The sequence below is a fragment of the Barbus barbus genome (assembly GCF_936440315.1).
Source record: "Barbus barbus genome assembly, chromosome: 19".
Classification (NCBI taxonomy): Eukaryota; Metazoa; Chordata; class Actinopteri; order Cypriniformes; family Cyprinidae; genus Barbus; species Barbus barbus.
In genome coordinates this window covers 11,354,701-11,415,648 of record NC_136747.1, presented here as the reverse complement: position 1 = coordinate 11,415,648, position 60,948 = coordinate 11,354,701, and the positions used below count along the sequence as shown (strand labels likewise).

The following is a 60,948-nucleotide window of genomic DNA, read 5'->3' as shown; positions in this document are numbered from 1 at the left end:
TCATGTTTAATAAATTATTTTTTGTAGATCAGGGTGGAAAAACACTTAATTTCCCAGAATGCAACAGAGATCGAGAGTGACTTTTAAATTGAAAGTAACAACCAGGATTCAAAATTATAAATATGTATAAAAAGTATAAATATGAATATGATATAGGCCTATGAATATAAAGAAATTAAAATGCTTATTAAAATTAAGTGAAATTCAAAGAAACTCATATTAACTCATTTTTAAAGAAATCAATGTTGGCTTCACATTGTTTGAAAGTCTTGAAGTTGATAGACTTTATATTGTTTTATAGTATAAGATATTCGCTAATGATACAGTTTAATAAACATACATTATTTAGTATGTTTATTAGCCTAAATTGTTTTAAGATTTTGTGGAAATTTTGTCGTTAATGTATTTAAAACCTGACATGCACACTTTCTCTAGACAGCATAAAAGTTTTTAAATATGTATGTTTATTGTATTAACACAAAGTGACGATACATGAGTGACAAAACAGATCCGACCTGTACAAGCACCAATGTAACATTTCTTCAGAAGGGTTTAAAATGCATTTGATCCCTGAATGATGCCAGAGCCACGGTCCGGTTCATAATCAGATCCAGATACTGGACCTCTCCAGCGCTGCGCGGTTGAACGGCAATGTGGAGGGGAGCTGGCGGTACTGACCGGAGGACACGGAGCGGAGCAGTTCCTCGTCTCCTTGGCAATGACGGGACGGGGGTGAGCGGGGCTCGGCCGCTCTTGGGGTTTTCATCTGAAATTGAGTACAGTGATGCCGCTTTAGAGTACAGTATGACTGCAGTATGAGTCACCGAACACATGCCACTCTCTCACACACAGGGCACCGCGAGTCAGTCACACACGTGCTAGTTAGTACTCTCTCAAGCATCTATTAGGAGGACCGCATGAGTTGTCAGATGTACAACTGAAGACTCACAGGATGAGTCCACCTACGCCAAAGCGCTGATTATTTTTATTAGTGCAAATCTGAGCTCCCTTGAGTACCAGTGCAGAGCCGGCCAGCACATACCAATCTGCTCTCATCTTGTAAACGTTGTTTGCGGAGACACCAGGGCAGACCGAGGTAGGAGATGGAGACCTTAAATAAGCGGTATGAGAACACCATCTCCACTGAACTCATTAGTATCAGCGGGACCCACAGGACTATCGTGGTGCTCTGAGAAAGAGAGAGAGAGAAATATAGAGATCCTTCATTTATTGCATATTTACTGAATACACTGCATGGGTGATCGTGACCAATGCACTTTTTTACTGTTTAAAGTTAGTCCCAGAACAATTTTGCATTCCCAGCCTTGCTGTAACCTTCAGTAGGCTATACCGTTGTTTTGTTTTGTACAAACAACAAGAGTATAACCAAATATGTTAGGGGTAGCCTATATAAGAAAACAAAAATTGAAATACATTGTAGCCTACATCTTGGTTACACTACAATAAGGTTCCTAACCACATTGGTTAACATAAACTAACAATGAAAAATACCTCAGAAGCATTTCTTAATCTTTAATGTTAAATTCAACATTTACATTATTAAAATTAAAAGATAACAGCCTTTTCACATTTCCTGGCTTCTCAGAAGCAGAAGTCATCATTAGTTGGTATAGGTGAGCAGAAATGATAACAAATTCATTTATTTTATTTCGTTTTTTGGGGGCATTTTCATTGGCCCTATAAAAGAAAAAAATCATGTTAATGTTACACATCAAATAATAATCATTACAAAATGTTGCTAGAATTATGATTGACTGATTGTCATCAGTCTGTGAAAAGGGTGCATTATGTAATGGATGTGAGCTAGCATGAGCAAACATTTGCATTTTTATTAACTAATGTTAACGATTAACAAATGCTGTAACAGATGTAGGCTATTACTCATTGCTAGTAATGTAATGCATTAACTAATGTACTAATGTTAAATAACAGTAGTTAATGTTACCTTATTGTAATGTGTAACATCCTAAACTATCGCATATTGCTTTGTATTGTAAGTTTTTACTTTTAGATATTGTTTCCAAAAATATTTTAATGTCAGTTTTAAAACATTTTGACATAATGAGCAAACATAATAATTAACATAATGAGCAAATATAATAATGAAATAAAGAACTAGATTTTTATCACCATCTAGTGCTAACACTGTACATCACCTTTTACAAAATTAACAACAATCTTAGCTTCTTTTTGTAAATAATGCTGTACATTATGCTCACATCATAAAGTATTTTATTTTATGTTGTAAACTAACCCATATAAAAGTCACCTTGATATCTGGTGTGGATGCAGCATCATGCAAAAGCAAACGCTTACAGCAATGCCATTGAAATGGGTTATTTACAGTTTTCCATAATTAGTTTATTCCACTAATGTCCAATAATGGCGGGGTTACTGAGATAAAACAAGTAATTTTTTGGCTGATCATGTGATCTTGGCCCCAATTAGGCTACTGATATGAATGTAGGCAAAACAATTTTGAACATTCACATTACTATTCATTTCTCTATGTGTAAAACTTTTTAATGAGGAAGAAATTACTAAGTGCACTTTTAATGAGTAGACACTGCACATTGTGAACAAAATTATCTGGTTCAACGTGCTCCTTTGAACAGCTTGAATAAAAATGGGGATTATGACAGAAGAAAATGTTTTTTCTACAAATGTGCACATTTTTTATTTTAAGTTAATGAGCACAATATGATGAAATCCAGTGGAAGAATATTGCATCAGAAAAGCTCCAGTTTAATACTGTCAGCTCTGGCAATTCCAATAAACCACAATTTAGCCATTAAAAAGTTAATATTGAAGTTTCGATATTACGACACAGTTTATAATCACACTCTCATACCAAACCAACTGCGCATTAAACCAAGAGCCTTGAACCTTTATCAGGCTGACAACAACTTTGTGAACAGAGAATATAGACCTTAGTCAGGGTATAGTGCCATATTTAATTTTTGACAAGAATGAAAGCAATGCTGTGAGGGACAGAAGTACAGTGCGTTTAATGAATTTGTACTATAATTTACCAACATAGCAATTGTTCAGCTGACAAAATAACTTTCCAACGAAACTTTCAGTAGGCAAAAACATCTTAACCTCTTAAGACCCTGGGGCCTCATATGAGGACATTATATTTTAGTGAATTTCTCTGAGACTATACATGCCAGAGTTTTACGTCTGGATGTCCTGTACAGAGCACATTCAGGGCTTTTCAGAGATACCAAATGATTGGATGTTTCACCATGCATCACTTCCTCTACTTGGTCTTCAAATATGTCTGAAATTAATTTATTGACACCCTTATGGAAATATGATAATATTTTGTAATTATCATTTAAATCTGTCTAATTTTTAAATTGTGTGTCATAAATTAACATCTCAGTAAAATGTTATGGGGCTTCAAATCAAAATATGACTTTCTGTTACAAATAGGACGTTGATTTCATACATGTCCTCATATGAGGACACCGGGACTAAAAGCATAGACATAACAAATGAATAGGGAAATAAATTATAATTCAATATTCTATGAAATATTATATATTATTATGAAAATCTGGTCAATTATTACTCCCATTATTATAATTATTTTTTCATTACATGTTGCCCTAAAAACACATTAATATGCAAATTAGATTTAGTTTATAGATACATTATATAATGAGATACCCCATTTATGGCCATTTTACACACATTTTGCATAAAGAAAAAAGTAATATCAAATCATTCTGTTATAAAATAGTTGAGAATCATCTTTATACAAAGTTTGGTAAAAACAAAAAATCTTAAACTAAAAATGTATTAGTAATTAAAAAAATCTATTGTTTTGCCCATGCATGTTCATTCATGTCTTTTTAGTTTTTCAAAGAAATTGAGTCCCGATGTCCTCAACCGAGGACATAGTATAACTTATGAATGAAATATCATTTTTGATTAATATATATATTTTTTTTTACATTATTCTAAATGCTCTAAACTATTTAAAGGCATGAAAAAACCTCGGATCTTAAGAGGATAAAACAGTTTTGAAATTAGTGAGTTGTGAAAATGATATGATATGGTAGGCCTACCTTTATACTTTGAAAAAGGTTTTTTCATCTATAAATTCAACCTAATGTGTTCCCTGACTAAGGTCTGTATTGCACAAAAATGAATGTTTTTAAGTATGGAGAAAAATAGCGTGTGAAATACCATATCAATATATTTGTATATTTTTTTATGATGATAAAATATCATTATTTATTCACACATTGCATTGTTATTTAATACATTTTAATGTGACAGGGACAATTAGATATTTAGCTGAACTTTATCTAACGTGAACTTTAGTTTGAAGTTAATTGACTGAATTATTGTATTTTTGTTTAATATAAGCTTGACTGAGGTAAAGTAGTTCTACTGCAGAGCCCTTGTTAAAGATCACTGCATTAAATAATTTATAGACAATTACTGGTGAACCAGAAACTTATTTGAAATGTACATATTATTTTTCAATAGTCATACACTATTTTCTCTCATATCTCCTTTGGTACTTACAAAAATACGCGTGGGATCAAAAGGACAGTCATTGGCGATGGTTAGGTGACTCCTGACATCACTATAGCCACAGAAAGCGAGTAATCTCTTGTCGCCATGAATGATTGTCTTTACCAAGGACACCATCAGTCCAATTACTGAAGCGGCAGCCACTAGAACAGCTACAGCACTTGACACAAACAGTGACCAGGTCTACAATAGAAGAGAACTGTTTTAGCAATATTAGCAAAGAACAATCAACTCAAGTGCAAGGCAAAGGATTTGTCCTTGCAGGCTTCTCTGTATCACAGGGGTTTTGTAAATTCTAAGCTGTGAAGGCACATGCAAGCTCTCTGACAAGCCAGTGATCAAACGCTAGTGAGCTCGACACAAGCCCTGATAAATGAGAGTGGAAGCAGGTATGTGCCACTGAGGCAGAAAGACGCAAGAAAGAGAAAAACATACGGCGAAAACTGACAGAGAATTCACAAACACATAAATCAATGACAGCACTTTCTTGGGCTTGTTCTCTTTGATTCTTGAAAGAAACGTTTTGAAGTTCCTCAGTTATTTGAGAAACCATGGTGGACCAACATATGATGACATTTGCAGAAATTATGAATTGAAATTATGAAGGGAAATATGACCTGATATATGAGAGGTTTCTTGGCCTTCATCTGTTAAGCATTACAATAGAATGTGTGTGGGTTTGTTTACAAAATTTAAATTACAGTTAAAAAATAATTTGATTACTAGACATTTTTACTTACCAACCCCCTGTTCTTCCTGTTTTTGGACAGAACAATAGTCAATATCCCAATAATGACACCCTATGGATAAACATAACAATACATTAATCCAATTTATTCTTGGCCCCAAAAATATCTGAATGCACATATATTAACATATATTCAAAATCTCATTTCAAAATTAATGAATGCCATTGTTCTAAAAAACATGAAATGAAAACAAATCGAATTTCTTAAAGAACAAATAGCACAAGCATATATTTCAAGTAACATGTTTCACAAAAAGAAGTAATGGTTGTGAAAACCTATTAATTGGTTTACGGTAAGTTCCTTTACTATATACGGTAAAAAACTCTATTGGACATTTCATGTAATTTTACAGTTAGTGATTTATACCCTTTTGGATTTATACCCTTCAAACTTTATCACCTATGGGTATGAACGATGAAGCACCATTTAATGTAATGTTATAGTGGTGTAATTGTTTTGAATGATGTGCCGTTTCTATTATGAATTTATAATGAGTTTGAGTGGTTATGGAGTTTTGACTGATTGGTGTAATAATTTGATGCTTTTTGAAGACAACGTGTTGTTTATGTATTTTAGATGATCTTGTGAATTTGTAGTGGGATCTTTGTTGGTTGTTGTAACTATCATAATTTGTAACTGTTTACGATGTGATGTTAATTTATACTCCTAATGAGCTTAATTGTTTACAGATGGAGCTTCGTTAAGTGGTCATGTGTTCATCTTAAAAGAGATGAATTTGAACATTTGTATACTCCTGATGAAGGTCGTGTGACCGAAACGTTGTGTTAATAAATATTACTTTTTTGCAAGTTACGATAGTGTGCGGGAATTGCTTGTCTGTCTATGTAATTTTACAGTAAAATACAGTTTTTGGAAGTGGAAAAAAAATGTATAATTTGTATAATAATGTATAATAGTGGAAAAACCATTAATTGACATTCCCAGAATTCCTTGCGTTACATTTCACATTAGATTTTTTTTTTCAGTTGAAATAACTGTTTCTTCTTAGTTTTTTCTTACCAGTCATGTCCTTTATTGGTTGCATGCTACATCTAATGTTGTTAGATTAATGTTTATTGCATTATTTCAGTATCCTGTGTTTTGTCACGATGGTGTTTAGGTTTTGTGTGAATAACACTGTGCACCTTCTATATATGTTAGTACTTTCTTTCTCAGCTTGTGGAAGAGCTGTTTTTGATGAGCTTTGGTTCATCATGTGACTTTCTCATCACCACCTGCTTTTGGTGGTTATCAGTGTATTACCAGCAAAAGGTAATACACAGATTTCAGTATTTCAAAACGTTGGTATATTAACATTACATCAGTTTTTTTTACAGATTTTACAGATTCTTTTTTCCAGTGAACGTTTTAAATTATAAAAAGCATTTGGACACCTTCTGGTTGTCAAACATTAGTAGTGCCTCACCAGCAGGCCGGTTGCCAGGGCGATGACGTTCGAGATGGCGCTTTCCATGGCCTGTCCCCGCTGGAGGCTGAAGTGTCTCAGCACCACACCATGGACCAAAGCACCCAGCAGGAAGTTCACATGCCCTACTAACACCATACTAAGGCCCATCTTCATCAGCCCCTTCTGCTCCTCCAGATTGCCACAACATACCCCTGAGGATGGAGAGCGAGAGAGCTGATGGGATACCAAATGGAGCCAAGAACTCTTTGCTGAATTTACTGTCAGTCTATGAATTTACAACCTCTCAACAACATAAACTCTGAGTTAAGACTTAGAGAGAAGACAAGGGTCGTATTTTGACATGGCTATGCTGACAAACGTTACAGATATTTTGCTGCTGTGCTCTGGAAAGGGCTGTGAAAGCTGAAGAAAAGATTAGAAGTGGAGTAGAGCGGTGTGGGTGGACATCATTTCACAGCAAATACAAAGGCTCCGCTGATCCACTGAGGACAGGGTTTGGGCTGCAGGAGAGATGCCACCTCAGTTAATTATTACACACTCTGTACACTCCACACAGCAAACTCAACAGATAATGGTTAGACTTTTGGGAAAAGAAGAAAGTTTGTGACAGCGCTGATGAGGGAGAATCAACAGTGATCATAAATTTTAAAAATGATGTTCTAAGTAATAAGTATTGAAGCCTGTTGTTTGTTTGGTACAAACATAAACAGACCTCCTATAAACCACACGCTTTACAACGTATGAAACAGACTGTGTATTTAAGAGACAAATGCATATTGAGTACAACTATTAATTATAGCTTTGTCAGTATTACAAACAGAATGAAAATTACCTGTCATTCTCAACACAGATTTAAATTCGTGCATGAAGATTTATTATGGTTGTCTCAATAACTCACCTGAATTCCCCATTTGAAAAATTTCCAGTCTAGTTTAAGTCCTCGGTTAGGTCATGGCACTTCTGAATATATTCCAGAAGAGAGGAGCTTTGCCTCCTGTCACTACTGTCCCGATCACACATGTGTTTGTGTGCAGACTGAAGGAATGTGCCCCTGATATTCCCTCAGAGGCTGGGCAGTCTTTAGGGCTGGTGAGTTTATACATAATTTGTCACTGATTAGTTGACCTGTTTTAGTATTCTGAATAATATTCAAACAACTGGATTTGGTTTGTCTTTATGCAATTCATAATCGCACAGGATAATAAATTATGTAGATTCTCTCCCCAAGAGGGACACAGACATAACAAAGGAGAGGGAAAAAATGCTTCTTTTGGAGAACATATTGTTTAATGTTTTTGAAACAGATTTGAAACAGGTTTAATGTTTAATGCACTATGACACACACACACACACACACACACACACACACACACACATATATATACAGGTCCTTTTCAAAAAATTAGCATATTGTGATAAAGTTCATTATTTTCTGTAATGTACTGATAAACATTAGACTTTCATATATTTTAGATTCATTACACACAACTGAAGTAGTTCAAGCCTTTTATTATTTTAATATTGATGATTTTGGCATACAGCTCATGAAAACCCAAAATTCCTATCTCAAAAAATTAGCATATCATGAAAAGGTTCTCTAATCGAGCTATTAACCTAATCATCTGAATCAACTAATTAACTCTAAACACCTGCAAAAGATTCCTGAGGCTTTTAAAAACTCCCAGCCTGGTTCATTACTCAAAACCGCAATCATGGGTAAGACTGCCGACCTGACTGCTGTCCAGAAGGCCATCATTGACACCCTCAAGCAAGAGGGTAAGACACAGAAAGAAATTTCTGAACAAATAGGCTGTTCCCAGAGTGCTGTATCAAGGCACCTCAATGGGAAGTCTGTGGGAAGGAAAAAGTGAGGCAGAAAACGCAGCACAACGAGAAGAGGTGACCGGACCCTGAGGAAGATTGTGGAGAAGGACCGATTCCAGACCTTGGGGGACCTGCGGAAGCAGTGGACTGAGTCTGGAGTAGAAACATCCAGAGCCACCGTGTACAGGCGTGTGCAGGAAATGGGCTACAGGTGCCGCATTCCCCAGGTCAAGCCACTTTTGAACAGAGAAGCAGCACTGGACTGTTGCTCAGTGGTCCAAAGTACTTTTTTCGGATGAAAGCAAATTTTGCATGTCATTCGGAAATCAAGGTGCCAGAGTCTGGAGGAAGACTGGGGAGAGGGAAATGCCAAAATGCCTGAAGTCCAGTGTCAAGTACCCACAGTCAGTGATGGTCTGGGGTGCCATGTCAGCTGCTGGTGTTGGTCCACTGTGTTTTATCAAGGGCAGGGTCAATGCAGCTAGCTATCAGGAGATTTTGGAGCACTTCATGCTTCCATCTGCTGAAAAGCTTTATGGAGATGAAAATTTCATTTTTCAGCACGACCTGGCACCTGCTCACAGTGCCAAAACCACTGGTAAATGGTTTACTGACCATGGTATTACTGTGCTCAATTGGCCTGCCAACTCTCCTGACCTGAACCCCATAGAGAATCTGTGGGATATTGTGAAGAGAAAGTTGAGAGACGCAAGACCCAACACTCTGGATGAGCTTAAGGCCGCTATCGAAGCATCCTGGGCCTCCATAACACCTCAGCAGTGCCACAGGCTGATTGCCTCCATGCCACGCCGCATTGAAGCAGTCATTTCTGCAAAAGGATTCCCGACCAAGTATTGAGTGCATAACTGAACATAATTATTTGAAGGTTGACTTTTTTTTGTATTAAAAACACTTTTCTTTTATTGGTCGGATGAAATATGCAAATTTTTTGAGATAGGAAATTTGGGTTTTCATGAGCTGTATGCCAAAATCATCAATATTAAAACAATAAAAGGCTTGAACTACTTCAGTTGTGTTGTAATGAATCTAAAATATATGAAAGTCTAATGTTTATCAGTACATTACAGAAGATAATGAACTTTATCACAATATGCTAATTTTTTGAAAAGGACCTGTATATATATAACTAAAAGTCTTTCAAATCACTTGAGACATTTTTTTATTCACAATAGAACATAGGAAACATAACAAATGTTTAAACTGAGAAATTTTACACTTTTATCCACTATGAGCTCATTTCAAATTTGATGCCTGCTGCAGGTCTCAAAAAAGTTGGCACGGAGGCAACAAAGCTTTGTCCTAGGGCTGAAAAAGCAAGAAATTTTGAAAAGATTCAGCTGGGAGAACATCTAGCAACTAATTAAGTTAACTGACATTAGGTCTGTAACATGATTAGCTATAAAAGGGATGTCTTAGAGAGGCAGAGTCTCTCAGAAGTAAAGATGGGCAGAGGCTCTCCAATCTGTGAAAGAGTGTGTAAAAAGATTGTGGAATACTTTAAAAACAACATTACTCAACGTCAAATTGCAAAGGCTTTACCAATCTCATCATCTAAAGTGCATAACATCATCAAAAGATGATTCAGATATACTGGAGAAATCTCTGTACGTAAGGCACAAGGCCCTTCTATCATTGACATTACTAAATGGGCCCAGGAATACTTGCAGAAACCACTGTCAGTAAACACAATCCGCCGTACCATCTGCAGATGCCAACTAAAGCTCTATCATACAAAAAGGTAGCCAAATGTGAACATGGTCCAGAAGCAATGTCGTGTCCTGTGGGCCAAGGCTAATTTAAAATGGACTGTTTCAAAGTGGACAAGTGTTCTATGGTCAGACGAGTCCAAATTTGACATTCTTGTTGGAAATCACGGACGCCGTGTCCTCCGGGCTAAAGAGGAGGGAGACCTTCCACACTCTAAAAAAATGCTGGCTTAAATACAACCCTATGCTGGGTAAATATTGGACAGAACACATGCTGGGTTGTTTTCAACAAATAGTTGGGTTAAATGTTTAACCCAACCTTCTGGACAGTAACCCAACCGCTGGGTCTAAACAACCCAATCGCTGGGTTCGTCCATATTTTATCCAGTGCTGGGTTGTATTTAACCCAACATTTTTTAGAGTGGAGCGTGTCATCAGCGTTCAGTTCAAAAGCCAGCATATCTGATGGTATGGGGGTGCATAAGTGCATACGGTATGGGCAGCTTGCATGTTTTGGAAGGCACTATGAATGCTGAAAGGTATATCAAGGTTTTAGAGCAACATATGCTCCCCTCCAGATGATGTGTATTTCAGCAGGACAATGCAAAACCACATACTGCAGCTATTACAACAGCATGGCTTCATAGTAGAAGAGTCTGGGTGCTGAATTGGCCTGCCTGCAGTCCAGAGTGACAACTTTTAGTAACAGCTGAATTCATTATAATCTGTTAAGTGTAACAAAAATAATTTCTTCATGTGTAAAGGACATGACGACATAAAATGGCAAATAAATTATTTTGAATAATTTTAATTTTATTTTGAATGCGGGCCATATATAAAGTATGACAAATACATCACAGGCCTACGAAGCAAGTAAAGGAAGAGCACCTCAACCCCTGTCTTGTAAAACAGAATGAGTAGAATGAGTCACATTTTACAGATCTTTATGTTTCTGTCCTGTGTCGTAGAGTTTAGCGCCCTCTGTGCATTAGAAGCGGTACAGCGGTTCTCTGTCCACGAGGCACAAGCATCATTACCAAGTACACAAATGTATTAAATACATTAGATCAGAATGTCTACAAATATTTTTTCTAGAAAATAATTTTTTATTTAAAATCTAAATATTGCTATTATTGGTTATTTAATATTTTGATGGATTTAACATGCACATAATTCAAAACTGTTACTGACTGGTATTCATCATGAGTTTACAGTACAGTACAATCTGCAGTGTGTTATACTGAAACCGTACAATAAATATATCATGATGTACTTTTTGCATTTGTACTGATATATGATACTGTATTATGGCACATTTTGTTTTAGACTAAATAACACAGCATTGTAGTCATAAATTGAGTTTTGATCAGGACCAGAATGGTTTTGTCTTTGGATCATGCACAACAAGCATTCATCTCAAACAAAGCATATTAATTTGGGGAAGGGAGGAAGTCCAGTTCAAGGAATAGCCAGCAGCACTAATAAAGTCTGAGGGAGGATGGTCAGCAGACTATAATAATATTGTCTCCTGGATATTATCTAGATTGTCTTTGCAGGCCAGAGTTGCTAGATGGATCATCCGCTTATGTCTGTGCGAGCTGGCACGCTCATATCAACCTTTCGTAATGAGATCTCACAGAGGGGCAGCCACAGCAGGATGTGCACCAGGCTGGTGATCACCACGAATGCTGTTAAGATGGGTTTCTCTATAGGCCAGGTCTCCTGAGGACAGCATTTCTCATTCAGACAATGAAAATGAACAACACTGACAGGTGACCTGACCCTCCAGAAAAGTATGTAATTTTTTGAGGACCAAGAACTCTGTTGTGGATTATTGTGAATGGAAGTTCTGTTTAAACTTGTTTAATCATTGGTCAGAAATGATCAAACTCGGGCACTTATCCATTATAACTTGATTATTACTACTGTACAAAACAAATAATACCAACATAACATAATTTGTTACAACATTTATTAGTTGTTTAGGCTCTTATTATAACTTGATTATTACTATAATATAACAATAGAAAGCTATTGCTTTGTACTTGTGTGTGTTCTGTATTTTTTATAAGACAGGATGAACTGTTTTAGAGTGAAACAAAACTGATAGAAAAAAATTACTAATGAAAGAGGAAAATGTATGTATAATTTTAGTCTTAATTTTTTTTTTATTTAGATACAAACATTAATATGAGTGTATTATTTTATTGAATACAATTAAAGAGTAAACTGCACATTATATAGTAAAATACATAGTAAAGAAGATTTCATTGTTTAGTCTGTCATGATTAATGCTTTTGTTTTTCAGACCTGCACATGACTGCACATTGCAATGAAATGATATAGTATTAATATAACAACGATTTATTTGTGGTCATTAGTTTAAACCTCATATTCTCAGTGCAAGCAACTCATTATTGATGCATTGTAAACATTCCTATTGCTGTATGAAAAAAGGAAAACCTAAATCTGTACAGAATAGCAGTCCTGCCAAATCAGACAGATGTAAACAAACTTGACAAAAAGTAAATACACATTTCATATTTCACAACTACTCCCAAAAATGTACTCATATGGACTTTCAAAATCTTTTTACATGTCATTAAAGATAGTAAACGAATGGAAGTGTCTTCTGGCAACCACTTCCTGCATCCACATGGGACTGTCGCTGCGGGTGAGAGGTCAATTGTTGACTTCCATATATCCAGTAATATCATGCTGCGGCATCCCAAGACAATGTGACCCTCTTCGGATCACCTTCATTAGCTAGTTGAAGCGCTTCGGCGTACAAGTGAGCGCACGGGAGGGCCGGGATATAACCCAGGGTGTGCACCGACCGCACCATCTCCAACTCCGGCTGCAGTTTGACGGTAGCGCGGGGAGGTAAGGCGGATAACTGCGTGTAGGGCATATAGCTTTTCACGCTAGCGGCAATACAGTTACTCTAGCGCTCTGTGCATCAAAGCTGTGCTACTATGAAGGCATCTCACACCCGCAGTCATAAGTGACATAGCGAGAGGCGAATCTGTTTAAAAAATTACAGCAGTGACTTTTTATTGCACTACGTGACTTTCCGCGTTGTCTGCCGAAAGTAAAAGCCGTCCCCAAGTCACTGGGTTCAGCTGCAAGTGTGAAAACAAAGGCGAAAATAAAGCATTCTTGCATGCAGTTGCACAGCAGCGCGTGCCCGCTGGGGCTAGCCAGTTAGCGCGAGCATGACACAAAAAAAGTCATGATTAAAGACGTGCGTTAGCTGTTATTTGAGGTGGTTATTAAAGCAGACCGTAGCCGAGTTGTTTGTATCGTTACTCTAGCATGACTAACTGACACATGCTGACTGGCTGTTAGCAGTAATTGTGATGTTTTGACAGCCCCCCTTGTCCCCTGCGGGTGACTCCTCGACCATGCGACAGTGGTGCCTTCCTGCTGTGGCTCCACGCGCCGAACCGCTCCCAACGGGCCGGTTATCACCTCAAATCTCAGGTAGGACAACAAATATGATGTGCAAACATTTTATTTGAAGTTACTGTATACTACTATATTTGCATTTCCTGAAGGAATGGCAGTGTTTGCAAAGTAGCATAATTAATTTGTAAAACTAAAAGGTTAGAAAATAGAAATGATATGAGATTGATAGCAATATGAAATATAAGAGATCAAATGGTCGTGTTCAGCGTCCCTTTTGCAGTTCAGTAATAATCATACTATGAAAAACTGTCATTATTTGCTCTCCCTTGTGTTGTTCCAAATCTGTATGACTTTATTTATTCTGTGGAACATAAAAGGTGAATTTTTGAAGAACGTCCTGCTCACTCTTTTCCATATAAAATAGCGAGCCTCAGAGGGACTGAGGCTGTCAGGCTTCAAAATGAGGAAAAAAAGTATTATCAAAGGGGTCCAATATGACTTTTGTTATATATTCCAAGTCTTATGGAACAGCTTTGTGCAATCCAGTTCATCTCACATGTATTTATATTTACATTTACATTTATCTGACGCTTTTATCCAAAGCGACTTACAATTGCTATATATGTCAGCGGTCGCACGCCTCTGGAGCAACTAGGGGTTAAGTGTCTTGCTCAGGGACACATTGGTGTCTCACAGTGGATTCGAACCCGGGTCTCTCACACCAAAGGCATGTGTCTTATCCACTGCGCCATCACCACCACCATACACAGGGATATTATTTATTTATCATATTATTCTCTGTTGTTGTTTCTAAAATTTTGGAACAGTCTGACCAGTCAGCAATACTGGTTTAACCAATGACATGAGTTGGGGTGGGACTATCTGTTTTGTTTACCAATGGGAGACTTTTACTGTTCAATAGATTGCAACAGTGCCCACCCACTTTTTTTTTTTTTGCAGCTTTATACCGAAATTATTTTTCTTTTATTATTCTCATAGGGGTTAAAAAAAGTTTAAGATGTTTAACCGGCTATGAGGTGAATCACAACATTGAAAACTTTGAAGCAAAATGGCACAGGAATGTTTACTTTAATGGGAGAAATAACTACAATCTCATGAAGCATAACACATGACAATGATAATATAAAAATAATACAGAAACATAAAACTAGTAATATAAATATGCTTATGTTTATGCTTATGTTGCTTATGTATGTATACAGTATGTGTGTGTGTGTATATATATATATATATATATATATATATATAAAACATAAGCAATGTATTTTATGTTTATTGCAAAATGTACATTCATAAAAATATCTAAGTTTGAGAGCATGGGGAAACTGATTCTGTCATTATAATGTGGTTAATGGAAGTGGGCAGGCGCTAAATAATTATTTTGGCACAATTTTCTTGTTTTTCCCTGCTTGGTGGAGATTTCTCTGCAGAATCATGGGTAATCTAGGTTTTAGATACTCTGCTGTTAAACACAACTTTTAAAAAAGAAGTTTAAATCAATTAATAACCTTTAGCTTATAGCATGTCTGTATTTAATGGCTTAGAAATTCATAGTTAAAAATGAATTCTCCAATGGAAAAAAATAAATAGATTTTCATTGTAGTCATTCTACAATCTGCTATTTTTGCTGTTTTTTGTGGTTACACTAGTGATGCAGAAATTACACGCTTCTCATATGAAGAAGTGAAGGTTAATATGATTATAAACACAACATAATTGGCTTTATTTTTTGCCCTGTCTTGTCCCGTAGATGTCAGGATGGAGTGTTGTGATGTGGAGCCGCGCTATACCATTGAACAGATTGACCTGCTCCAGCGTTTAAGGCTGTCAGGGATGACGAAACCTCAGATCATTCAAGCTCTTGAGTCTTTAGAGAGGCTCGATCCAGACCATCGTACCCCATGCTGCAACAATCACTCGGCCCCACCCAGTGCCCCTACCTCCGCAGCCCCTGCTGCTCCCTCGTCCTCCTCCTCTTCCTCCTCTCTTACCTCAGCCACCACACAAACCCCTGTTATTGATGCTGCATTATCACCTAGCAACAGCTATGATGCCTCGCCCCCGCCCATGTACCCACCCAACGCAGTTCAGAGGTCGTTTAGTTACGACTTGGCAGAAGAGGACTGGGATCTGGAGGAGAAGGTGGAGGAATACATGAGGTATCTTTTATGAGCTGCTTCTGTGGGCTTCTCTTCTCACGTCTACTGAGAGGTAGAGATTAATATAACAGCTGATAATGACAGTTAATGTCCCTGAGCAACAGTGTAATTTTCAGAGAACAAGAGCCCTTTCTGAATCAGGTCAGGTGGACATTTGGTTCAAATGCATACTTTTTGTAGCTTTTTCTGTTACTGCTTTGGCTCTAGAGAATGGCACATAAAACAGTATGTTCCTCATTTAAGGCAAGACACACAGGTGAATAGGGGAATAATTAACTAAAAGATATCACCAATACTTCTCCAGTTGATTAAGTTAAGAATTGTAAAATGTTGCTTTTTTGTAATTTAAGTTTTCTGAAATGCTATGCATGTATATTAATACACAAAAGAAGCATTATCTAATAAATATGCACTCATTTCCTGAACGGAAATCTGAACATTGTAAAAAAGCCAAGTTCAGCATTTTTGTTTTAATTTATTCAAATATTAAATTCAAAGGTTTTTACAATCAACAGCCAGAAAACAATCACCATATTTTTAGGAATAAATCCTAGATATTAAAATTTTGGTTGTAATTCATGAATAGTTGAAAGATTGGTCTCTTTTTAAAGAATACAAACAGCAGGTTATTGACATTAAAGCATTTCATTAAATGAAAGTGTAAAACGTTTACTGTAAAGAAAATGCACTGTACAAAAAATTTTAATACATTTTCTAAAATTCTTTGCAATCTAAAATTGCAATGAAATTAAAGCTATATGTCTAACTATTTAATTTACAGTTCCGATTTTGAAAAGATTTTGTTTAGGTGCTATATCAAAACTATTGAATTTTTTAATGCATTTTTCTGTCACAAACTTATAAATTTCTATCACGGTATTACTTCTACCACAAAATAAAAATGCTTGTCTTTGTTTGGACTGTAGGAGGGACAGCAACCTTGTAAAAGAAGAGATAAAGGCTTTTCTCAATAACAGAAGGATCTCGCAGGCAATTGTGGGACAAGTCACAGGTACTCTGAATGCTTTCTGTCTTGCAGTGGAAAAAGTGTAGCCAACAGAGGCAGTTTTCTTATCATGCAAATCATCAGAAAATGTAGTACTTAAAGTATTGTTTTTACATCTAAATCCACCAAACATATTTATTTACTGTACATTCATAAAGTATTAATTATTTCCTGTGCTGAACAGGAGAAATATATTATTCATATTTTTATTTTCCTACATGTCAAGAGTGCTCCAAAATTTTGCCCATCAAGACTATCAGAGAAAATCTGGGCCAACCACAACTTTACTAACCCACACGTTGACATGAAGGAACAAACCTCAAGCATGTGAAACTAGTGCATGTGCGACAAGTGCATAGAGAAATTTAGACCGATATCGATATTCGAACATATCTGTACAATAAAATCACTGAAGTCTGTGAAACAAACTGTGATTGCAAGTTTAATAAATATCAGCACTGGATCTCATTAAATACACAGAGTACAGATTGGGTCCAGATGTGCTTGTAGTATCAAAATCAGTTTATTTCAAGGACATTCACAGTTCCCTATCTGTCGGTCACTCCGAGTCACATCGGTGACCGACGAATTGGGATCTCGCTTAGAGAGACCAATCCACTTCGAGTGTAACTAAACGAGCCAATGCACATTGGCATGCGATTATTGCATCCAGCTGCCGCTGATCACAGCGTGAGTATAAGTAGGCAGCAGGTGCAGCGCATATTCAGCTTTTCGCTTCGGAGCCGAGCGGTTACATCGTTCTGCTCCTGACTTCTGCTGATGAGTGAATTCAATGAGTTGAGCATGCTCTTCAGACTCTCGTGCTGGCGGTACGGCGCTTCAGCGGCGGTGGTTCTTCCTGTGTCGAGTGGATTGCACACATCAGGTTGCACTACCCCCTGTTTGTCTTGCAGACGACCATCTCCCGTGTGCGCTTCAGTATGCTAAAAGAGCTTATCCCTAAAAGAGCATTCACGGGTGCGTCTTTTTAAAGACGACGTTGCATCTGGCAAACTCGACGTTACGTCTTTGTAAAGACGAGTTGGGTCTTGCTACAGACAACGTGTCACCCGTGCGTTTCTGGATGCGGTCGTTACCTGGCGCCGGGTGATGGTCATGATCGCTGCCTCACGTGCCTGGGCAGTAAGCATGCTGAGGTGGCGTTCGTGGATGAGGCATCTTCTCATGGTGGGAAGATGATCATCTTGGAGTTGCGGGCCAGGCTCCATTACCTCGATAAAGGGGCGGAGCCCTGTTGCCTCTGCCTTGATCTAGTTATTTTTTTTGGCTAAAGCAGACAAACGAGGACTACTTCAGGTGGTGGTATGGGTGGTCTGAGGATTATAGTGGTGGCAAACCCTCCAGGGAACCAACCCTCGAGGGACCATCGCTCCTCTTGCGCTCCGAAACCAGTGGAACGTTACTGCCAGAAACTGCCCTGCTAGCTCCTCCCCCCCCACCACCCTCGATGGTGGTTCAGCTAGGGGGTATACGGGGGTCCCCCCGGTGGAGTGGTTGGTTGCGATGCAGTCGTGTCCTAATACCGTCTCCACCCGGCAGGGCAAACCGTGCCTCCTCTGCCTGTAGGTACTCGTCTGGTCTGTCCGGCGACGCTTATGTGGCCTGTGGAGAAGCTGCCTCCACCTTACGCTACGGCGTTACTGCAGGTTCTTCAGGCTAAAAGCCCTGAGGGACATGCACGAGGGTGGTCACGATCCGGAAGCTCTGAGAGCTTTTTACCGCTTCTGACCTCGCGCTATGAGCTACAAAGTTCATTGCGCGGTCTCTGGGTCGTGCGATGTCCACAATTGTGGTCCAGGGCCGTCACCCCTGGCTGTGTCTGGTCAACATGGGGATGCCGACAAAGTTCGGCTGCTCAAGGACCCTGTGTCCCAGACTGGCCTCTTCGGCGACGCAGTCAGGAACATGGCCCAGCAGTTCTCGGCTGCTCAGGAGCAGGCTGAGGCGATCCAACACGTCCTGCCTCCACCCGTCCGCCGGCTGCAGCACCCCAGCCTGCTCGTCGCCGAGGGCGGCCCCCTGCGTCAGTCCCCACTCCCGCACCGTATCCGTAGCGGCACCGTTGAGCTGGGTGTAGGTAGGCAGGCCGCCCCGCCCGCCCTGGCCCCCGTCAAACCTGGCGGTGAGCGGAAGAGCAAGAGGCCCCGGGACGGGCAACCCAGAGAGAAGGAGGACTGCTTCGGGAGGTGATGGATGCACCTCCCCCTCCCCCGGAGGATGGCCGGGTGGAGAATCTTTTGTTTCAAAAATCTCGACAAGAAGCGGTTGTCTCTCTGGGTCCCAGGAGGGCATGGAGAGTCACGGACGGACCAACACACTCATCCTCCCCTTTCGCCAGCTGGCAGCAGTGGGCGGTTCGAGAGCATCATCAAAGGCCCTACTCACGCATCTTCTGCCAAACCACGGAACCAGGAATGCATGCACCACACACTCAGACCCCTCTTTGGTCTGCCACGGGCCGTGTTCCTGCGTTCCACCTTGCTGCCCCACCACGGGTAAGTTGGTGGTCCCGCTGGTCCGCTTGTACGGTGTCTAGGTGCCTGGCAGCGCTACCCAGCCCGTCTTGCTGGCTCCGGTGGACCATCATACTCGGCTATGCGGTTCAGTACCCTCTCAAGTTACGAGGCATCCACCTCACAGCAGTGAAGGCAGCTGATGCTCATGTCTCGGGTGGAGAGGTTGCTGTCCTACTGACGAAGGACGCGATGGAGCCGGTCCCTCCAGCCGATATGAAGACAGGGTTTACGACCCTTACTTCATTGTGCCCAAGAAAAGCGGTGGGTTACGACCAATCTTGGATCTGCGCGTCTTGAACCTTGTTCACAAGCTTCCGTTCAAGATGCTCACACAGAAATGCATCTTCGGGTGCATCCTTCCCCGAGATTGGTTTGCAGCGATCGACCTGAAGGACGCGTAGTTCCATGTGTCGATCCTTCCACGCCACAGGCCATTCCTGCAATTTGTGTTTGAAGGACGGGCATATCAGTACAAGGTCCTGCCCTTCGGGCTGTCCCTGTCACCCCGTGTCTTCACAAAAGTGGCGGAAGCAGCCCTTGTTCCCATGAGAGAACGGCGTTCACATTCTCAACTACCTCGACGACTGGCTTATGCTGGCTCAGTCTCAACGGGCTTGCAGTGTTGGGGGTTTGGACGGGCCCCCAACTGCGCTGGCACATAAAGTGCCTAGAGTTGCTAGCAGTACGCCTGGCCTTGTTCCGTCTCAGGAGGCGCTTACGAGGCAAGCACGTACTGGTCCGCACGGACAACACTGTGACCGTTGCGTACATCAACCGACAAGGTGGTCTACGCTCCCGTCTCATGTCGCGACTCGCCCGCCACCTCCTCCTCTGGAGTCAGAAGCATCTGAGGTCGCTTCGTGCCATTCACATTCCGGGCTTGCTCAACCGGGCAGCCGACGAGCTGTCATGAGCTGCGCTCCCCGGAGAGTGGAGACTCCATCCCCAGATGGTCCAGCTGATTTGGAGACGTTTCGGACCCGCTCAGGTAGACCTGTTTGCGTCTCTAGAGACCTCTCATTGCCAGTTGTTTTACTCCCTGACCGAGGGAACACTGGGCACGGACTTACTGGCACACAGCTGGCCGCGGGGCCTTCGCAAGTATGCGCTCCACCCAGGGAGCCTTCTCGCACAGACAAGATCACCCTGTGCAAGATCAGGGAGGACAAGGAGCAGGTCCTGCTCGTGGCACCGTACTGGCCCATTCGGACTTGGTTCCCAGAACTGATGCTCCTCGTGACAGCCCCTCCTTGGCCGATTCCTCTGAGGAAGTATCTACTGACTCAGAGACGGGGCACCTTGTGGCGGAGGTTCTAGGTGACCTACCCCAAGAGGTAGTTGACACCATCACTTCGGAAGGAAGTGGAACCTGTTAGTCGAGTGGTGTTCTTCTCACCGAGAAGACCCCCGGAAGTGCCCGATCAGAGTCGTGCTGTCCTTTTTGCAGCAGGGGTTGGAGCGAAGGCTGTCTCCCTCCACCCTTAAAGTCTATGTGGCTGCGATTGCTGCCAACCACGACCCCGTGGAAGGGAAGTCGGTGGGTAAGCATGACTTGGTCATCAGGTTCCTTAGGGGGGCAAGAAGGTTAAATCCTCCACGGCCCCCCTCTATACCCTCTTGGGACCTGTCTCTAGTGCTCAGAGCACTACAGCAGGGCCCATTTGAGCCTTTGCAGACAGTTGAGCTGAAGTTTCTTACAATGAAGACTCTGCTCCTGCTTGCATTGGCCTCCATCAAGAGGGTAAGGGACCTGCACGCATTTCGGTCGACGGTTCGTGCCTAGAGTTTGGGCCGGCTGACTCCCAGGTAATCCTGAGGCCCCGGTCTGACTATGTGCCCAAGGTTCCCACTACTCCCTTCAGGGACCAGGTGGTGAGCCTGCAAGCGCTGCCCTCGGAGGAGGCAGATTGAGATGCTATGTTGACAGGACGCAAAGCTTCAGGACCTCAGACCTGTTCTTTGTCTGTCACGGAGGCCGGCAGAAGGGGAATGCCGTCTCTAAGCAGAGGATGGCTCACTGGATAGTGGACGCCATCACCCTGGCTTATCAGGCACAGGGTGTGTCCTGCCTGTTCAGGTTGAGAGCCCACTCCACTAGAAGTGTTGCATCTTCCTGGGCGTTGGCTCGTGGCGCCTCGCTGGCAGATATTTGTAGAGCTGCGGGCTGGGCGACCCCTAACACGTGTGCATGGTTCTATAGCCTTCGTGTGGAACCGGTTTCCTCCTGTGTTCTCACCTCAAACGGGTAGAAGCACTGAGAGGCTCCGGTTTCGGGTCGGCTTGCTAAAACTGCTCCAGAGAGTCCGTACTGTAGACCCTGTCGAGCTCCTCCATTCCCTCGGCAGTCAGACGTGGCGGAGCGTCTGACGCCAGGCCCTCACTCGATGAATCCGTGAGAACCGGTAGAGGGCTGGGTTCCATATGTGAAACCTAATTGGATCCCATGTGTGTGAAGTCCACGGTATAGCTTTAGAGCCCGTTTCCCCCCGGCAGATGTTCTGCCATTGTCCAAGAGGCTACAATCTCCTCTAATCTTCCATATGCACCTAAACAGTTCATATGCGTAAGTACTTCTGAACCTCCTTCGGGAAGGGTGGGCTTCCGCAGCGTCCGGTTCCAAGTGGAACGGGTACGTTTCCCAGTGTTATCCAGTCTTACTGAGTGGGTAGTGCCATAGCAACAGTAACTGGTCTTCTGTGCTAAGCCCTGACCTGTGCCAAAAAATAGGGGCACAGGAGGCTTCCACAGGACACTGGAAGGGGCAGTATCCGTGGCCCTTTGGTAGGGATCCCAATTCGTCGGTCACCGACGTGACGTCTCCGTTCCCTCCTTCAGGGAACGAGGGTTACATACGTAACCGAGAAATTTTCAAAAAATAATAGTGTGTGTGAAAAAAGCAAGATGTTTGTTTGAAATTTAACTTTGTAGTGAGTCAATAGTCAATGTTACATTGATCACATGCTGAACTATTATTCAACTATTTTATTTAAACAATATTTTAGAAATGGTTGGACCTTGAATATCCTTGTAAAATCACACCAATTAAATGAAGCAATCTTATTTTAGAATTACTTATAGTATTTTTAATTAGCTTTTTATTTTTATATTTCCATTTTTCATTTTAATTTTAGTTGTTTTACGTGCTTTCGGTATTTTATATTACTATTTATTTTTTTCAGTTTTTCTTCAGTTTTATTTTTAGCAATTTTAGTGCTAAAACTTTTCAGTTTTTTTCTAATTGTTTCTATTTTATTTAAAAATGTATTTAGATTAACAAAAATGTTTTTAATAGTTTTAGTTAGCAATAATAACCCTGGCATGGCGTTTCCAGAATGTTTGGTTTTATGTTGCTGGATTCTACTTTTCCTGCCATTTCTTTCACTGGTTATTTTCCTTTTTTATGACTGCATGATGTTCTGCAGGTATCAGTCAGAGCTACATCTCTCAGTGGCTTCTGCAGCAGGGGCTGGAGATGAGCGACTCCAAACGCAGGGCGTTCTATCGCTGGTACCTGCTGGAGCGCAACAGCCCAGGTGAGTTGTGATTCCTCTGCAGGGAGATGATTTGCCAAAAATAATGCAGTGGCCTGAATTGTGGGCTTGGGGCTTGCTTAAGCAGGAATTATGTTTAATGTTTAGGGGTTTTATGTTTAGTTTTGATATATATATATATTTTTTTTTTGGTCTTCATTTGCTATTCTGCCTTATCTTCCCTATATAGTTTGCATGGTCCCTGAGGGCTTTACATTAAAGAAATCAGGACTGTATTGGAAGGACATGCTATGTTGCCGCACTGAATTGAAATTCAATCAACTTGTGTAATTTCCCATCAATTATGCGCTTAGGTTAATGCTGTTCTTGGCACATCCAAGAAGTGTAGGTTGTGTGAGTCGGAAATGAGCCTTAAACTCTTTTAGGCTATAACAACGCCAACACCCGCATCATCTCGCATTTATAATATAAAGAACGTGTTGATGTGTAAAGGAGCTAATTAAGTAATGTGAAGCCCTCCAGGACCACTTCTGCTCTCCATCTCCAAGGTTAGACCTTCTTTTGTAGCTCTCAGTCCTGATCCTGGGTTTGTCAAATGCTGGTTTTCATGTCCTCTGCACTGAGGTGCAATTAACACCTGACCCTACTAACAGAGCCCTGAGCATGACGCTTTTACATTCTCTACAGTACTAGAGAATTGAGCATGGCTCCAAGAACCTAATCACTTTGAATGTCTATTAACACTGTTATCTTCAATTAAGTTTTCTCAAAGGATTTTCATTGAGCACTATGTTAATATTTGTTACCCGACATCACCATTAACAGCAAGTTTTCGGCCCACGAAGGGACTGTAGTTAACACAGTTTTCTGATTGCCCAAATGGGTTAAAGGAATCAGATGGAGTGAAAACCAGCATGCTCAGGTCCCCAGGAGTAGGACTGATACTCCCTGGAATAGGCAGCGAGAACTGCTGATGCACCTCCTCCCCTGGTACTCTGCTCACCAGTCCCAGTCAGGTAACGTCCATGCAGCATGGAAACACAGCTTCAATTCAGTACATCTGGTTTGGGAAATTAATATTTGTTCTCTTTGAGTCTTAAGTCACCTTTTCACAATCTCCAAAAATAATAGACCAGAAATCATTCATTTCCAGTGGAGAGTAGTATGGCAGCTGCGTGGAGTTCTGATTGTATGCATAAGTGAAATTTCAGATCTGATTTGAGCTTCGGATGAGTTGAAATATTTTAACTTTTGCAGCTAGACCATATGCGATTCTACTAAAATATTCTATTAAAAATTGTGAGATTAGAATTAACAATATTCTTGCAACAGTACATTTTTCTTTAAATACTATTTTTGTAAAACGGGCAGTTATAAAAAATTATATCTGAAATACTAATTACAAAATTAATTAAGTTGACTAGCTCTAGAAAACCCATTAGGCTTTTCTTTCAAACGTATTGCAGTCATTTTTTTGTGTGTGGAAATACATGTGCGTCACAACCAGTTACGACTGCCACTAAGGGGCGAAATGCGACAAACGTCTGGAAGTAGTGGAAAGGCTGGTTTTAAAATCTTTTAGAATGGTTCTTTAGATTTCATAGAAAATTACACTCCAGTGGTGTTCTAAACCTGGATGACTTTCTTTGTTGCATGGAACACAAATGCAATGAAAGTGGATGGGGCCCAGGGATCATTTTATGGAAAAGAGCAGCAGACAATCTGCTTTAATTATCTCCTTTTGTGTTCCATGGAAGACAGTAATGCTGTTTTGAAACAACTTCAGAGTGATTAAACAACAAAAAATGTTATTTTTTTGGTGAACCATCCTTTAATTTGTGTTTAACTACATGTGTAATGAATTCATATTTGCTCATATTTTGATTTGTGTGCATTTTAAGTTCTATATTCCATATTTTTGGATAATGTTCACAACAGGTGCCACATTGTCCATGCGTTCACTGGTGAAAGAGGAGCCTGACTGGAGGTTGGCTGCAAGCCCCGCAGACAGGGCAGCAGTTGGGCCTTTTAGACTGCGCAGAGGTAGTCGCTTCACCTGGAGAAAGGAGTGCCAGTCAATCATGGAGAGGTAAATCACAGAGCATTACCGTCTTTGGCACTATTCAGACAGTAATTGTTTCTCAGGGTGACATCTGTAAAAGAATGTTTGCATGACTCCTTTGAGATAACACTCAGCCATGCTGTTTCTATACGTATAGGAAACTATTTATGTGAGTGACAAGCACATAATATAAATGGAATTCACATCAATATGTGCATTTATAATATTATTTTTTTTTTTTACAGTATCCATCCAGTGGTTGATAGGAATTGTAAATTTTAATGGCACAATCCCCATATTTTTGTAGTGCGGTATGGTGACAGTGTACCCATAAAACTGGAATATTTTCTTCATTCACAAGCATTTTTACACTTAATGTCACTGTTATCAACATTAAGTAGTTTTATTAAATTTGTTACAGTGTTCTAAGGCCTTTCCTGTTTCCTATTGGTTGAACAATGATCATGATATCCCAAGTCTTGTTCTGATTCACTGTTTGTTCTCAGTTTCTTTATAGAGAATCAGTATCCTGATGAGGCCAAAAGAGAGGAAATTGCCAATGCTTGTAATGCTGTCATTCAAAAACCTGGTAAGTGATTGCAATCAGTATCTGAATATCCTCAGACCCAGACTAGTTGTAGCGTTGCCATCTTTGTTGCAAACGTTCCCCTGCCTTACTGAATGTATAAATGCCTTCACATATTGATTGAAATAATTAATTTCTTATATAAATGTTGTTTCAGGATGCAAACTTTCAGAATTTGAACGAGTCACTGCTCTCAAAGTGTACAACTGGTTTGCCAATCGGAGGAAGGAGATGAAGAGACGTGCCAACATAGGTGAGACGGCAAGAATGATGGTCTGACAGGTTGTCACTGATTGTAAGTGACACAAGCATTAAACGATTATCTAGGAAGCCTGAAGTTTTCATTTTTTCTCCAGTACTCCATGTGGAATATTCCTCACATTAAGCCACCAAAAGAGTTTTATTTTAAGAACAAATTCAAGAACTGTCTGTCTGTGGGCCCCCGTCCAGTAATGATCCCTGGCTACTAAAAATAATTATTTATACACTACTGTTCAAAAGTTTGGTCTCTGTAAGATTTTTGTAATGTTTAGTAATGCCCATCAAGTCTGCATTTATTTGCTCAAAAATACTGTGGAATATTATTACAATTTAAAATAACTGGTTTCTATTTGAATATATTTTAAAATGTTAAATATTCATGTGATAGCAATGCTGAATTTTCAGCAGCCATTACTTCATTCTTCAGTGTCACATGATGCTTCATAAATCAATTTAATATGCTGATTTACTGCTCAAGAAACATTTCTTATTATTTGCAATGTTGAAAACAGCTGCTTGATATTTTTTGTGTAAACTGTCATGCATTATTTTAGGGTTCTTTCATGAATAGTAAGTTCAAAAGAACAGTATGTATTTGTAATTGAAATGTTATAATTCTATTATATAAATGTCTTTTAATTTAATGAATTAAAGTATTAAAAGTATTAATTTGTTTAAAAAATCTTACTGACCCCAAACTTTTGAACAGTGTATATTAGCTTATAATCATGTGACTTGTCTAAAGGTAATTAGATGATGTTGTTTTGGGGGCGCGTTAATCATTGACTTTTTTCTTTGGCCCTCTGATATTAGACTTTGCAGTCTGATTGCTACATATGAACTTTTGAACTGTCATTGTTATCATCTTTAATACACTCTCTGTCTCTTTTGCTCAGAGGCTGCCATACTGGAGAGCCATGGGATAGAGGTGCCCAGCCCCAGCTGCCAATCCAACAGTGAAGAGGTCGAGACTCAGGAGTTTGGAGATCAAGTCATGAGTCAGCGGTTCTCTGAGCAGGTTAGAGGTTGTTGTTGTTAATGCACCACTTGGACTGCTTTTGTGGTCAGGATTGTTCACTTGAACGTGATGTGTTTGTATCCAGGAGGAGCTCTCTCAGAGAAAAGACATTGAGCCAAAAGGTGCCATGCTACCTCCTGTGGAAGTGGTGTCTCCTCCAAGCCCGACCTCTCAACTCATGGAACGGAAATTACATGAGTCAAAAAGGGAGGCTACTGATGACGATTAACCAATGAGCCGAGTCATATTTTTTTTCCAAAGTGGCTTGACATGGTTGTTCTCAGCCAAGCCTGACACTCTAAATTCTCTGGTGCCTCTAGTGGTAGGGAGGCCACTCTTATGTATTTACAGTAATCACGCTTGTAGTAACGGCAATATTTACTCTATACAGTATATCATGCATTCCAAGACAGTCTTAACGCTTCCCGCAAGAGGGAAAGATGCGTAAGGTGCAAAGTAGTAACTTTCTCATTCTGTTAAAGCTGTTTGCTTTCATTTCTCAGTGTTCTCATATACAACAGTTTCACCTGTTATTATCTCAAGCGAGCAGTCTAGAGAAACCTGCAGGACAGGTGTTTAATTTGACAGAACGGGTGCACTGAACCCAGTTTGGAGTCTGTGAATTTTAAGAGCTTAACAGTCTCTTATTGTCATATGCAATAGTTAAAGGACGAGATTGGATAGATACACCCCTAATAGATATGCCAACTCAGGTAGAACTAAACTTGGCAATTAAATGAGAAGTTTTCACCATCATAGAAATCAGTGTTTCACACAATAATGGTTCACTGGGTAGAAATGTGCCCTATCTCAAGCATTACAGGATTGTGTACATAATGTTTTTCACTTTTTTTTCAGATATGATCTGGAAGTAATATTCAGATTATCATGGCTCTGTTTTTGTATACACAACGATTGTAAGCTCTTTGTATCCAGCTACTTAAGCTATACTGACCCTGACTAGTGTGAGGGCTCTAAAATGCTTCAAAAGCCCCCCCCCCCCCTAAAGTATTATTTGCTATAAGCATCATTTACTTACCTCTTTAATAAGGTAATGCAGTATGTAAAACTACAAGTATAATATTAGCATTTAATGCAACAAGCTGCTTTTCAATGGATTGATATCCACGGTTTGTTTTTCTGTCTTAACGAAAGCCAAAGCTAGGCCAAGTTGTAAAAGAATGCTTTTTACATCAGTGTCAAATAGACTTGACGATTGCTTAAGGCACATCAACGTGTCTCGTGAGAAGCGCTTTGAGCGTGCAAAGGCTATAAGCTGTACAGTATGATTATTCTGGCCTATCAGCTCTGTACACCAACAGGATTCAATGCTGCACGCTGTCAAGGCCCCCTACTCTGTGCTTTTTCCTAATGATATCAAACAATAAAATGAATAAACAAATGTATTGTTGAGTTTGAATTCAATTTATATTTGGGAAGGATTTAAAGAAAGTTGTTTTGCAAGCTATTTTTACCCTTTATGTAAAACAGGTAACATAACTGAGCCCAAGTTTTGGTTTGGTAAGATTTATATATATATATATATAGATAGGGTTAGGTTATATATATATATATATATATATTTGATTTAAAAGAATTGTCTTATGCTCACCAAGGCTGCATTGGTTTAATTAAAATTACAGCAAAAACTGTAATATTGTGGAATTACAAATATTGGAATTTTTGAAAAGTATTAAAAATGCTGTTTTCAATATATATTTAAAAATGTAACATTTCTCTCTGAATTTACACCATTTTTGACACTTCAAGGGGTCATCGGATGCCCATTTTCTACAAGTTGATATGATTCTTTAGGGTCTTAATGAAAAGTCTGTAACACAATTTTTGGACGCAGTGCTGCTTAATATTTCTGTTCAAAAGAACGTCTTGGTTACGTTTGTAACCCTCGTTCCCCGAAGGAGGGAACGAAGACGTCACATCGGTTACTGACGAATTGGGATCTCGTCTGAGAGCCCGGTCATCTTTGAGTGTAAACTAAACGAGCCAATGCACATTGGCATGCGATAATTGCATCCAGCTGCTCCTCGTCATGGCACGAGCATGAGTAGGCAGCAGGCGCAAGATAGGACAGGGCTTATGTAACTGTCGTAGGCCAGTAAGAGCTGTTGTGTGTAAACGTCACTCCCCTGATCTCAAGAGGCGCTCTAGCGATTCATGCTAGGGACTGTGGTCTTGAGCCTCCTTGTTAGAGTGCCGGCCTCCCACGCCGGAGACCGCGGTTCGAAACACTTACGTGGAGAGAGTCTATTACTGTTGTTCCACTAGACCCATACAGTAAGAATCCACATTCTACCTGCAGGGAGGTATTGTGTGAAGATTACACATATGGACTGGGCATTAAGGGCAGTACAAGATATGGAATATCTCTGAGGTGGCTCCGGCCCAATTAGGAGGGAGGCAACATCAGCAGGGACGGCAGAGCGGATTCTGCCAAGGGAAAGACACGGGCTCACCAAGAGTGGAACCGTACCGTGGAAGAATACACGGGATAAACCATGGGGATCACAACATATGGACACCTAGCCTAGCACAGGTGTCAACCAACAGGCATACTTACAAGTGTTAGGCCTGGTCCCGGACGTTCCGCCTTGTCCGGCTGCCAAGGGTGATGGAGGAACTCCACAGGGTTCACCTTGTGGGGAACTGAACTTAAAGAGCAGAATAAGCACACAGATCCAGCCCGTAGAGGGGAATGGTGCAGCAAGCGAGACACCGAGCAGTTCCTCTGGTTTTACTGGCTACTTGAGGCGAGTACACGAGAGGACACTGGCTCTACATGGAGGCTATAAAGCCTAGCAAACAAGTTTGGTGTTGCTCTGAGGTCCTAAAGATCTGTGTACGGTCCACATACAGTGCCCTCCAAAAGTATTGAAATAGTAAAGACAAAATTGCTCTGTTGGCTGTGGAGCCAAGACATTTACAAATATGATTAAAAAATGAATATGAGACAAAACTACAGAATGTCACATTTTATTATTGGGTGATTCAAAACAGATGTTTTACCACCTAAGAAGTTCAGCACTTTTAGAGTTTCATCCCTCTATCTGATGTGAGCATAAGTATTGGAACAGTTGCCTCACAGGTCTTTCTAAGTGATCAGCTGTCCTGTTGCATTAATTCTTCAGATATTAAAAGCAGGGAATGTGTTGTATTAGTTACATCCATTACTTCTGTATTCTGAATCTTGCATTCGATGATGACACACACAAACCAGGAAGAAGATGAGGGAGCTGACTTTGAGAGAAAAGGAAGCAATTTGGATGCTAAAAGAAAAGAGGAAGTCAATTAGAGTTATAGCAAAAACCAAGGGCATGGAGAAATCAAGAGTTTGGAAACCACCAGCGACACCAGCAACCAACAATTACCTGATCGGCTGAGAAAACAGCAGTAGTTGATCACAGACAAATCATAAAAGCTGTGAAAATGATCCCTAAAAGACGCGTCTGTAAAATCACCAACAACTTCCAGAAAGCTGGGGTGATGCTCTGACAATCTACTGTCCTCAGGAGACGGTGTATAGACCGCCAGGGCCATATACAGATTTCCTAAAAGAATTTGCAGATTTCCTCTCAGATCTATTAGTTAATGTTGATGAAGTGCTAATTGTCGGAGATTTTAACATTCACATTGATAATACAAATGATGCGTTAGGACTTGCGTTTATTGACCTAAAAAATTATTTTGGAGTCAAGCAAAACGTCACCGGGCCCACTCATCGTTTTAATCATACGCTAGATTTAATTATATCGCATGGAATTGATCTTACCGATATAGATATCGTACCTCAAAGTGATGATGTTACTGATCATTTCCTTGTATCGTGCATGCTGCGTATTACTGATATTAATTATATGGCTCCGCGTTATCGTCTGGGCAGAACTATTGTTCCAGCCACCGAAGACAGATTCACAAATAACCTGCCTGATTTATCTCAACTGCTCTGTGTACCCATAAATACACATGAACTAGACGAAATGACTAGCAACATGGGCACTATCTTCTTTAATACATTAGAAGCTGTTGCCCCCCTCAAATTGAAAAAGGTTAGAGAAAAACGTACTGCGCCATGGTACAACAGTTATACCCATTCTCTCAAGAAAGAAACTCGTAATCTTGAGCGCAAATGGAGAAAAACTAACTTGGAAGTTTTTAGAATTGCGTGGAAAAACAGTATGTCCAGCTATAGACAGGCTCTAAAAGCTGCCAGGGTAGAGCATATCCGCAAAATCATAGATAATAACCAAAACAATCCAAGGTTTTTATTTAGCACAGTGGCTAGATTAACAAATAAACACACGCCACCCAATCTAAATATTCCCTCACAGTTTAATAGTAATGACTTCATGAATTTCTTTACTGATAAAATAGATAACATCAGAAATACAATATCAAATGTAGATTCTACTGCGTCTAGTATTTCAGCTTCATTCATCGCACCCAAAGAAAAACTGCAGTGCTTTACAACTATAGGACAGGAAGAGCTAAATAAACTTATCAGTGCATCTAAACCAACAACATGTTTATTAGATCCTGTGCCCACTAAACTACTGAAAGAGTTGTTACCTGTAGCAGAAGAACCGCTTCTCAATGTTATTATACTTATTAACTCCTCGTTATCTTTAGGTCACGTCCCAAAACCATTCAAGCTGGCGGTTATTAAGCCTCTTATTAAGAAACCACAACTAGATTCTAATGAACTGGCAAATTACAGACCCATTTCAAATATTCCGTTTATGTCTAAAATTTTAGAAAAAATCTGCTCAATTGTGCTCCTTCTTTCAAAAAAATTATCTCTATGAAGAATTTCAATCAGGTTTCAGGCCTCACTATAGCACAGAAACATCACTTGTTAAAATTACAAATGTCTTGCTTCTTGCTTCAGACCAAGGGTGCATCTCATTGCTAGTATTACTTGATCTTAGTGCTGCGTTCGACACTATAGACCATGATATACTCATAGATCGATTACAAAACTATACTGGTATTCAAGGGCAGGCTTTAAGATGGTTTAGATCCTACCTGACTGATCGCTACCACTTTGTTCATTTAAAGGGGAGCCATCTCAATTATCACCAGTAAAGTATGGAGTACCACAAGGATCTGTCCTATGTACTCTGCTATTTTCAATATACATGTTGCCTCTTGGTAATATTATTAGAAAATACAGGCTTAGTTTTCATTGTTATTCTGATGATACTTAACTATATATCTCAACAAGACCAGATGAAACTTCTAAACTAAGCTAATAGATTGTGTAAAAAAAATTAAAAGATTGGATGACCAATAATTTCCTCCTATTAAATTCAGATAAGACAGAGATATTACTTATTGTTATTGGACCAAAAAACAGTACACAGAATCCCTTGGATTACAATTAGCAACTAGACGGATGCACTGTTACGTCCTCTACAATCAAAAATCTGGGTGTTATATTAGACAGCAACTTGTTATATTATTACTTGCCTAAAAGGCCCTAAATGGTTTAGCTCCTGCGTATCTAAATTGTCTTCTACCACGCTACAATCCAACCCGCTCCCTAAGGTCGCAAAACTCTTGACTTTTGGTAGTACCTAGGATAGCAAAGTCCACTAAAGGAGGTAGAGCTTTTTCACATTTGGCTCCCAAACTCTGGAATAGCCTTCCTGATAACGTTCGGGGTTCAGACACACTCTATCGGTTTAAATCTAAATTAAAGACACATCTCTTTAGCCAAGCATTCACATAATGCATTTTATAATCTTGTACTGTAGTATAATCTGATCAAATGTACATTATTATTATTCTTTAGCTTGGGTTGAACAAATCATTTTTGCTTAGATGGAACAGCAGCTACGCTAATTATGTCTCTATTTGTTTCTCTATTTCTGCCACGGGATTAACATCCCATGGTAACTAAGAATTACAGAAACTTCAGTCTGGATCAAACCCTTAAATGATCTGAGATGACCGAACACCTGAGAAAAGATAATGCCAACCCCTCAGAGGACCTCAGAGGATGCCAACGCTCAGACAACATACAGAATTACCAAATTTTGCCATAAGTTAAATATATTAAGGTTCTGCAATATATAAATATATTGTGGAAACTTAAGTTCCTGTAGAGCTGCTTTGAAACTGTTTGTATCATAAAAAGCGCTATACGAATAAACTTGAAACTCAGTTCGAATAATGGTGAAATCTACAAAAACTCACTTTCTCTCTGGACGCACACCACTTACAACACTAAAAGGAACATAAGGATGATCATATAGCTGTCTGCAACGCAGGGGCGGAGCCAGACGATGTAAACATTCGGGGCTGAGCCCAATCCTAGGGGTGTCCGGGGGCATGCTCCCCCGGGGAGATTTTTTCCCAATTACGTCAGCTAAATGCACTATTTTTCAGGCTGTTTGAGATATTAGAATGCCTAAAAATCTATACACTATCTGGGAAAATGATGATAGTTACTCAGTAAAAAAAAAAAAAAAAAATTCAATATAAATTCAAATTCATACAAGCTGAGTGATGACGTCATTTTTGCCACGCGCACCTTCGCGCTCGTGCGGACGCGCCGTCGAGTACCGTCCGACACCATGCACGGTAATAGAGCTTTTGTTTCATTTTTTGCCGCTCCTGTCAGAAAGACTGAGAGGAAATGAAACAAAGTTGAAGTTATTTTAAAAAACCTAAAAGATTCGGGGCTTTTGACAAAACATTCGGGGCTTAAGCCCAATTAGCCACCCCCCCGCTCCGCCACTGCTGCAACGGAATCTCACAAGTTATCACTGGAGACAGGTAACGGCTAATGCCACACCGAATCAAGTAGGCGCAGCGCTGTGACGCACTCCACCGAATGCGCTGCATTCCGCCAAAATAGAAGTCCCCGCGATCGGGAAGAGAGCACTCTTGTGCATCCACACAGTAAGTCATTGTCCATTACTAATGAGCCTTTGTCACAGATGCCCCTTTTGAAAGGGAGTGCTAGAATGCAGAGATTTTATTCTTGCACAAGATCTTTAGCTAAGGTGAAAAGACAGAACAAGCTGTTACTGGATTGTTATGTGTAAATGGAGACAGAAGAGTCATCAGGGTCATGTTGATTGATTTGTTGCTGTCCATGGTGCTGCAGGTGTACGAGTATCAGAGCAACATATAATAGACACTGACTTTCATGCACTTTTTGTATAAAGCAGAGTTATACATCTCTTCAAAGATCCCAGGAACATGGTCTTGAAAAATGGAAAGAAAACTGTCTAACAGAATCTCTGAAAACAAAGCCATTTTGAATGCTTCTTTGTCACAGGGAAGATGGATTGTGGAAAATTACACAACTTCACAATCAAGGCGTTGGGGGTGTTTACACGAGAACAGCTCAATTGCCCTGGCAAGCATTATTGTGGCAGATCCATCATTGCAAACAAGTGGCAAAGTATTTTCTGCAGTTTACTGTCTCTTCCTGTAAGTCCACTCACAAACTCTTTGTACGTTCCCAGCTGAAATATATAACAATAAAAGTATTTTGCTCTAGCTACTCAAAATTCAAGACACGATGCCCACAATAACATAAGCCATTTTCAATTGGAAGTTAAACTAAAAGGAACATTATTTTACATGATTAATCTGTTTGTGTCCTCATGTCTATATACAGTGCCCTCCATAAGTATTGGAACAGTAAAGACAAAATTGCTCTGTTGGCTGTGGAGTCAAGACATTTGCAAATATGATTAAAAGATGAATATGAGACAAAACTACAGAATGTCACATTTTATTATTAGCCGTTTCAACACATACATGTTTTACCAAATAAAAAGAACAGCACTTTTAGAGTTCATCCCACTCATTGATATGAGCATAAGTATTGGGACAGTTGAATATAAGGCAGATATAAAAGATTAAAAGCTATTATTTATTTGCAGATCCCTTGCGTAAAATCACAGCATGAGTCTGTTACCCATAGACATCCCCAGACTCTTGGTCTCATCCTTTGAAATATTTTTCCCAGCCTTTAATGCAGTCAATTCCAATTGTTGCTTGCTTTGGGGAATTTCTGCCTTTACTCTCCTCTTCAGCTGGTGAAATTCATGTTCAATCGGATTTAAATCTGGAGATTGACTTGGGCAATCTAAGACTTTTGCCCTTATAAATTCCTTGACTGATCTGGCAGAGTGTTTTGGGTCATTGTCCTTCTTCTTCTTAGCGTTTGCATTGCGTGCCCAACCACAGAACAGCATCTTGTTCAGCCAGGTGGAGAGTCTTGAATCCGCCGTTGAAATGAGTCAACGGACACTCGTTGACAATGTGTTGCATGGTTTCTGGTTCCCCACAGCTGCAGTTCAGATTGGTGGCTTGGCGCCACCGGACAAGATTAACTGCACATCGACCTTGTCCCGTCCGGAATCGGTTCAGCATTGACCAGTGTCGTCGAGGAAGGTCGAAGCCAGGAGGATAGACCGATGGCTCAGCTACGAGGGAGTGGTTCATAACATCAGTTGCTGCCCACTCATCACTCCATGCCGAATTGGCTGTCATATCCTCTGGCGGTGAGTCCAGCCAGACAGGTTTTCTCGATGACAGGCGGGCTGCTGGATGCAGTGTGATGTCCAAGTTGAGTGGCAACTTGCCATTCGCATAGACTTTAGTCAACATCTTGGCAGTGGCCTCCTGTCGTCGGAGATGTGGTGGTGGTATGTTACTGAGAACTGGCAGCCATGGTAGAGGAGTAGAACGTAGGGTTCCAGTAATTATACGCATAGACATATTTAACTGGACATCTACTAGCTTGGTGTGGGACGATCTAGACCAGACTGGTGCACAGTACTCTGCTGCTGAGTAACACAGAGCAAGTGCAGTGGTCTTGAGTGTCTGGGCCCTTGCACCCCAACTTGTGCCGGCCAGTTTGCTGATTAGATTATTTTGAGAGCTGACTTTGGCTGCTGTCTTCTTCAGATGATCATGATATGTTAATGATCGGTCCAGGGTAATACCGAGGTACGTTAGATTTGGGTCATGTTCAATCCGCTGGCCCTTGAGGAAGATATTGATCTCCCGTTTGGCTTGTGCATTGTGGAGGTGGAAAATACTAGATACAGTCTTAGTTGCACTGGGTTGGAGTCGCCACCTACTGAGGAAGTCCACCATCAAATCCATGTCCATGTTCAGTAGATTCTCAACCTCGTCAAATGTCCGATGTTGGGTCCCAATGCAGATGTCATCGCCGTAGATGAATTTGCGGGACTGTGTTGCTGGAAGATCATTAATATAGATGTTGATGAGACTTGGAGACAGGACAGACCCCTGCAGGAGTCCGTTTGCTTGTTTTCTCCAAGAGCTACTTTTGTCTGCCATGTGTACTCGAAAACGTCTGTCATGGAGGGAGAGTCGTATGGCCTCTACTCCCCAGTGCGGTAAAACTTTAGATAGTTTCAACAGGAGACCAGCATGCCAGGCCGTGTCATAAGCCGTGGCTAGGTCAAGGAAGACGGTCCCAGTTTTCTGATTTTGCTGGAATCCATTTTCAATGTATGTTGTCAGGACAAGAACTTGGTCACCAGTGCTACGTCCTTGTCTGAACCCTGCCTGCTCAGCAATGATGGTTTTCTCCAAGACTGGGCTGATTCGGAAAAGGATCAAGCGTTCGAGTAGCTTGAAACATACGGATAGCAAAGATATTGGGCAGTAGCTAGCCGCAAGGTTTAAGTCCTTTCCAGGTTTCGGGATGGCGATGACGTTTGCCTGACGCCAAGCTCGTGGCATATTTTTTTCTCGAATTATCCGCGTGTAGAACGAAGCAAGCCATGCTTTAGCCTTGGGTCCAAGATGTTTAAGAAATTCTGGCAGGATGTTATCATATCCTGCAGCAGAGCCATCCTTCACTGTACGGATCACTGCATCCAGTTCTAACTCTGTGAATTCCTCGGGGCAATCCCCCTCCAGTCTGACTGTCTTTAAGAGACAATACTGCCGCCACTCGTTGCGCACTTTTTGTCGGTGCAATTTCGACAGTGGAGCTTTTGCCACCTGGAGAAGGTAGCTGACAACAGCGTTTGGATTGACAGCTGGTCTGGACTGTCCTGGTGGTCGTTGGGAGGCACCCAATTGACGAATCAGGCTCCAACTCTTCCGACTGGAGTGGGCGAAGTTGAGTTTTTCCGCTGATTATTCCCATCTAGCAGCATCCAGGGATTCAATTAGGTGGTCAGCAATGTCGAGGTTTCCAGACCTTTCACACTCCACAAGGAGAGCTTGGCATTCGACATCCAAGCACGGTGTGTAGACTGGCCTACAGCCACGTGGAATGGCAGTAGTAGCAGCACTGAAAATTGCCTTGAAAAGCGTTGGTAAGCCTCCTCAAATGGGATGCAGCGAGAAGGAATGGTTACAACACTTCTCTCCAGCTTGCTACTGAACAAGTCCCAGTCGGCTTTATGGAAGTTCCAGCGCTTCTTGAATGAGCTGTAGATAATCGGCAGTTGGAGTCCTATGTGGATGAGCAATGGTCTGTGCTGACTATGAAGGAAGTCTCCCAACACCGTCTGGCTATAGCTGGCTGGGGGTGGTCACCAATCGATGTTACCCAACACAAGTCTGGTGAGTAGTCCTTTTGCCATCTTGCCGAATAGAATGTACCACGTTGCTTAGCATCATGGGTCAGAGTGAGATCACTGTTGGATGCCCATTCCACCAAAGCCTCTCCATCCTCGTCAGGTTCTGAGTAGCCCCATTCAGGGTGATGGCTATTGAAGTCGCCCATGTATGCTGCGGGATGCACAAGAGCTGGAAGCACAAGTTGGTCCCAGTGCTGACTGGGAGGTTTATAAACATTGGCAACTCTGAAACCTCCAACCTGAACGATGTCACAGAAGTGTGATGAGGAGACTAGGGAGGCATCAGCGACATCACAGCGGACATATGTTGCACGGCTGAATCTGTCATCTGGTGTTGACGAGATAAGGTCAAATCCTGCAATGGTGTAGCGCCCCGCTGATTGGTCTGCTACATGTGTCTCCTGCAGACAGATGACATCAGCGCTATGACGGTGGGCTATGGTGCTGATTAGTGTTCATTTGGCTGCAGACAGACCCTCAACGTTAAGTTGTAGAACTCTAAGTGGCGGTCCAATGGCTTGAAAGGGATCTGCTGATGGCTGTGGCACGTGACTGGGATTCAATGCTAGAATTCGGTTTGCTGGTTGGATCATTGCAACTTCGGATCCTGGCTAGAAACCAGGTCTGAGTTGACAGGGAGCGCGACGAGAACGCTGATCCAGTGCTCCCCAGGTCATTGTCCTGATGCAAAGGTTTTTTCTCCATTCTGTCACCGATGGAGTTTTGGTTCCTTGCCGCTGTCGCCTCTGGCTTGCTTAGTTGGGGACGCTTCATTTCCAGCGATATCGCCGACCTTATTGCAAAGACACTATTTAAACTTATTGACACATTATTTTCCTTTTTTGATATTGTGCAGTGCTTTGACACAATTTGCATTGTAAAAAGCGCTATATAAATAAAGGTGACTTGACTTGACTTGACTTGCAATATGAAGTACTTCCCAATGAATCTGGTGCATTTTCTTGAATATTGGTAGGCAAGATGGTTTTGTACCCTTCCAAATTCATTCTGCTACTGTCATCATACATTAAGTCATCAGTAAAGTATGCTTGGGATCATTTGCAGTTCCCTTTTTTTCTCCACATTTTTGCTTTCCCATCACTTAGATAAAGGTTAATCTTTATCACTTCGGTCCATAAACACAGTTCCAAAACTCTTCTGGCTCACCTTTGTGCTTTTTTGCAAACTCTAATCTTGCCTTTCTATTTTTGATGCTGGTCAGAGGTTTGCATCTTGCTGTGTAGCATCTGTAATTCTGTGTCAAAGTCTCCTGAGGACAGTAAATTGTCAGAGCATCACCCCAGCTTTCTGGAAGTTGTTGGTGATTTTACAGACACATCTTTTAGGGATCACTTTCACAGCTTTTATGATTTGTCTGTCATCAACTACTGCTGTTTTCTCAGCCGATCATGTAATTGTTGGTTGCTGGTGTCGCTGGTGGTTTTCAAACTCTTGATTTCTCCATTCCCTTTATTTTTGCTATAGCTTTAATTGACTTCCTCTTTTCTTTTAGCATCCAAATTGCTTCCTTTTCTCTCAAAGTCAGCTCCCTCATCTTCATCCTGGTTTGAGTGTGTCATCATCGAATGCAATATTCAGAATACAGAAGTAATGGATATAACTGATACAACACATTCCCTGCTTTTAATATCTGAAGAATTAATGCAACAGGACACAGCTGATCACTTAGAAAGACCTGTGAGGCAACTGTTCCAATACTTATACTCACATCAGATAGGGGGATGAAACTCTAAAAGTGCTGAACTTCTTAGCTGGTAAAACATCTATGTGTTGAATCACCCAATAATAAATTGTGGCATTCTGTAGTTTTGTCTCATATTCATCTTTTAATCATATTTGTAAATGTCTTGACTCCACAGCCAACAGAGCAATTTCGTCTTTACTGTTCCAATACTTTTAGAGGGCACTGTATGTGGCATGATTTGTTCTGGTGGTTACTTGTTCTTTTTCTGTTGTTCAAATGTGTTCTTTCTCTGTTGTTCTAAAGATAAAGTATTCCATCTTATATAGGCTAGTAGATACAGTATGGCTAAAGATAAATGGCTTTTTTATCCATTAAAAATACTGTTATTTTAATTTTGCGTAACCAAGAACCTCAAGTCTCACTAATGATGCAACCGCTGTTCATTTGAGTTCAAGTTAAAATGAGTTTTGTGAAGAACATTTTTCTGAGTTTGTCATGGATTTATCTGATAAATCTCTCACTTAAGGTAAAATTATATTTGAAGATCCTTTTCAATTTTTATTTATTTAGCCATTTAGGAGGTTTTACCTGCAAATAAATTTGACTACTGACAAAACAACACTTTAGTCAACGGTTTATTATTTATAAAAACAAATTAATCTAAAAAAATAATTGAACATACAACATATATTTAATTTTTTAAAAGATTTTTTAGATTAATTTGAATTTAGATTATAGTTTATATTATAAACTCTTTATTTTAGTATATTAATTTAAATATTTTATTCATAATTTATTCATTTAAATATTTTGAAGTCATCTTGCAGCCCTCCTGGTTGATAACCACTAGTATTCAGATGATTTTGTCAGAGCATGACCAGTAGAGGGCAATAATGTTTATTAGAGGATGAGATACTGTTATCACTGTATCTTGGTTTGTTAGGCTTTTAGATTTTATTGTAAATTACAATTCAGTGCATGTAACCCAAGGCTGTTGTTTGAAGATTTAACTGGAAGTTATTATAATGACAAACTTTGCAATGATGAACTGCTGGAGTGGCTCTCCTAGTACATGAAACACGTGCTAAAATAGCCACAGTCTGCATAGTATAGTGTAAAATGTGGTAGATGAATGCACTGTATCAGAGCAACAATACACTGGTAATGGAACATGCTAAAGGAGCATGAACTCGGGTCAGATGTCCTAAACTCACTTTTTTCTATACAGACTACCTTATTTTCATGTTGACAGGAAAATATCTACCCTGCCTGTTCCTCTGTGTGGGTCATATTCCTTCTTTAGAGTTTATTCTCTCCATGGCCCCTCCCCGTGGGAAAGCTGGCCTCATGTGATTGTGGTGGCCCATACTGGAAGCTGTGGTCGCAGCACTAACTCTACTGGTGCCAAAAGAATGGAGGACTAGACCCACACATGCACACACACTCTCAAGCCTAAACATTCACTAACATAAACACACACCACGCTCACACGCGAGTCTCTCTACACACAGTCCACACGCCACTCGAATGAGAATCTGCCCTCGTTGCGCCACATCCCTCACAGACACATAGTCCCGCCACAGTCTAGCACACGCATACACACATTCCATGCCCATTTTAAAGTTCAAACTAGGGAAAGCACACAAACAAGAACCTAAGAATCAAAAAAGCACCACGTCTTCATCACATCATCATAGACCAACACTTTGATGTTTTGTTTTAATTGCCCTTTTGGTGGTTAAACATACGATTATTCAGTTTTCATGGTTAACACCACTTTTAATTTGAGACCGTCTTGTAAATGATGCATACCGTCTTTCCGGTGGTGTCGCTGGAAAGCTGATCTGTTTCTTATGAGTCAGACATAATGGATGCCCTCTGTCACAGAATGTGTTCGTTCTCAATCGCAGTCAGATATTTGTGCATAGCCAACACTGAGCTGGGTACCAAAGATAAAGATCCCATTGATTTAATGATAACTGACTTACTAATGAGAAATAAACTGTTGGTGGCAAGGTTGTTAATTGATAATATATGCTTTGATTTGATTTGAATGTTATTTCAACTTAGTATAAAAAAAAAATTAGTCGCAGCCAGAATTCCTGGTGAAAACTACATTGCATATGATACCACACCACAAATGATATACACTCAGTTTTCCTAAGCACTCAAACTACTTAAATATTTGTTTATATATGCATATTTTGCAATAAATGTATCATAGTTCAAATAAAGATTTGAAAAATTCTCAAAAGTTTTATAAATCAATAGTTTTCTATTTCTCCATCATTTTTTGTTTTGATTATCATGTTATTGTTCTCTCCCTCAATACGTCTTGTACCTTTGTCTTTTTTTTCAATTTTCAGTTTGTTTTTTGCATCAAATTTGCATTCACCGCATAACTCTTTGGTTCATGGCTTATGACGTTTTAACAGATTTTTTTAAAAAACCCAACAGGAAAAAATGAATGGGAAAAATACGTCCATAACCAGTGTGACTGAGAAAGTCACTTAAGTATTAATTTGCAGTTGCAGCGTTCATCTTTGTTGCTAGGCAGATTGTTTTGTAAGTTGTAATGGACTATTCTTAGCTGATAATTTAAGGTGATATATAGGTAAAATTATAAAATAACTTCAACTTGAATCAATATTTTATATCCAAATATGTATCTGGTCATAATGCATGTGTAATCTGGGAAAAGTGTACTGTCAGCCGGTTCTTACAAAAAAAACAACTCCCTTTAGGGTGATACAAGACCCCTCTGTTACACGTTGTGGTTCTGATCACCCTGTCAGTGTTAATAACTAAGTTTGACTATACACTACATTACCTCTACACAGTGTTCTGTTTCTTCTACGTATAAGTGTGAGGATATGTGTGCAACGAGATCCATTTTTTGTTTCCTGTGTGTTTTGAAGAGAGCGGGTTAGTTTGGTTTCACTCTAATTACAGCCTGTAGATGGAGAGTGGTTGGCAGAGGCACTGAGAGGGCACACAGTGTGCCTGGTTTCCTCTTGCTGTTGCAGGATCAAGGCCAGCAGCCACCATGTTTTCACTGCGTGGCCGCCGTACCGCAGTGTTCTCATCACCGTCTCTGGAGACAGCTAAAGAAAACAGATGCTCTAAATGGCACCTTACTCTTATAGCACCCAGAGGAGTCTTTTAGATAAGAGTCAGTTTGTGTACTTTGTGAGTACGCCTGTGTTTTAAATTTTGTAGACACTTTATTTTATAGTTTTTCCCTTTTGAAATGTCTTTAGAATTAGCTTTTTAAGCCTGTGGAAGGTCAGGTGAACAAAACATTGCTAATAAAATTTCCTAATGATGCAAGTTGTAGTAGGCAGCAGAATTTGTAAATTTTTTCGAGTTTCAATTGGCCTTTTTGTTAAAAGGACTCAGCTGGTGTCCGGTATAGAATAAAAAGACATGACATTGATAATACTTTTTCTTTGATTTTGTTATTCAGGAAGAGGCACTCTAAGACATTCACGAGATTATGCATACACGGCTCTGAGAGAATTGTGATTAGCACATTTTGTTCTAATGCTGCCATCTTCTGGAAGCTACATGTACTTGCACACACAAGTAAGTGAACGAGAGGAACAGTATTTTGATAAGGCACATTTTTCTTTATGTAATCTCTCAAATGTATATCATGTCAGAATCCAAGTTAATGTATAAATGACAGAGTAAACAAGTACACTAATAAAAATATATATATATAAAAGATCAGAGTTCTAGAAAGTTCCAGTATCTAGATCTCAAAATCCAGTTGCTTTGAGCGCTTTCTCAGTCTTTCTCTGGGAGTTGCATTTACCTTTGATTTTACACTTGAATTCTACAGACCATTTAATTTCTCTCCTATTTTTTCTTTGTAAACAAAATCAGATATTTTTTTTTTTGCTTTATTTTCTGATTTTCTAAACTCTCAGAAAAAGCACAAAAGCAGTCACTGGTGTACTATCTTATATCTTTTGTCATCCTTTTATCTTATATCTTTTATAAGGGTAATGCCTCAGTGACAGCATTTGTACCATTTTCCTGTGACTTTGAATGCTATTGGAATTTGAATGCTTTGAATTGTTCAATGCTTTGTAGTTCATTTTAAAGGTGGTCATAAATAAGTCCAAATGACCAAGAAATGTTTTTTCCTTTCAGACTGTCATAAACTCCAAACTTCTGATTCAGAACGCCCCAATCTCTGTGCACCAAGCCTGTCCGGACTTACTGGAGCTGCCCAAACCTTTGCGACCTGGTGCTGGAGACCCCAGAGGGGCAAAGGGTCTGAAGGAAATCTGGGGAGGGGAGGAGGATGAGGAGGATGATGGGATTGTTGGTCCATCAGGTGAGTGCTGTTGAAGTCTGTGTGGATGTCCGGGGAAAGAGGGCAGTCGACGAACCGGGGTCAACGCTGGACTCAGTATCGCCCCCTGGGTGCTCAAAGATCCCACACGCAGGGCCGGTGAAGGGTAGCCCAGCAAGGCGGCGGTGGCATTGGGGGCCAGATTCCGGCGGGTGGTTGGGGGAAACGGGCTAGACGAGGCTGGAGATGAAGTGGATGCAAGCTGAGGAAAGGAGGGCCAGGGCCAAGGAGGAAAAGGCAGAGTGGCAGGGCTCTGGAGGAGAGGGTCCAGCTCACTGGCGCAGTGGCTGAGGTGGGACACGAGGCGTGCGCCGATGGGGTCTGAGGATTCAACCCCCTCCAGAGAGCTGAGGTATCTCACCACCTCCCCAACACACTCCCGAAAGCCCAGAGTCCTGTAGTCCACTGCCAGAGCACGAGCATCAAAGTAGCCTAGGAGAGAGAACACTTAAATCATCTACTTGATACACAAGGCAGGGTTGTTCTTGTTTTATTATTTTGATACCATGGAGCACCCACAATGATAACAATGCCCTTTTGAAGGACCTCCTAATATGAAAGCAGCTACAAATATTTATGCATAAAGACCCATTTACAGTACCTTTCAAAAGTTTGGAGTCAGCAAGATTTCTGAAGAAGCATGTGACACTGAAGACTAGAGTAATGATGCTGAAAATTCAGTTTTACTATCAAAGGAATAAATTAAATTTTTAAATAAATTAAAATAGAAAACAGTTATTTTAAATTGTAATAATATTTCACATTATTACTGTTTTTACTTTATTTTTGATCAAATAAATGCAGCTTTTTTAACATAAGAGATGTCTTTCAAACAAAACTCACAGACCCCAAACCTGTAAACAGTAGCTTATATAGCCTATATAGTGTGAAAAAACGTGTGAAAACGTGTGTGAAAAGTGTGATTTTACAAAAACATGTTATAATTGCTTTATGCCACTGTACTAAAACAGAAAAAAAAGATTAAAATAGTATCAGTAAAACAGAATAACACAGTTGTGATTAATCTTAATGATATCTGACCAGTCTTTAAGAGTACATTCTGTAAGTCAGTAAAATTCAGCAAGATTTAATACATGTAAAGATAAAATTTGAACTTTTTCAGAAGTAAATTCCAGTGGTGCTTGAATGTGCAAACATCACTGTTACAATGCTAGGATGTTGTAGGTAGTTGCTGTTGCTGTGCTGTTGGTAAGGTTCATACCCATTAACACAAACATGCGAGTTAAGTTATGTGCTTAAGTGAATATATGAGGTTATGGACTTGCCAAAATCCATAACCCACAGTATGAGCAATACTGTATACGGTCATGAAGGTTCTCCTGAAATGTCTCACTCAGTATCTTCTCTCACCTTTGCCGCCCATGGCATGCAGCAGTTTCAGATGATCCACGGTCATCTGAAGAATCTCAGCCTTTTCCAGTTTAGAGGAGCCCTGACCAAGTGGGAAGAAGGAACTGGTTTTAGTTTTAAAACTGTTTTTTAAATTTGAGATTGACCAGTCAGCTGTTTTGAATATACAATATGAATATACCTGTTTCTCGAAGGCGCTTGGTACGAGTCTCCTGAGCTCCGACAGACTGTGGTTGATCCTATCCCTACGTCTCTTCTCAATTATCTGTGGAATCCAGCGGAATCAATTTAAACACAGAACAAGGATTTGAAGTGGAAAGCATTTGCTAACTGGATTATTTTTGTGGCGGAGACCTAGTTGCAGCATTCTTAAAATCAAATTTTTGGAAAAAATACTAGGAAAGTCAACTAGGAAAACACAAATCAAAGTCAGACAAGAGGGCTTAAACTGTAAAAATGCATGTTGATGCAGAGGGTCATGTTGCAGGGAGTTTTGAAAAAGGCCAGTGTTCACAGAAGAGACCTTGTACCGAGATCATATACGAATTATAGATTTGGTCTGTTCTCGAGTAAGCAGGGGAAAAACAGAGCTAGATTGACGTAAACTCACCCCTCTTCTCTTCTTGCGCGCCAGGATCTGTGAGGTACTGCCTGGAGACATGGACCCAGTGACAGGGCTGATCAAGAGAGAGAGTGAGTGGGGAAGGGGACAGATTTAAGCTTTGATGTCAATGCATATTGTTGTCATTACTGTACTTAATACAACGCAGAAAGGCTGTTGCACATCATCAAACCCAATCTAATTTGTCTTGGGGAACAGCTAGACACGGGAGCGCCGGGTAAACAGAAAACAAGATTATTTTGGTTTAACGCGTTTTTGGATATTATTGTCGGATGGCTGATATGTTATGATTTTTGCATCGTACGAAAGCATTTTTTCTTTTTAAGCTCAAAAGACATGATGATTACATATCCGCAGGGCAGGCTGAAAGAGTGGCTTTTGCGTGCACTTTGAGCACATCAGTAGTTGGTATTATCCTTCAATGTGGATCTGGTTTGCATGGGCACTTTCTGTGCTCTGCCAGCAGAATGACAATGTTTGTTTTGCTTTTACTTTCACGCAGAACTATTATTTTTATATTGTATTGTAGTTCCTTTTAACATTTAAGAGGCTTAATGCACAAACATTCGGTTTGTTTAGACGAAAAGAGTCTAGTCCAAAAATAAAATTAGTTACAGGAATAAACTGTTGTATAGAGTTTTTGTGTCCTGGTTAAGAGTTGCAATAAGATGAGAAAACATTGGTCATCGTAGGGCGCAATTCAAAAGGACCAAACGCCAGTTACATGTGTCTATAGTCTGCTCTTGATTTGTGACACAGCTTTACTGAAATAATGTATCAAAAAGACTAAATGACTGAGAGAAAAATGCAAAACAGACAGAGAAGGAAAAGGCATGCTGAGCTTAATTCTCGTCAGTGGCACAGCAATAGGAAGATACGCCTTTCAAGACTAAGTCAAATAAGATCATTATGGGCCTCCATCAGCCGCGCGCTTGACGTTGGCCCTATATGTGATTTTGACAACGTGTGTCCCCTCGCATAAACTCCTGTGTCACGGTACTCAACTATCAGGAGTAGTGATATGCGCTACTTAGGGAAAGATAACAACAGGACATTTTCTGCTAAATCTAGGTTGCAATATTTACAATATGATGATTTTTCACAATTTTGAGGACGTGTCTTTGCTGTCCCCAAAAATAACAATAAATAAAAAATTGTAGTCATCATTTATTTTAATGCTACAGTGTAATTACAAGCACTAAGTTATATTAATTATAGTATTAAATACTATAGATTTAGTTTAGGGTTGCTTGTAATAGTACATAATTTAATACTATAGTTAATACATGTAACAAGAAATTGTTGTTACCAAAATTGCTAATCTTGAAAAATGCCAAATATCTTTATAACGACATATACCATTTATATATCTTTATTTGTGAATATTATTTTATGAATTATTATAAACAGTGCATCATCAACCCTGAAGGCCCATGTAGAGTCGGCCATGCAATTCTCAAAAAACACCTTGCATTTTGACCAGCAAAGTTGCTATTTTTGCACTAAAAAAGTCACTTGTAAATTTCAATTAATACTTAATTTATAAGAGTTTATATTAGAGTTTCTGAGTTGTAGTGTGAACTCTACATGAACAGTAGAGCGACTGACAGCCATATATCATCCCCGCTGAGCACATAATACAATGTACACTCAAAGTTCTCACCAGTAGCTGTCCTCCTGTCCGACATCTATCAGTTCGTCTGTGTCTGAGTCTGGGGAACTGTAATCATGAGGTCTCTTCATCGCCACAGGGTCCTCTTTCCTCCTCTATCCCGGCGAGGGACTGTTGAATCGATGGAGCGATAGAGCCGTGCGAGATGATCTGAGATGATCTCAGATGATGGATTCCTCCTCTGTCCTTCAAATGCAACTGTAAGGAAAACAGCCACCTTCTATTGCGAACACGCCCCTCCCTATTTCCTCTTTTTCCTCTCCACCTTCTTCTCCTCTATTTCTCCCTCTGTCCGCCGACCACAATACAAGCACACTTGCTTGGGAGTCTTTATTAGACCTCTGTTGCTGACTAAGTCTGGTACTTGTTTCTTCTTCTATGTGTAGTCGTGTTTTGACTTCTCCAGAACCCCTGGACTTGAAGCCAGAGAATGACAGTCCTTCTTCTGCGTTCTCTCACTTTTCCTGCTTTTTCTGGCCCTTTCTACCTCTTGGTCACCCTGGCTACGCTCGTCCTCCCGCTTTCTGCTGCTGCAGCACAAGTGACTGAACTTGGTCACTTTGGCAAAGTTGCCAGTTTTGGCTCCCTCTTCCTTACCCTCCCACACTCCCTCCCTCCCTCCCTCCTTCCATCCCAGCCCCTCATCAGCCCTCCCTTCTTTCTCTCTCTCTGTCATTTCTCTCCTTTCAATTAGCCTCTTCTCTCCGCTGTCTCATCTCGCTCTATCTTTACCCCCCTCTGTCCCTCCCTCCTTCCTTCTGTCTCTGTTTGTCTGTCTCCTCTTTTCCACTCTTTTTAATTAGTTTCCTTCCCTCTCTCCCAGGACAATAGGAAGAACGCTGTGGGAATAGTGCCTCGGATTTGGACTCACATGCACACATACAGTGGTCCCAAAAAAGTACATTGACACTTGTATGAAGTTCACACAGGTGTCCAGATATGTTTTGTCAGCATATCTATAACGTCAATACTCTGAGATTTATTATTTAAATGTTTTGCTTGAAAAGTGAGCTTCCACTGTCTTTATTAAAAATTAATGCTTTTGTTTAAAAAAATACAAATTAAAATTGGACACTTTTTGCTTCAAAATTCCCCACAAATATATGAAAAACATGTTTTATTCCTGTGATGGCAAATATTATTTTTCAGCATCATTACTCCAGTCTTCAGTGTCACATGATCCTTCAGAAATTATTCTATTATGCTGATTTGCTGCTCAAGAAATACTTCTTATTATTATCCATGTTGAAAACAGTTGTGCTTTAAACTTTGTTCTTGTTTCTTATTAGTTTCAAAAGAGCAGCATTTTTTTAAAATAGAAAAATTCTGTAACATCATTAATGCCTTTACTGTCACTTTAAATCAATTTAATTCTTGCTGAATAAAAGTATTTCTTTCTTTCTTTAAAAAATACTGATCCCAAACTTTTGATGTGCAGTGTATATATTGTTCACAATTAAAAGAACACTTTGGGCGCTCTTTGGCGGTCAAATGAACATGTTCATTTTTAATGTGATTAACTACACATTTGGTTACTGCCTTCATAAAATCAATGCAACACTAACTGGATATAAATCAATAATTTTGAAAAAGTTTTTGAGAATGGCCTAAGTGTCCAAATACTTTTTGCAACCCAATATAAATTTAGTCTGTTTATCTATACAGCAACATTGGCTCAACCAATGGCCTGAGTTTGAGGCAGGATTATTTGTTTGTTCTACCAGTGCCATACAGGGGGAGTGTTTGGGAAACCTGTTTGGGAAAAACCTGTTATTATTAGAAAACAGCATAGAAAACAAAAGTTACGACTTTATTCAACAATTTCCTCTCTTCCATGTCAGTTGGTTGTGGCTAGAAGGGATACAGCTATGGCCAGAAGTGATGCAAAATCTCGCAATAAAATTGTGTTTGCTTGTGCTAGTGACAGATTTTACACACTTCAAATAATCTCTCATAAAAAAAGGTACTAAAGCTGGGGTGGTACCCTACTTTCAAATGCTACTAATATGTACCTTTAATATGCACCCTTTATGGGTAAATAAGGTAATACGGTGTAACTTTTGCAAAGGTACCGACCAAGTGACAGCTTTTGTCCCCTTGAGTCCCTGTGGTGGATGCATCCCTGAGTCTGAGGGACAAAGCAGCTCCGATAGTGACCCTGAACTGATGCCCTCAGTCTGGAGAGAGATGAAGAGAGTTTAAGAGAGGATTTAGCCATTGAGTGTCTGAACAGAGGATCTCTTCAAGGATGACAGTCTTTCAGTTTCCCATGTCAGACACATGGTATTTTCAAAAGAAACATTTCACTTCACACTATATAGTGCTAAGCACGTACATGTAAACTCATCCACTACCGTGGGAAGCTGTAGGGCAAGAGCAGCCATGGTAACTAGAATTACAAGTGTCTGGCAGGAGTTTGCTGTCAGGAACGGTGCCTTACTGACCCAAGAGCTGCAGCAGCATGCCCTGCGTTACACAATACCCCATCCACCCCTCTGCCTTCCTGTTGGCCTGCTGTTTTGATTCCATGGGGCCGTATGCAATTGAATAGTTTCCTGGTGTGCACATATTCATGCCAGTGCAATTGTGTGGGACAGGCAGCTCCTCTGATGCAATTACACTTACACTCTTTAAAATAAAGGTTCCTTTTTGGCATTGATGCTTCCATGAAGAATCCATTGAAGAAAAGGTTCTTGAGATTATTAAAATATTCTTTATACTTAGGAATAAAACGGTTGTTCTAAGAACTGTTTCCTGAAAGTTTCTTTGGGGAACCCAAAAATGGTTCTTCTATGGCATCACTTTGAAAACCCCACTTTTGAAACCTTTATTTTTAAAAGTGTATGTGCAGTGACCCCCCTAAAAGAATCATAGATCACAAAATATGCTGTACAAAATGAAGACAAAACTGTGTTTGAACACTCCAAGGTTGTTAAATGTTAAGGGAATATATATTAATGTACCAGACAAATGTAGCTTGCTACAAATTAACCATAATGACATATGGTGACATAATGAAATGGTGGTGTTTGAGTACCCAGAAAAGCGCTATATAAATGTAATGGATTATATAGCTGAACTATAGTCAATCTGCTGTTTTGAAAAAGTTGTTAGCTACACTGTACACTATTAACACCAAGTAGACTACATTGACATTTCCTAAAGACCCTTATAAATGTGCACTTATAGCGTACTTAAAATCTTAAAAGTATGTATTTTTTAAGAACCGAACTTGCAGGGAATACAATATTAATGAAATAAAAACACGAAGGCAGTACACTGTCATGACTGCTTTTAGAAAACACTTTCAGGATTTACTTTTTTTTTTTTAAAGTGCACTTTGTAATAATGTCAAATTAAAGGAATAATTCACCCAAAAATGAAAGTTGTGTCAGTAATTACTCATTCTCATGTCGCTCCAAACCTGTAAGACCTTTGTTCATCTTCAGAACACAAATTAAAATATTTTTGATGAAATCAAACACAACTGACAGGTTCAAGACCCAGAAAAGTTGTTAGGACATCGTTAAAATATTCAATTCAAGTTTATTTGTATAGGGCTTTTTACGATACAAATCGTTGCAAAGCAGCTCTACAGGAATTTAAGTTTCCACAATATATTTATATATTGCAGAACCTTAATATGTTTGATTTATGGCTAAATTTGGTAATTCTGTATGTTGTCTGAGCATTGGCATCCTCCGAAGTCCTCTGAGGGGTTGGCATTATCTTTTCTCAGGTGTTCGGTCATCTCAGATCATTTAAGGGTTGGATCCAGACTGAAGCTTCTGTCATTCCTAGTTATTGCGGGATGTTAATCCTGTGGCAGAAACAGAGAAACAAATAGAGACATAATTAGCGTAGCTGCTCTTCCATCTAAGCACAAATGATTTGTTCAACCCAAGCTAAAGAATAATAATAAATGTACATTTGATCAGATATAACTGCAGTACAAGATTATAAAATGCATTATGTGAATGCTTGGCTAAAGAGATGTGTCTTTAATTTAGATTTAAACCGATAGAGTGTGTCTGAACCCCGAACGTTATCAGGAAGGCTATTCCAGAGTTTGGGAGCCAAATGTGAAAAAGCTCTACCTCCTTTAGTGGACTTTGCTATCCTAGGTACTACCAAAAGTCCAGAGTTTTGTGACCTTAGGGAGCGGGTTGGATTGTAGCGTGGTAGAAGACAAGTTAGGTACGCAGGAGCTAAACCATTTAGGGCCTTATAGGCAAGTAATAATATTTTGTAAATGATACGGAACTTAATAGGTAGCCAGTGCAGAGACTGTAAAATTGGAGTAATATAATCATATTTTCTTGACCTGGTAAGAACTCTAGCCGCTGCATTTTGGACTATCTGTAGCTTGTTTATTGAAGATGCAGGACAACCACCTAACAGTGCATTACAATAGTCCAGTCTAGAGGTCATGAATGCATGAACTAGCTTTTCTGCATCAGAAACAGGTAGCATGTTTCGAAGCTTGGCAATGTTTCTAAGATGGAAGAATGTTGTTTTTGTAACATGGGAAATATGATTTTCAAAGGACAAGTTGCTGTCTAATATAACACCCAGATTTTTGATTTTAGAGGACGTAACAGTACATCCGTCTAGTTGCTAATTGTAATCCAAGAGATTCTGTGTACTGTTTTTTGGTCCAATAAGTAATATCTCTGTCTTATCTGAATTTAATGGGAGGAAATTATTGGTCATCCAATCTTTTACATTTTTTACACAATCTATTAGCTTAGATAGTTTAGAAATTTCATCTGGTCTTGTTGAGATATATAGTTGAGTATCATCAGCATAACAATGAAAACTAATCCCGTATTTTCTAATAATATTACCAAGAGGCAGCATGTATATTGAAAATAGCAGCGGACCTAGGACTGATCCTTGTGGTACTCCATACTTTACTGGTGATAATTGAGATGACTCCCCTTTAAATGAACAAAGTGGTAGCGATCGGTCAGGTAGGATCTAAACCATCTTAAAGCCTGCCCTTGAATACCAGTATAGTTTTGTAATCGATCTATGAGTATATCAAGGTCTATAGTGTCGAACGCAGTACTAAAATCAAGTAATACTAGCAATGAGATGCAGCCTTGGTCTGAAGCAAGAAGCAAGACATTTGTAATTTTAACAAGTGATGTTTCTGTACTATGGTGAGGAAACCTGACTGAAATTCTTCATAGAGATCATTTTTTTGCAAGAAGGAGCACAATTGAGCAGACACAACTTTTTCTAAAATTTTAGACATAAACGGAATATTTGAAATGGGTCTGTAATTTGCCAGTTCATTAGAATCTAGTTGTGGTTTCTTAATAAGAGGCTTAATAACCGCCAGCTTGAATGGTTTTGGGACGTGACTTAAAGATAACGAGGCGTTAATAACATTGAGAAGCGGTTCTTCTGCTACAGGTAACAACTCTTTCAGTAGTTTAGTGGGTACAGGATCTAATAAACATGTTGTTGGTTTAGATGCACTGATAAGTTTATTTAGCTCTTCCTGTCCTATAGTTGTAAAGCACTGCAGTTTTTCTTTGGGTGCGATGAATGAAGCTGAAATACTGGACGCAGTAGAATCTACATTTGATATTGTATTTCTGATGTTATCTATTTTATCAGTAAAGAAATTCATAAAGTCATTACTATTAAACTGTGAGGGAATATTTAGATTGGGTGGCGTGTGTTTATTTGTTAATCTAGCCACTGTGCTAAATAAAAACCTTGGATTGTTTTGGTTATTATCTATGATTTTGCGGATATGCTCTGCCCTGGCTGCTTTTAGAGCCTGTCTATAGCTGGACATACTGTTTTTCCACGCAATTCTAAAAACTTCCAAGTTAGTTTTTCTCCATTTGCGCTCAAGATTACGAGTTTCTTTCTTGAGAGAATGTGTGATTCCGGGATAGAAGTATATTTTTATTTTAGTTTTTTCATTTATATGTTTATTATTGAAATGTTGTTATATGCATGTGTCAATTTTATTTAATTTCTTTATTTTCTTAAATATGTGGGTATATAGTATTTATAGAGTTGTAACTTTTAGTTTTAGTTACTTTTTCTTATTTGTAAGTCGCTTTGGACAAAAGCGTCTGCTAAATGACAAAAGTAAAAAGTAAAAGTAAGTAAAGAATGGGTATAACTGTTGTACCATGGCGCAGTAAGTTTTTCTCTAACCTTTTTCAATTTGAGGGGGGCAACAGCTTCTAATGTATTAGAGAAGATAGTGCCCATGTTGCTAGTCATTTCGTCTAGTTCATGTGTATTTATGGGTACACAGAGCAGTTATACAAGATAGTTATATACAGAGATAAATCAGGCAGGTTATTGGCAGGTTATTTGTGAATCTGTCTTTGGTGGCTGGAACAATAGTTCTGCCCAGACGATAACGCGGAGCCATATAATTAATATCAGTAATACGCAGCATGCGCGATACAAGGAAATGATCAGTAACATCATCACTTTGAGGTACGATATCTATATCGGTAAGATCAATTCCATGCGATATAATTAAATCTAGCGTATGATTAAAACGATGAGTGGGCCCGGTGACGTTTTGATTAACTCCAAAAGAGTTTATTATGTCAGTAAACGCAAGTCCTAACGCATCATTTATATTATCAACGTGAATGTTAAAATCTCCGACAATTAGCACTTCATCAACATTAACTAATAGATCTGAGAGGAAATCTGCAAATTCTTTTAGGAAATCTGTATATGGCCCTGGCAGTCTATACACAGTAGCCAGAGCAAGAGATAGGAGAGATTTCTTTTGCATATCTAACAGTGTAACATTAAGCAGAAGTATTTCGAATGAGTTAAACCTCCTGTATCATGTCTTCTGAGTAACACTGAGAATATCACTATATATTGTTGCCACACCGCCGCCACGACCAGTCTGACGGGGCTCATGTTTATAACAGTAGCTTGGTGGAGTAGACTCATTTAGACCAAAATATTAATTTGGTTTAAGCCAGGTTTCAGTCAGGCAGAGTACATCAAAATGATTATCTGTGATCATTTCATTTACAATAACTGCTTTGGGTGCGAGTGATCTAATATTTAGGAGCCCAAGCGTTAAAAAAATTTTTGTTCATTTATTTAGCGTTTTTCTGGTTTAATCACGATCAGATTTTTTCTAGATCCTGCATTAAATTAATACTTTGACCTCGCTATTCGGGGAACAGACACAGTCTGTATACATTGGACAACGCAAGTACTTCTATCATTTAAGTGGGTAGAACAAAAGTCATCATGGCAGTTATTTGAGAATCGCGGGTGAAATGCTGCGTACCGTCTCGATCAGGCTCCTGAAGTCTCTCTTCAGTGTCTTCGTCTGCCGCAGCTTGGTGTCATTGACCCCCGCGTGCAGCACAACAGCACCGATGTGCTCATCACCCTTCAGGATCGCGGGTATCTGTGCAGAAACATCGAGAACAGGAGCACCGGGGAAACAGTGAGTGTGCACTTTACCTTCAGCTAACGTAGCACGGACATGCCGGACGATGGAGTCTCCGACGTTCACAGCGTCGCGTTCCGTCTCGCGGAGGGGAGCGAAGCGGTTCCGGGTGGAGATATCGAAGACCGGAGGGACGAAGGGGGAGAGGTCGTCGCCCGAGGCTTGGCTCGCGTCTTCCGCTGATGGTACACCCAGGGTCTGTGGCGTCCCGGCGCCGAAGTGAAGGACATCTGGGAAAATCGCGTCCTGGGTGCACAGGGTCTGTGCAGAGAAACACACGGAGTAGAGGTGGTGGGAGTGTTAGCAGCGTGCTGTATACTTACCCCGGACTTGTGAGCATCAGCCCGGGATGTTTCCAGCGCGGCTCTCCACTCTCTCAGCTGGGCCTGCTTCTCCACCAGGTCGCGGATCTGCTTCTCCACAGCTTCCAGCTCCAGCTGCACCGAATGCAGCTCGAATGTGTCCTCACCTGCACTCAAAGGTAGACACAAATTTAAGCAAGTAACAGTGAAACAATGGTAATGTGTGTGAATAGAGGATTTGCAATCTAAGCGAGATTAGCGGCACGCTGCCGATGCTAACGGGCTATAAGCTAATAGCAGACATGAGAAATCAAAATAAAACTAGTGATAACAAGGCGCTCTGATTGGTTTTGTTTTAGAATGCTATAGTGGATATATTTACACGTTATAGAAACGAAAATGATAGTGTATAAAATTGGTTTTAAGATAGAAAATAGACGATAAAGAATCAACTTGACGGAGCTCAAACTCAAAACACACAGTCACAAATCCGTGCATGCGCATGCTCTCTCTCCTAAAATAGTCAATTTGACATCAGTGGTTCAATCGTAATATCATGAAGCTACGAGAATACATTTTGTGCGCAAAGAAAACAAAAATGACAACTTCATTCAACAATTTCTTCTCTTCCGTGTCAGTCTTTGACACATGTTCACGAGAGTACCATGATGCATAAATAATTGAATACTCTCCATTTGGAAGATATCAAACATGTTTGATATTTTGAGCTGATTTTAGAAAGCATATTGGTTTTATTTGTCACGTGTCTCCTACCAACAAGGCACATGAGTTTTTGCATGAGCTTGTTGTGTTCGGAACAACTTAAAAGTCTGGAAGTGTGTGACTGTACTTACAAAGTGAGCAGGTTCTTAGTGTTTTAAAAATCTGTATAGTGTATTCCAGCCTTTAGTAACAGTGCTAGCTGCTAAACACCTGCGCTAACTTTCTTCCTGCATTCACTAAAAAAGAGTTGGTTCTTTTCTTAAGTTTTGATTAAAGGTTTGCCAGTATTTTATGCCATTTGGTTTATACTTTATTATGAATTCAAAATGCTTTGTGGAGTGTCACTTAAGTGTCCAAATAGTTCTTGGGGCCACTGTACATGTAAATGTGTGCTTGTTTGCATCTGTTCATAAGTTTTCCCAGGGTATGTTCCGTATAAAGCGCATATGCTTGTTCATACATCTCCCCTCTCCTCCCGCTTTTAGAGATGGATGGTGGCAGCAATTAGCAGCAAGCGGACGTATGGCATTTGACCGTCGCGGGAGGCTTATGGTTTGATGTGTGAGTCAAAACGAGTGTAAGAGATCCCTTTATCCTTCCATCCTCCCCCGACTCCATCTCCTTTCATTACCAATCCCTCTTTTATTCGGGTCTGGATCTCATTTCCAGAAAGCAAGAAGAAAGGAGCTCCAGAGAAAATCTATGAAGTCAGGCCTTTCGCCATGTCTGTGCTGTTATTTTTGTTGTCCACCCGCTTCAAAGCTGAGCTTTCTTCTCGTTCTCCGTTCTGATTATTTTTCTTTCGCAAGGTTTTTCGGCATCCTTTGCTTCTCCTCCTCTTCCTCTGAGTTTTTGATCTTTGTCATGGCACACTTCCTCCGCTGATGACAAATTAAGGGGGAAAATCGCTGTGGAAATTGGACGAAAGCAACAGAGGGGGGAATTAAGTAAATAAATAAGTTGATCTTCAAAAATAGTTTGAAGGGGGAAAACTGAGAACAAGAGCCAGAGAACAAAGCGAACACTGGTATTGAGCAAAGCGGCTTCTTACGCCCTTGGTTGGCCACTTCAGTGCTTTTGCAAAGCCCTCCCTCTTCACCACAACAAGAACAGCTCTACAATTGAAATTAACAAGCTCATATTTTTACGATTCTCTCATAGAAAGAAGCGCATGCACACACACACGCGATTGCCCGCTTTCTGTTTTTCACACATACTCGGAGTCGTACACACAAGCTAATGTGCAACTTGCATATTAAATGTTAGCCAAAGCTCACACGGTCTTCCTCGAGCAGTAATCGTGTATTAATTTGTGCTGACACACACACACCCACGCGCCCACATGCATTTAACCAGCTCTGCCACATCTTGCATGACTTTCCTCCCTTTATGTGTAAATCTCAGCGGCTGACCCCAAAATCAGCTTGTGTTTTGATGTTTCTTTTCATTTGACTCTCTGAGTGTCAGAGAGCAGAGGCCCCACTGCGAGCGCTGACGAATCCCACAGGGACTTATCTCTCCTCCAGCCACGAGAGGAATGCCAGACGCTGAGGCCTGCCCACTTTAAAGCCCACAAATGACACAGCTCCACATTGCATGAATCTGTGTATGTATATTCATGGACATGTGTCCCCAAGTACACATGCACTGAATGCATGACACATGTCACAACTGACTGGGTTATTGAGGAGGAGTCTGTTTGATTTCCTCTTTTGTTCAGTTTAAATTTATTGATGGATGTCTAAAATGATCCCTAATGTCATTCATTGAGACAATTCAGTTTATTATTTATTATTTATATTTTCATATTTTTATATTTACTGCTTTATACTGCTTTTAATTATGAAATATGTGTGTATATGTGCATGTTTTTGTGACATATAAGGACACAAATTTGTATAATGTCATGGGTATGACATTGGTATTGCAAGGAGAAGGTGATTTATGAGGGCATTTCTCAGTGTCCCCATAATTCAAAAGGCTTATAAATCATACACAAGGTTTAGGTGTAGAGTTGGTGTAGGGCGATAGAAAATACGTTTTTCACCGTATAGAAGTAGAAGTCTATGGAAAGTCCCCACAATTCACAAAAACAAACGTGTGTGTATTATTGTATTATTTATTTATTTATTAATTTTTTTTTTTTTTTTTTTTTTTTTTAATTATGTAATTATATTATTCAATTATTTTAGTAAGTGAAATACATTTTACTATCAATTTTAACCCATACAATTTATTTTTGCCTATTTCTACAAATATACGCGTGCTACTTATGACTGGTTTTGTGGTCAAGTGTCATATATATATATATATATATATATATATATATATATAATTGGCTTTTATTTTTATATTTAGTTTAGGTTTTAGTAATTTTATTTAAAAATTTATGCATATTTCATAATTTCTAATTTTCTTAAACAATTATTTCAGTTAGTTGCCAAAGCAACATATCTAATGTTCATTCATTCAGTTTTGTTTTTATTTTTCATCTTATATTTATATTTTGTTTTATTTCAGCTTGATTTCAATTACAAAATATATAGCAAAAATGTTTTTAATAGTTTCAGCTAACAATAACAACAATGGATTGCGCAATGTGACCAAAGTTATGCTACTCTGCGTCACAATACCATGATTTACATGTTCATGGTGACAGTCGGCATCTATACTGCTATCAAAAGGCAGCGTGCGATTTCAGGCAGCGAGTACGGCGGCCTCCACCCTCTATCTCTGCCAGAGGACGACAGCAGCGTGTTTACCCACGCAGCCATGCCCGCCTCATCCGGCTCCCAATAGATAAATAAGAAGGGCAAAAGCCAACAAGAGGAAGCAGAAAGGGCCCTTTGTGGCCGAGAGCGAGGTCCCTTTCAAAGTGTTTTCCCACAGCGCCGAGCCCCCGATAGAGGGCCTGACTGCGGTAACTCTCGCTGGTGCCGGGGCCCAGACGGGCCGGGCAGGCCTCACTAGGCCACAAGCAGCCATTGTCTGTCGCCACAGAAACCAGCGTCTTCATGTCAGACATGTTTTTCTGTTTGTTTTCTTTTTTTTGTCTTTAATGTGGCCAGGGGAATGTTTCCTCCCCTTCTCCCCCCAACCCATCCACATTTCTTTCCCTTTTTTCTTCTCCCTCCAAATGTTATCCTCCTCCCTCTCTTTCTTGCGCCATCTCTCTTTATTCCTCCAAAAGATTGGAATTTGTAAAGCTCTTGAGTGGTAGGCAGGCTTTTTTTTTATATCTTACTTCATGAGGTTTTGGCACAAGCTCATACTTTTCCTGACTTGAAAAAGGGGGGAAAACACTCAAAAACAACAAAACCTATCCCCAAAGAATTCTGTCGTTCCCACGCTAAGCCAATTCTCTCCTCAAGATTAAACAAGCTCCAACAACAGAAGGAAAAGGAGAAAGTGGAGAAAAGAGAAGATCTGGTTATGATTCGAGACTCTAAACTAAGAGAGGATGCCCCACAGACATCGAATGAGAAAAACAAATCTGGAAAAAAGAGAAGTGTTTCTATTTTTAAGAGTCTAAAGAATGTAACTGTGTGCCATGACTCAAAGGATTTGCAGCTCCATGGTAATCAGTTCATTCTGACTGAGATCGTCGACCACATCACACACTACGCCATCTTTTATGAGCTGGGCAAGAGGAGGGGAAGAAACAAAAATCAGAATAATATATTTTGCGCTCGTCGCCAGTGCCACAGCATTGTTTTGGCAATGTTGCTCTAAATGCTCTTCGGTATTTGCAACCACTGTTTATCTTAAAATGGATGTGTTTTATGTTGCTGAAATATTTCCTTGGTTTTTTGTTTAGATTTTCCTAAATGTTGTTATAACTTCACAGCGCAGGGGTGAATTCACTAAATAGTTGCCAAACTTTTGCGCACGCGGTATTTCAGCACAAAAACGTGACTCTTATTTTCTAAACACTGCGATTCAGTTTAAACTATGTGCTAAATATGTTGAAATTCATAAACATTTTACGTTTTACAAAACTAGTGGCTAATTCATATGAATTTGTACAGTTTCATTTGTACGTTTTATACAATCTGCAGATGCCTCACTGACGGTTAGATTAAGCTGTGGACCTTAAAGGTGGGGTATGTATTTTTTCAAAAACTTTAGAAAACTGGACATGAAAGCGACCGTCGAAAATCATTTGAAATTTGTGCCAATAGGTCATAAATAGAACGCGGCAGCAGTTTACTGTCGGGATTTGTCATATCGCGTCATCCAGTGTAGACAGCATCACTGATTATTATGAGTTTTGCTTTGTTTCACAGAACTAATCGTTGCCTGGGTTGCGTATGTATGTTTGGCGTGGAGCTATCAAAATAGGGACGAGACCCTTTTGGGTGGGGGCGTGTTTGTTTTGGAAATTTCTACCAGAAATCACTTACCCCACCTTTAATTTAAAGGTACACTACGTAACATTTGGTGCTCTATCAGGTAATAAACAAAACTGCATACCAAAACTGCGTACCATAGTGATTCAGGATAAGACAAAAACATACGGATTGGAAGATGGATTCACAATGTACTCGCTCATTATATACATTTTGGAAAAAAAAGTTACATAGTGTACTATTAAATGAAATTGCAATGCAAACCTTTTATATAACACACTCTTTTCTATATAAATTAGGCTTGTGTCTTATTCATAAAGCTCAACACTATCTGTCTGATGCAATTAACATTGCACTATAACCGCCTACAGAAAGACGATGCTTAACAATGGTTTGGTCAACCAGCTTCGTCAGAGAACCCGTGCTGGTTGAACAGCCTGACCATCTAAATTAGCAGCTAGACCAACACTTGCCACCAAACCAGCCTGCAAGCTTCTCTTTTCGGCCAGATTAGGAGATATATTTTAATTCATTTCTAAATTCAATTTTTAGCTATAACATTTTTAATTTTTTTCAGTATATCAGATATATTATTGATGCCTCGTGTATAATTGATTTAATGAAATGATGTATGAAAAATGCAAACTATATTTGGAAGTGGACAGACTAATAATAAAGAATGCTTGAAGAAACATGTAGAATGCACCATTCATTGTCATGTCATATACATGTTTTTGAAGCTAAGTCTACAATGACTGAGACACCTAGACATTAACTGAGATGTATTGGCCTTACACTTTGCATTGGAAAAGCTGTCATAGCATTCCAATGAAAAGCTAATTTTAGCTTTCCAAGAAGAAGAGATTATACAGAGTGTGCAGGAGGTGTGGATGAAAGGATGGGTTCAGGATACATTTGCTTA

At 39.9% G+C, this 60,948-nt stretch overlaps 3 protein-coding genes across 5 annotated transcripts; 1 reads left to right on the top strand and 2 right to left on the bottom strand.

Moving 5' to 3' along the window:
- Window positions 1-443: 443 nt before the first annotated feature.
- LOC306885104 (keratinocyte-associated protein 3-like) lies at window positions 444-7,780 on the bottom strand. Of its 2 annotated transcripts, XM_079441444.1 has the most exons (7): window positions 7,649-7,779; window positions 6,748-6,941; window positions 5,313-5,372; window positions 5,190-5,219; window positions 4,564-4,755; window positions 1,043-1,189; window positions 459-766 (listed from the first exon to the last, which is right to left on the bottom strand). In XM_079441444.1, exons 1-7 carry the CDS (start codon window positions 7,659-7,661, stop codon window positions 605-607), a joined length of 798 nt encoding a protein of 265 aa, XP_079297570.1. In that variant the 5' UTR covers window positions 7,662-7,779; the 3' UTR covers window positions 459-604. The 2 variants fall into 2 exon arrangements, with proteins under 2 accessions (XP_079297571.1, XP_079297570.1); XM_079441445.1 differs by lacking the exon at window positions 5,190-5,219 and having other exon boundaries at window positions 444-766; window positions 7,649-7,780.
- A 5,143-nt stretch (window positions 7,781-12,923) lies between these two features.
- Window positions 12,924-28,257, top strand: LOC306885708 (homeobox-containing protein 1-like). 2 transcript variants are annotated; one of them, XM_079442426.1, is made up of 11 exons: window positions 12,924-13,184; window positions 13,673-13,784; window positions 15,481-15,889; window positions 16,816-16,901; window positions 22,855-22,965; window positions 23,814-23,939; window positions 24,862-25,012; window positions 25,492-25,574; window positions 25,729-25,824; window positions 26,729-26,850; window positions 26,936-28,257. In XM_079442426.1, exons 2-11 carry the CDS (start codon window positions 13,706-13,708, stop codon window positions 27,077-27,079), a joined length of 1,407 nt encoding a protein of 468 aa, XP_079298552.1. In that variant the 5' UTR covers window positions 12,924-13,184; window positions 13,673-13,705; the 3' UTR covers window positions 27,080-28,257. The 2 variants fall into 2 exon arrangements, with proteins under 2 accessions (XP_079298552.1, XP_079298553.1); XM_079442427.1 differs by lacking the exon at window positions 23,814-23,939 and having other exon boundaries at window positions 26,936-28,255.
- A 14,776-nt stretch (window positions 28,258-43,033) lies between these two features.
- On the bottom strand, window positions 43,034-47,416 carry LOC306885203 (hairy/enhancer-of-split related with YRPW motif-like protein). The gene is made up of 5 exons (XM_079441593.1): window positions 47,179-47,416; window positions 45,504-45,570; window positions 45,075-45,158; window positions 44,894-44,975; window positions 43,034-43,954 (listed from the first exon to the last, which is right to left on the bottom strand). Exons 1-5 carry the CDS (start codon window positions 47,256-47,258, stop codon window positions 43,344-43,346), a joined length of 924 nt encoding a protein of 307 aa, XP_079297719.1. The 5' UTR covers window positions 47,259-47,416; the 3' UTR covers window positions 43,034-43,343.
- Window positions 47,417-60,948: the final 13,532 nt, after the last annotated feature.

Coding starts and splice junctions, on each gene's coding strand:
- LOC306885104 (XM_079441444.1), bottom strand. Junction 5,373..6,747: donor CCCTGGCAACCGGCCTGCTG/GTGAGGCACTAC, acceptor GTTTATCCATAG/GGTGTCATTATTGGGATATT. Junction 767..1,042: donor TACAAGATGAGAGCAGATTG/GTATGTGCTGGC, acceptor ACTCAATTTCAG/ATGAAAACCCCAAGAGCGGC.
- LOC306885708 (XM_079442426.1), top strand. CDS start 13,706: ATGCGACAGTGGTGCCTTCCTGCTGTGGCTCCACGCGCCGAACCGCTC. Junction 22,966..23,813: donor GCTGGAGCGCAACAGCCCAG/GTGAGTTGTGAT, acceptor AATGGGTTAAAG/GAATCAGATGGAGTGAAAAC. Junction 23,940..24,861: donor TGCTCACCAGTCCCAGTCAG/GTAACGTCCATG, acceptor TGTTCACAACAG/GTGCCACATTGTCCATGCGT.
- LOC306885203 (XM_079441593.1), bottom strand. CDS start 47,258: ATGAAGAGACCTCATGATTACAGTTCCCCAGACTCAGACACAGACGAA. Junction 45,571..47,178: donor GGACAGGAGGACAGCTACTG/GTGAGAACTTTG, acceptor TCTCTTGATCAG/CCCTGTCACTGGGTCCATGT. Junction 45,159..45,503: donor CGCGCAAGAAGAGAAGAGGG/GTGAGTTTACGT, acceptor TGGATTCCACAG/ATAATTGAGAAGAGACGTAG.